This window comes from Nicotiana tomentosiformis, chromosome 5, assembly GCF_000390325.3.
Source record: "Nicotiana tomentosiformis chromosome 5, ASM39032v3, whole genome shotgun sequence".
Classification (NCBI taxonomy): Eukaryota; Viridiplantae; Streptophyta; class Magnoliopsida; order Solanales; family Solanaceae; genus Nicotiana; species Nicotiana tomentosiformis.
This window is the reverse complement of record NC_090816.1, coordinates 32,227,494-32,299,582: the sequence shown is the minus strand read 5'-3', so window position 1 is coordinate 32,299,582 and position 72,089 is coordinate 32,227,494. Positions and strand designations below refer to the sequence as shown.

The window sequence follows — 72,089 nt, the reverse complement described above, 5'->3', positions numbered from 1 at the left end:
TTACAAACCAATTGTCTCAGAATCATCAAAATATATCAAATAAACTCCACCCCACCCACCCCCACCCCCGAATAAAAAATAAACATTGTCCCCAATGCTTAACAAAATAAGAGTAAAGGAAGGGTAAGGGTGAAAAAAACTCCCTATGGCTCCTTGGCCATCTCTATGTCCACAATAACATCACCGACCTCAGTCTCATCCAACTGGATCTCATTATCATCAACTCCGGGCGTGACTGGGTTGGTGAACATCTGACGTACTGCCTCGGTAGTGTCAGTAGCAAGGTCTGGCTCCTCAGACTGGCCAGCTGGTACGGTATGCGCTGTAGGATCTGGGTGGTGCGGGTCAATCAGCATGTCAAATGGAATGTCTCCTGCTGCTGCAAGCTTGGTAACCTGTCTCCGTAGCTTATCTACTGACTTCTTGGAGGCATGGGAATTTCGCATCTTCTTCACTTCCTTGCCCAACTCTTCTATCACTGACCCATGCTGCACCAAAGTGTCCATGATTCTGTTCTGACTCTCCAAGAGCTTCATCAGAGTTTCTTCAACTGTGGGGGGAATCTGGGGTGCTGGAATGAAGGATTGTGCTGCAACATTACTGGATATATTAGACAGTTTTGCAGTAGTTGTCTGCATCCAGTTGTTGAGGCTCGCCAGTGTCTAGGAGACTCGCAGCACAAATAGTAGAGTAGTGGGCACGACACCAGCTTCAAAGCTGAGGTAGAACCTGTAATGGGGGATACTGGAGGCACTAAGGCTGGAGGTGGGGGTATAGCTGCTGCATTGGATGAAGGCTCTGCTAAAGTAGATGGCATGTCGACTGTATCTGCAGCTACCACCGATGGCACGTCAGACTGGCCTATGGTGGTAGTCGTCTGACCCTTTTTCTTAGGGTTATGTGCATCCATCAACGAGTACCATGAGAAGGGCTTCTTTTCCCGCACCTTCGTATCAAATTCTCGCGGCTCCACCCGTGCATCTGTAAGATACTCAGTAATGGTGTTGGGATATGGGTAGGAGGTATCAGCTTGCCTGGCAACCACATATATGTTGGCCGACATCACGACACCCACATTGATCGGGTACTCGGCCATGATAAAGGCGACTAGAACTGCCTGCGGGATAGGAAGGTATGTCTCATTCTGACACGGGTCCAGTAGACTGCATACAAAGGTCTGCCACTCTTTTGCCTCGAAACTCAGGGTGTTTCTATGAATAGACACCCCTGCTATGATCCATGGTGGTGGTGGCCCAGGAGCTTCCAGAATCTCAGATAGCCACAGTCGAGCTACATCCCCCATTGCAAACTTCTCAAAATACTGTGTGGGCTCAACATTATCAAACCCCAAGTAGGTGTTCAATGTGTGTTAGTCAAAACGCACCTTCATGTTCCTCACTTTAGCTACCTTGGTCCCTTTTTTGATATGCACCACATTGGTGTAGAACTCCCGGAGAAGGTATTCCTTCGCGTCCACTACGCTTTAGGTGAACCACATCTACCCCTTCTGCTCTAGGAACTGCCTTAAGACTGTCGGATTGTACTTTTCAAGATCTTTCAGTTGGAACTGATGCTCAAGAGTGAGCGATCTCACTGGCCACCACTCACGGAAACTAGAGAAGGCAGCCAAACTGACGAATATGTCCTCCCACATCTCTTTGTTCTTCGACTGCTCAAGGCCAACAACCATAGCATCTCCCCCTCTGCCATTATCGGGGATGTCATCAACTGTAGTCGTTGGTGCCTCAAAGACAGGTGTAGATGAGGGCTCGAAAGCCTGACTAGCACTTTCCGAACCCCCAGAAGTGCTCTGAGATGTGGAAGGATCGTCCCGGAGTTGATACCTTCCTGGTGGATTTGATTGGACAGTCGGCTGCTCTTGAACCAAGTTGCCCTCCGATGCTTCCCTAGATGGGACAAGAACTGGATTAGGAGGGCTCTGCATTTCTCCCTCGGCCGGCTGTAGCCTTCTTTGTGATTATCTTTTGGATGGCGAGGGGTAAAGCACTCTTGCCTAGACCCCTGGAAGGTTCACCCCTCCCCTTTGAATTATCACCTCTGCCTCGAGATCTAACCATTTTATGTACCAAGCAAAAGTAGGTGTCAGTTGTAATTCAAGTGCAAACATACAAAAACACACTAGAGAGACAGTGAACAACACAATGTAACACATGCTTGCAGAGTAGGGAAGTGCGGTCCGCAGAATTCTCATTGCGGCCGCAGAATGGGCATTGCGGACAACACAATTTATCATTGCGGCCGCAGAATTGGATTGCGGTCCGCACAATTGTCATTGCGGCCGCAACTCAGACACCACCAATATGCCAACTCTCTGATAACAGATAATGGACTGTTTTGCGGCCGCAATCAGTTTTCTGCAGTTCGTATATTTTCTATCGCGGCCTCACATGTGAGTCATCATATTGACAACTCTCTGATAACAGATAAATAGTTGTTTTGCGGCCGCAATAGGATTTCTGCGGTCCGCACATTTTTCATTGCGGCCACAGAATCATGCTTGACTAAAGTACCTTAATTTCAACTTCTACAGACCGCACAAAATCTTGTGCAGCCGTAGATTTCAAAACAATTACGATCAGAGTTCTAGGGTTTGCAATTTTTGCACAAATCTGACATGGGTGCAGTGTATAATCATGAAAACGTATTTACCCTAGGCCCTAGGCCCTCTATTTATACTAAACAGTTCTGACTGAGGGAAAGAGAGTTGAGTGTGGCCGCAGAATTCCCATTGCAGTCCGCACTCTCTTACCTAGGGGCTCAGAAGCCCTTTTGTGTTGCGGTCCGCAGAATTTGTTGTGCGGCCGCAGATTTTGTCTTGCGGCCGCAATTTGGACATTTCTATAACAAACCAACTTTAGAGATTTGTCATTTTCCCCCTTCAATTTGTGCGGTCTGCAATGTATTTGTGCGGACGCAGAGGACCTTTTGCTGCCGCAACCATAAGTGTGCGATCCGCACAATACAATTGCAGTCCGCAATTCTTTCCACACTAAGCCAAATTTCTGGACATATTTCCTATAAATCACACTCAACCCTGCAACACACCACCTAAATACAAAAGAAGAAAAGAACAGAAAAAGAAACATGGGTTGCCTCCCAAGAAGCGCCTTATTTAACGTCGCGGCACGACACAGATTGCTATCATTTGAAATGAATCACTGCCACAACGTGGCCATCACCAACTTTTCCCAGATAGTGCTTCACCCGGTGACCATTGACTCGAAATACCTCATCATTTTTGTTCTTCAAGTCCAATGCACCAAAGGGTGTCACACCAACGACTTCAAACGGGCCACTCCATTTAGACTTTAACTTCTCGGGAAACATACTCAACCGTGAGTTGAGCAACAACACAAGATCACCCTATTTAAACTTCTTTGTTCCAAATGTACTTGTCATGAAGATATTTCATCTTCTCTTTGTATAAGGACGAACTTTTGTATGCATAGTACCGGAACTCATCCAACTCATTCAAATGTGCAACCCGCAAGTTAGCAGTTGCATCTCAATCAAGATTCAATTTCTTCACAGCCCACATGGCTTTGTGCTCAAGTTCCACCAGAAGATGGCAAGCTTTTCCAAACACCAACCGGTATGGAGACATTCCGATAGGAGTTTTGAAAGCAGTCCGGTAAGCCCATAATGCATCATCAAGCTTCTTTGACCAATCCATCCGGTTAGCATTCACTATTTTGGACAAGATATTCGTTATCTCCTAGTTGGAGACTTCTACATGACCGCTAGCTTGTGGATGATAGGGAGTCATGACTTTATGAGTGACACCATACTTGCTAAGCAAAGTGTCAAAAGACTTTTTGCAAAAATGCGACCCCCATCGCTTATGATAGCCCGCGGAGTACCAAATCTTGTGAAAATATTCTTCTTCAAGAACGCCACCACACTTCTCGTTTCATTGTTGGGTAGAGTAATGGCCTCAAACCATTTAGACACATAATCAACCGCGACCAAGATGTAGGTGTTTCCACAAGAACTCACAAAAGGGCCCATGAAGTCAATACCCCACACATCAAAGATATCAATCTACAAAATGGTAGTGAGAGACATTTCATTATTTTTCTAGATTTCACTGGCCCGTTGACATTCATCACATCTTTTCACCACATCACTTGCATCTTTGTAAAGAGTGGGACAATTGAAACTGCAACTTAGCACTTTGGCCGTTGTTCTTGCTCTGCCATGGTGACCACCATAAGGCGAAGAATGGCAAGACTCAAGAATATCACTTTGCTCTTCGTCCGGTACACATATTCTAATTACCCCATCCATGCAAATCCAGAAAAGGTATGGCTCGTCCTAATAATAATCTTGACTATCCCGTTTGAACTTCTTCCTTTGATTTGAAGAGAAATCATCCAGGATGATTCCACACACAAGGAAGTTTGCTGGATCCGCGAACCATGACACCTCCTTCATTGAAATAGCCAAGAGTTGCTCATTGAGGAAGGTGTCATTGATTTAAAGGTCATCATGTGGCCTCACCTCCTCTTCCAAATGAGACAAGTGGTATGCCACTTGATTTTCACTCCCTTTTCGATCTTGGATGTCAATATCAAACTCTTGTAACAATAGCACCCATCTCATCAACCGAGCTTTGGAATCTTTCTTGCTCATAAGATAGCGAAGTGCCGCATGATCCGTATGAACAATAACCTTTTCAACCATCAAGTATAGGCGAAACTTCTCAATTGCAAACACAATGGAAAAGAGCTCTTTCTCCATAACGGTGTAGTTGACTTGGGCATAATTCATGGCCTTACTAGCATAGTAGACCGGATGAAAAATCTTGTTGATGCATTTCCCCAAACCTGTTCCAACCGTTACATCACTAGCATCGCACATGAGCTCAAAAGGGATACTCTAATTAGGAGCGGTGACAATGGGAGTGGTTGTCAACTTGAACTTTAGCAATTCAAAGTATCTCATGCAATCATCATTGAAGTGAAACTTAGCATCTTTCTCGAAGAGCTTGCACAACGGGTTCACCACTTTAAAAAAATCCTTGATAAAACGCGGGTAGAATCTCACGTGACCTAAGAAACTTCGCACGCCTTTCACCGAAGTTGGAGGTGGAAGTTTACAAATCACCTCAATCTTTGCCCTATCAGCCTCTATGCCAGTCTTTGAATTTTTGTGGCCAAGGACAATGCCTTCCTCGACCATGAAATGGCATTTCTCCCAATTTAGAGCCAAGTTCGTTTCTTTACACCTTGCCAATACTTTATCCAAATTAGCCAAGTGATCATCAAAGGAATTCCCGACCACCGAGAAGTCATCTATGAAGACTTCAAGGTAGTCCTCGACAATATCTGTAATGATCACCATCATACACCTTTGAAAAGTCGCCGGTGCATTACATAATCCAAACGGCATCCGCTTGAAAGCGAAAGTACCATAGGGAAATGTGAAAATTGTTTTTTCTTGATCTTCCGGAGCAATAAGGATTTGGTTGTAGCCCGAATATCCATCTAGAAAGTAATAGAAAGCACGGCTGGTCAACCTATCAAGCATTTGGTCAAGGAAGGGAAGTGGAAAATGATCCTTCCTCGTGACTTTGTTTAACTTGCGATAGTCCATACACACTCTCCACCCGGTCACCGTTCTTGTAGGAATCAACTCATTCTTGTCATTGGTGACCACCGTCATGCCCCCTTCTTTGGGACACATTGCACCGGAGAAGTCCACGAACTATCAAAAATGGGGTAGACAACCCCGGTATCCAACCACTTGATAATCTCCTTTTTGACCACGTCTTGCATAGCTTTATTGAGTCTCCTTTGATGTTTAATAGATGGTTTGGCATCCTCCTCCAAGTTAATATTGTGCATGAAAAATGCGGGGCTTATTCCCCGAATATCCGCCAAAGTCCACCCAATAGACTTCTTCCTCTTGTAGAGCACCGCCATTGTAGAGTCAACCTGCACGTTAGTCAAACAAGAGGAAAGAATAAGCGGTAAAGTAGAACAAGGACCAAGAAATTCATACCGAAGATATGGAGGCAATGGCTTCAACTCCAAGGTAGGAGGCTCTTCAATTGAAGGCTTTTAGGAGGAGTTTTCCTATTTTCAAGATCCAAGGAAAGTTTTCGGGGCGCATAGTTGTACGACCCCATTCCTTGCAAATAATTCACATATTCCATGAAGCCATCCATCTCGTCATCATCAAAGTTGAGCAAGACGGCCTCCAACATATCACCCACATTAATCGTGGCATTTGTATCATCAATAATCATGTCGGTCACCAAATCCACGAAAGAACATACTTCATTGCTATTTGGTTACCGTATAAATTTGCACACGTGGAACACCACCTTTTCATCACCCACCCGGAAAGTGAGTTCTCCGGCTTCTACATCAACAAGAGCCTTCCCCGTAGCAAGGAAAGGAATTCCCAGAATAATCTGCACCTCATAGTCCACTTCACAATCAAGAATAACAAAATCCACCGGAAGAATGAACTTATCAACACGAACCATACATCTTCAATCACTCCCAACGTTCTCTTCATGGTACGATCGGCCATTTGTAATCTCATAGATATGGGTCTTGGTTGCCCAATTCCCAAAGTCTTGAAAACCAAATAGGGCATCAAATTGATACTCACCCCAAGATCATAAAGAGCTTTAGCAAACTCGACACTTCCAATGGTACAAGAGATTGTGAAAGAACCAAGATCTTCTAATTTAGGATCCATCGAATGCACAATTTCACTCACTTGATGCGTGACTTTGATAGTTTCAAAATTCATCGACCACTTCTTTGTCACCAAATCCTTTATAAACTTTGCATAACTGGGCATTTGCTCCAAGGCTTCAACTAATGGCACATTTATTGAGAGACTCTTTATCATGTCAATGAAATTTTTGAATTAATTCTCGCCATATTGCTTGGAAAGTCTTTGAGGATATGGAGGAAGAGGCTTAGGCAATGGTGCCTTAGCCTTTTTCACTACCGGTTCCGGTATGTCAATAACAGGATCCCTAGACGGGTTCACTTCCTCTTGAGTCTCTCCCACATTGTCATCAATATCAATCCACACTTCATCATTTGCTTGAACCATATTGTTCGGGATCTCTTCTTCTACTACTTGCTCATCATCCATAAGTTGCCTTTGACTTGAGGTGGGTGCATTACCACCTCTTCTACTTCTTGTAGTAACGACCACTGCATGCCCCGTATTGTTCTCACCTTTTGGGTTCACCACCGTGTCACTTGGTAGTGCCCCCTTAGGATGAGAATTTAAAACTTGAGAGATTTGCCCCATTTGCATTTCTAAGTTGCGGATCGATGTGTTGCGTGAAGTAAGTTGGGCATAAGAATCGGTATTCTTCTCCATAATTTTCTTAAACATAATCTCAATACGGACCATTTCATTGTTGGAAGAACTAGGACCATGGGAAGGATAAGGAGGTGGGTTGCTCGGTTGTTGATACATCGGGGGCCTTTGAAAACCCGACCCCCGATTTCCTTGATTGTTACTCCAACCGCCTTGATTGTTACCTCACCAATTTCCTTGGTTATTGTTGTTATGCCAATTCCCTTGATTATTGCCGCCACTCCAATTTCCTTGATTGTTGTTGTTATTCCAATTGCTTTGATTATTTACACCACTCTAACTACCTTGGTTGTGAGAATTCCAATTTTCTTGATTGTTTTGAGGTCTCCATTGTTGTTGGCTTGGGCCTTGGAAGTTATTTCTTTACCCTTGAAAGTTGTTCACATATTGGGCGCCTTTTTCTTGGTCATTGTATGAATCATCTTGTTCAAACCCACTATCTTCTTGCATAAAAGTTTCCACTCTTTGGTGTACTTGCGGACCCTTTGTTCTCTGTTTGTTCACCATCATTTTTACTCCCTCCATTGCATTGACTTGCCTCGGGTTTTGCACTTGTTGAAGTTGAGCCTTTGCCAATTGGTTCATGGTGGTGGTCAATTCGGCTATGGCTTGCCCATGGTCATGCAATTCTTTGTGAAGGTGAATCAAATTAGGATCACCTTGAGGAATATTAGCCCGGGATTGCCACACCGATGAAGTATCCGCTATCTCATCCAAAATATCACACGCCTACACATAAGGCATAGTCATGAATTTCACACTGGCAAGTTGATTGACTACACATTGGTTGGTTGTATTGATCCCCCGATAGAAAGTTTGCTTAATCATGTTCTCTGTCATATCGTTGTTGGGACACTCTTTCCCCATTGTTCTATATCGTTCCCATATCTCGTGTAGTGGTTCATTGGGCTCTTGCTTGAATGCTAGAATTTCATCCCGAAGTATAGACATGTGCCCGGGAGAGAAGTACTTAGAAATAAATTTCTCCGCCAATTCATCCCAAGTATGGAGCCGCTCGTGGTGGAGGTAGGGACTATAGTACTTACATACCCTTCATTATGCAACATCCGGTGTGGAGATGCTCGTGGTGGAGGTGGGGGTGGAGCGAGCACATTGTCATGAGGCATTCGACCTCGTCTATTGGCTTGAGGTTCAAGAGGGACCTCATCCATTTGATCATCCTCAACATCCACATCCCCCAAAGTTATGTTTTCGAGCTCATTGTTTGCCATGATTGCACCTACAATTTCCCAACATGTTAGTAATAAGGAAGGAAAAGAAGATATTCCAAAAACACACCTAAATATATAATTAACACCGTTTTAACTCCCCAGCAACGGCGCCAAAATTGATCTCGTCCAATTCACACCTCAAATCAAAGTTATGAAATGGTCGATTGCAATAATAGTACCCAACAAGAGTCAGGGTCGATTTCCACAGGGAGCTATATATGGGAGTTAGGAGTATATATTGTAGTACGTGAGTTTGAACTATCATAATTTACACTTCCACAAATTGGGGTTGTTTCTATGCCTAATTTAAAACTACGATTGCAAATTTAAGAAATAAAACTAAGAGGATTGTTTTTGTTGTTTTTCAAGTTTTGTAAAAATCCTAGGGTTATGACCATCACCTAGGTGTTTGCCTAATGGAATATAAACCTAATGCTTGTTTTGTTGATCGGGGTGTATTAAAGCTATCAACTCTCAATTACCCACTCAATACCTCTCGGTCAGAGAGTGCTTTTACCCAAATTGGCTTTCTCAAGTCCAAATGGGTATTGCACAAAACGGTTGATAAAAGCTCAAGTCGGGTTATTACTATCTCTAGGTTGAACCCTTTAATTGGGATTGTTAATGTCTCGATTGACCCAATTTCTTGTTAGCCATGTTTTCCTAGACTAAGTCTCTCTTTCTCAAGTAGAAATTAAGTCAAATAGGCATGAACTAATGTTTGCAACCATTAATTCCACAAATGAAAGTAAGAACAAGGCTAAATAATAAACATCCAACCATAAACAAGCATTAAATTAATACCCATAAGGTTTACACACTAAGGTTGGGTCACAACCCTAGTAAAAATCTAACTACTCATGCTTGAAATTGAAGAAATAGAAGAATAAATGCTAATTAAACTCAAATTGTAAAATCAAAATGATTAAATCTATATTAAAATATCCCAAAATTTGAAAAACTACTAAAAGAAGCAAAGAGAAATGGCTACTGTAGTTGCTGATATCAAAAGTTTACCTAATTTTGTGAAACCCTTCTATTTAGAAAAAGCTAACAATTTCGGACAAAAATGCCCCTCGGGAGGTTCTGCGGCCGCACAATTCCATGAGCGGTCCGCAAGTTTCTTCAACTTGTCAGGAATTGGAGGTTTGCGGCCGCACAATTCTGATCTAGCGGCCATAAGGCAGTCTTTCGGCGGTCCGCGGATTTAACATTGCGGTCTCAATTTGGTCTTCTACGGTCCGCAACTTTACTTCTGCGTCTGTAAGGCACTTCTGTTGTGGCCGCACAATTCCTGTGCGGTCAGCAATCTTGAGGGACTTGGACTTTGAAAAATTGCACACCATCTGAAGTTGATTTCCAATTCTTCAATTGCGGTCGCACAATTCCTTTGCGGACCGCATTTTGCTAGGAAGTCTGTTGGGTTTTTCTTCATTATTTGCGGCCGCAGATGGAATTCTGCGGTCCGCACTTTGCAAGTTTTTGTGCCTTTTGTTGTCTTGTATTTTGATTACTCTTTTTTGAGTCGAATTTTATCCCGGGAGTCCAACTTTTATCATTCCTGCAATTTTGCACATTTTATCAGTTTCGGGAACACAATTAAATGCTGTTAGACTAAAACAAAAGCTAAAAGGCGCTAATAAGTAGTCAAAATCCCCACTTATCACAAGAGCAATGAGGAAACTGTTAAGTCGGTTGATGAAGTACCCCCTAACCACTTGGGATGAAATCCATAATGCTTATTGTGCCGAAGTCCATGCAGATGAGGACGACTTCAACGAGACAACCTACCGGCTGACCTCAGTACAAGCAGAGTCAAGAAAGGATCGAAAAGACAATGCCAGAAGAGATCATCCAATTCCGCGACCTAATAGGGAACGACACCAACCATATATCAGAATGGCAGCTGCAGCCGCCGCCTACTACGAAGAAGGTCCATCCAGACCAAGGATAGGAACCCATCAGAACGACAGAGTTATGCCCCCCTTATTATCTGCTCACAATTTTTGTGTGTCACCTACAGAGATAGTCTACGCCCTGGAGAATATCAGGCCAAAAGCAAAGTGGCCGCCAAAGATGAGATCGGATCCTAACACCAGAAAATCCAACGCCCTATGTGAGTTCCACTAAGAACGAGGGCACAAAATGGAAGACTGCATCGCCCTAAGGTAGGAAGTCATGAATATGCTATGACAACGACACCTTAAAGAACTCCTAAGAGATAAGGGAAGAACCAACTTCTCCAGAGGACACGAACATCAAGGACCTCCAAAATGACCCTCACCAGCTCGTACCATCAACATGATCATCGGCGACGACACCTCTATCAACATAGAGAAGTTCATCACTACCCAGAAACTCAAGCGATCTATCACCCGCGAATGGTACGACGAGCTCGAAGAAAGTATCATCCTCGACAAGTCAGACGTCGACGGTTTGGCTTTTCCTCATAATGATGCCCTCGTTATTACTCTGCGAGTTTTAGATTCTGATGTTAAATGCATTATGATAGATGATGGGAGGGGCGCATGCATTATCCATCCCCGAGTACTTACCCAAATAAAACTCAAGGATAAGATAGTACCGCGCTATATCACACTAACTGGTTTTAACAATGCAATTGAATGGACGTCCAGAGAAATTACACTCCCCGTTTAGGCCGGCAACGTGACTCTAGAAACAACATTCCATATCATGGACCAAGACACCGCGTACAACGCCATAGTGGGACGAGCGTGGATACACCCTATGAAGGTCGTCCCCTCCAGCTTATACCAAGTCGTCAAATTCCCAACTCCATGGGGAATATTCAGCATACAAGGAGAGCAACATACGTCCCGGGAATGCTATCACATTGCTTTAGATAGCACATCGACCCAACAAAGAAAGGACAAAGAAAAAGAGGCATAGCAATCAGTAGGGTTGAGGTCGGGGCACGACGATATCGGGGAAGGCATCAAATATCCCGATGTAGTCAAAGCCACATAATCGACCATAGAAGACCTCAACCCCGTTTAATTAGATCCCAATGACCATAGCAAAAAGGCCTATATCGGCTGCAAACTTCAGGAACCAGGTAAATTCAGTTAATTCTTAAAAGCTAATACGAATTTGTTTCTTTTCAGCCATGTATATATGCCAGGCATCCCAAAGGAAATTTCCACACACAAACTAAACGTCGACCCCTTCCACCCCCTAGTGAGGCAAGTCAGGCAAAAATTCAACTCCGCAATCAATTACACAGTGCATGAGAAAGTGGAAAAACTGTAAGAAAATGGTTCCATAAGGGAGTCAAAGTACCCCAAGTGGGTCGCCAACGTAGTAATAGTTAAAATGAAGAATGGGAAATGGCGGATGTGCGTGGACTTCGCAGACTTGAACAAAGCATGCCCAAAGGACTCGTTCTCACTGCCTCACATCATCCAACTCATTGAAGCAACGGCCGGACATGAGCTGCTATGTTTCTTGGATGCTTACTCAGGCTATAATCAGATCCTTGCGGAAGAGGAAGATCAGGAAAAAACCATGTTCATCACCCACCAAGGAATGTACTGATATAGGGTCTTGCCCTTCGGACTAAAGAATGCAGGGGGGACTTATCAAAGGTTGGTGACGAGGATGTTCAAGGATCAACTTGGTGAGACAATGGAAGTATATATAGACAACATGATGGTCAAGTACAAAAGGGGAGAAGATCACATCGACCATTTGAAAGAAACTTTCAACATAATTAGACGGTATGGAATAAAACAGAACCCGGAGAAGTGTCCGTTCGGCGTAGCCTTAATAAAGTTTCTAGGTTTCCTCATATCACATCGAGGGATTGAGTTCAACCCTGACCAAATCAAAGCCATTGAGGGGATACCTGAACTCTTGACCACCAAAACACATGTCCAAATGTTGACTGGCCGCATCACCGCCCTATCAAGGTTCATCTCGCAGTCGTTGGATAGGTGCCATAAATTATTTTGCGTACTTAAGAAATATAATGACCTCCAATGGACTTCGAAGTACGTCCAGACTCTAAGGGAACTAAAGGCATACTTGTCGTCATCGTCCTTGCTTTTAAAACCAGATTCGGGGGAGCGTCTCCTCGTTTATATAGCTATATCCGAGGTAGCTGTGAGTGTAGTCCTAATTCGAGAAAACAAAGGTACACAATCTCCCATCTATTACATTATCAAAATACTAGTCGATGTCTAGACGAGGTACCCGCACCTTAAGAAATTGGCTTTGGCCTTAGTCGTAGCTTCACGAAAGCTTAGACCATATTTCCAATGTCACCCAATCTCGGTTGTCACAACTTTCCCCATAAGAAGCATTTTGCATAAACCCGAGCTATCGAGAAGGTTGGCCAAATGGGTCATCGAGCTAAGTGAGCACGATATCACGTACCAGCCGCGAACGATGATAAAGTCACAAGTGCTAGCTGACTTCATCGCCGATTTCAACACAAAAATAATGCATGAAGTCGAAACGGAAGCCGTCCAAATTTCCCCCAAAACACAAGACCTCTAGGTCCTATACACTGATGGCGCATCCAATGCATCAGGGTCCGGACTCGGACTCGTACTCGAAGTCCCGACAGGAGAAGTAATTTGCCAGTCTATAAGGTGCCCGAATATGACTAACAACGAGACCGAGTATGAGCCCGTCATTGCAGGGCCGAGACTAGAGCTCAAGTGTGGGGCAAAATGGTTAAAACTATGCTGTGATTCCCAACTTGTAGTCAACCAAGTCACAGGGACTTTCCAAATCAAGGAACAAAGATTAAAAAAATACCAGACCGAAATCTGCAAGCTGCTACCCGAGTTCCACGAATGCCAGCTCAACCAAATTCCACGGGCACAAAACACCGAGGCGGATGGCCTCGCAAAACTAGCTGCAACCACCAAAAGCATCACAACAGGAGATAAAAGCATGGTCCATCTCTTCAACTCATCACTAGACCAGGTCGAGGTAAGAACCATTAACTTAACTTGGGACTGGAGCAATCGTATTATCGCATACTTGTAGGACAAAACACTCCCGAACGATAAAAAAGAGGCCAACAAACTGAGAATGCAAGCAGCCAGATACAATATCCTCCATAACAGCCTGTACAAAAGAACTTACGACGGCCCTTTAGCTAAGTGCCTGGGCCCAAACCAAACTCGGCGCGTCATTGAAGAAATCCACGAAGGCCATTGGGGGGCGCATTCCGGTAACTGAGCACTGGTCCGATGCCTCATACGGGCGGGATATTACTGGCCCACTATGAAAAATGAAGCTGCATATTTTGGGAAAAAATGCGAGAAATGCCAGAAGTATGCCCCAATGATTCACCAGGCAGGTGAACACCTCCACTTGGTCACCTCACCTTGGTCGTTCATAAAATGAGGAATGGACATTGTAGTCCCCCTCCCGGGAGGATGAGGTAATGTACGATTCCTTTTGGTTTTAACTCTCTATTTCTCTAAGTGGGTGGAAGTAGGAGCCTTCGCCCAAATACAGGAACAGGAAGTAATCACCTTTATATGGAGAAATATCATATGCCGGTTCATCCTTCCCAAAGAAATCAACTACGACAACGGACCCCAATTCACAGGAAAGAGAACCGTTGAGTTTTTAGAAAAATGGTATATCAAAAGAATACTCTCAAAACTGTACCATCCCGCGGGCAATGGACAAGAGGAATCCTCCAACAAATCGATACTAAACATCATGAAGAAGAAGCTTAAAGATACCAAGGGACTGTAGCCGGAAGTACTACCAGAAGTGTTGTGGGCCTACCGAGCAACTCTGAAAACAAGCACAGGAGAAACTCCCTTTTCTTTGGTCTACGGGACCGAGGCGGTAATACTAGTCGAGGTAGGAGATCCGAGTCTAAGGTACTCCCATGAGAGTGGCACTAATAATGATGAGGGAAGAAGGAAAGAACTAGACGAAGTCGACGAACGAAAACATATGGTCTATATAAGAAAGATCGCCCAAAAACAGCAAGCATAACACTATTATAACAAGAAAGCAAAGGTCAGGCCACTCAAAGTCAGGGACTACGTACTGAAAGCTAAAATTCAAGCGAGCAAAGATCCTAGGGAAGGCAAGCTGGGAACAAATTGGGATGGCCCATTCAAAATCATAGCAAAAGCAGATAAAAGATCATTTCAACTAGAAACAATGGAAGGAAAGCTACTACCAAACAACTGGAATATCAGCCACCTCAAATACTTCAACTTTTAAAAGAAAAAGTGTCCCCCAAGTTTTACTCTTTTTTCCCTCACTTGAGTTTTGTCCCAGTTGGGTTTTCTCAAGGAGGTTTTTAATGAGGTGACGAAGGGAACACTCCAAGTCGAAGTACGTGAAGGCAAGGCCCTAGTTACTATTTCATTGCTCGACCTCTCATTATTCTCCAGATCGAACAATGAAGGGACTGGATAGACTGGGGTTGGGACTGGAACACCAGCCAATGCCCAAAAATCTGTAACTTTCTCCAAGTATGTAACAAATGCAACAATGTCAAGGCAATAAACTTTACACATACCAACACATTTCCCTTAAATTCAAGTTTTTTCGACCTCGCTCGAACTAACACCTACCGGCCTTCATCCATAATTAAATTCAGGTTATGTTCAACCTTGATCTAACTAACACTTACCGGCCCTCGGCCATAATTAAATTCAGGTTATGTTCGACCTCGCTCGAACTAACACCTACCGGCCGTCGGCCATAATTAAATTTAGGTTATGTTCGACCTCATTCGAACTAACACCTACCAGCCCTCGGCCATTATTAAATTCAAGTTATGTTCGACCTCGCTCGAACTAACACTTATCGGCCCTCGACGACAACTAAATTAAGATTATGTTCGACCTGGGTCGAACTAACACCTACCGGCCTAACTAAATTCAGGTTATGTTCGACCTCACTCGAACTAACACCTACCAGCCCTCGGCCATAACTAAACTCATATTATGTTCAACCTCGCTCAAACCAACACTTACCGGCCCTTGGCCACAACTAAGTTCAGACATGTTCAACCTCGCTCGAATAAGAAACAGAAGCAAAAACATGCAAGTACAGAAAATAAACCACATGAAAGGAAACAAATGCAGAAAACAACCTTGGCATTCCATTTCATACTTAAACATTTTTTACAAAGGCTCGTGAAGACGCCAACAAAAATACACAAGCTTACAAAAGAAGAAGAAGAAGAAGAAGAAGAAGAAGAAGAGAAAAACTAATGGTCGCCGCCATCAGGATCTTCTGCACCTCCACCACCCTGACCACCGATGCCTGGGCTATCTCGATCCCTTTCTTCATTGTCACCTTTGCCCTCAGGTTATGCAGCATCATACCAAGTGTTCTCTTCAAGATGATCCATGCCCCAATCCCCCTCAACATCACCAGCCTCAGGCATGGTGGGATCATATCCACAAGCGACCCGAGCCTCGTTGGCCTTAATGCAAACATCATCAAGGGCGACCACAGAAACATACCTCGCCTTATACAAATCTTGAAACACGTCCAACTGAGCCTCAACATAAATCCATTCCTCGTACAGGTCCCGAGGAATGTTTGGGAAATCAGAAGTATGAGAGGAAGATGGCTGCGCAATCACTTGAGCCCTTTCAGCCTCTAAATCGGCCACCCGATCATGAAGGAGGGAGTTGTCTTTCACTATCTCTATGATCCTCTCCTCCAGTCGATCCTCTTTTACCGTCACCGTAGATTGATCAATCTCCCGCTCGGCCCAGAGAGTCATATTCGCTAACTCTAATATCTCCAATTTTCTCCGAGCCTCCAAACGAGAAGACTCCACCTTCTCAAGCTCGCTCTACTTCTCAGCGACTTTGCCATGAAGGACCTCCATCTATAGCTGGCACTCTTCTAATCGCCTGCGCAGCTCAACCACTAGTACCCAAAGGTCACCACACTGGGCCTCTACGACCCTAGTGACCTCAAGCTCCTCCTCCCTACTCCTCAATACCCCCTCGAGGACGTTGCACTTCTCGATGACTCTCACCAGCTTGTCGTCCTTCTCCTTCAGCTCATCACGAAGGGCCTGCAGATTTTTGCCCTCACCAAACCATCTGCGGAACTCCCGGTACTTGTTTTGATACTCGAAATATTTGTTTTTCAGCCTTGAAAATATTTCCCAATGCTTCCCCTCTCTTTGGGCACTTTCAATCTCCAAAACCACAGTCTGCAAACAAAAAAAAGAGTAAGGCAAACATGAAAACACCCCTGCCAACAAAGGCAAAAAGAAAAGGACAAAACACTAAGGACTCATCCGGAGAGTGAGACCAGCTATGCTCCTCGATAAGGTGACATCGTCCAATTCTTTGAGGGTCTTACCCTCAATTTTGGAGCAAAGAGGGCCAAGGGCAGGAACCACGTTCTTCGTGTTCTTCAGCAAGTCACGATCCATAGGGATCGCAATGATCCTACTAGACCCCTCTAACCTCATCTTAAGCAGGGTAAAATCCTCTTCCATCATTTTCAGATCGGCCACATCAATGTCAAACCCTGACTTGTCGCCTTCATCGGCAGCATCTTTACCCCTCTCATCGATCATCAAAGAAGCATCAATAGTCGGCTGGGATGTCGATGCCTCCTCTCACCTTAAAGTATCGAAGGCAACATCGCCCGATGTCTCCACCTCGACAATCATTGAAGGCATACCCACTCTGGCTGCCTCCAACCTCGAGGACCCGGACTCCGGCTCGATGTCATGCCCGATAACTATGGTCGCCATCTTGCGCAAGGAAAATTCATTCTCCATTGAATAAACGGCCCGAGTGACCCTGCCGCCAACATCTACAGACCTCCTCTTGCAGGGCATTAAGTCCCCCTGGCTTGGAACATGCTCACCGTCTTCATCTTTAAGACGACATATGGGAGAGGCTGAGGTCTCCACGGTCTCCACGATCGCAAAAGAAACGGGACCAGACGTCGCAACATGAGGGATCAAGGTGGGAATAGAACTAGCCGCCGTCGTAGGTGGGGCAGAAGCTGAAGACACATCCGCTTTTCTTTTCTGGAACGAAGGGGCAGGAGTTCTCGTCCTCCTCGAAGTCCCCTGGTCGATCCTAGGAAAAACACAGGAAAAGGGGAAAGTCATCAAAGTAAACGGAAACGAAGGCATCCAAGACTCCAATAAAACGAGTAAGTTACCAGTCGAGGGGGGATCCGGCCTAAACCGCTTGAAGAAGCCCGTCCACTCATGAATCCTTGCGATATGAGGGAGGAGTCGACCGACCCAACCAAAAATCTCCTCGACCAAAGGAGGAGGCGAGGTCTTGGCTGCATAAGAAATAAACAAGAGGTCAAAATCCACTACTAAGAAAAATAAACCAAGTATCTACATGAAGGGAGTTAGGCGCTAACGAGTGCAATTCCAAGCTTCAGGGAAGCCGTCGACATTGGCCACCACATCGTCAGTTCTAACAAAGAAAATGTTGAGCTGGAACTGGAGGTTAGCCTTGCCGTCTATCTTCACCACCAGGCATTTGCCTCCTCGCTAGCGAAGGTTCAGTATTGTCCCCCCAAAAAAGCTGGGGACGAACAGGTGCATCATGTGTCGAAGTGTGATCTCGGCCCCGGCTAACTCCGCGAACTTGGTAAGTATCCTTATGAGTTTGTATACATACGACATGAGCTGAGCCGGGCAAATACCATAGAAGCAAAAAAATTCCTCTGCCAGTGGAAGGAGAGGAAGAGTGTAGCCGACATGAAAGGGGTAGGCATAGAATACGCAATACCCAGGACGGTGGTCCTGCATCGCATCCCACCCGGCAGTGATCAACTTGACGTGATAGGGAAGGCCGTATTTAGCCTTAAGCTCTAACAAATCAGCCTCCTTCATTGCCGACATAAAGGATCCGAGTTCGGCTTCAGGCAATATCGAGAAATCAGACCTGGCATCGGGGTTAGAGGAACTATCTCTTCCACCGTCGGGGAGCTTCCTTCCTCAATAGCAGTGGGAACGTTCTCCTCATGAGGAGGAAGAAGAATCGCTAGAGGGACCGGGTCACACCCTCGCTGGACTCAGAAGGTACAATAGACATGTTTTCGACGAAAGAGAGGAAGGTATCAAACAATGGAGGATTAAAAACTATAAGAATCGCTAGAACAAAGGGAAAAGATGCAAAACAATGAAAAGGGAAGAAAAAGATATAGGGTTTCGATGCAGGAAGTCTGTAAATTTGGGATTACAGCCTCACATCCCTATTTATAGGAATTCAGGCATCAGAACCGAGAAATTGGCTCATCATTACCTAGCATCAAAATTGAAGTGGTAGGACAATCAGGAGTCCCACACAAAACGAAGCGACGCATTTAGGAATACACATCATGATTATGCACGAGTTTGTGACGCCACCTTGATTCATGGACAACACAACTCTAAACTTTGCGGCACACGAAGGGTCGCGTTGCCAGCTCGCCTCAATCATCACAACCCGATCAGCTCGTCCAATCATTTCGACCACAACAAATAGAATTCGCTCATCAAGCCCGCCTGAGGCCGGTCTTAATAAGCGGAGGGACTAACTGCATGGGTCAAAATCTGCCCTAGAATATTTAAGATAAGATAACACTAAAGAAAGAATTCTCAAGTTGTCGTTAGTCGAGGTAGACCAGGAAGCATCAAGACTCATAGCTGAGGATTCGACGAAAGTCGTGGGCAAGATGTCATCAATACTCGAGGTCGAGCATCGTTGATGAAGCTGTAACGACTAGTTTTCGAAATAAGACATTAAAGAGAATATTCTAGTGAATATTCTCTGCACTTGTATTATTAGGGTTTACTAGGAATATGTCTCATATAAATTAAAAAAAAAGAGACAATGATATGAGGCATGTGATATTCATTTGTAAGAACACACTTTGATAAAAAGATTCTCTCTCTCTCTCTCTCTCTCTCTCTCTCTTACTAAGATACAAACATCATATTTTCACTAAGATTCTTGTCGATATTATTTCATACTTTTCCATCAGATCCGAGAATAATTCAAACATTCAAGAATTTGAATGTCACTCATCATTGTTAGGAGAAACAATCATCTAGTTCATCCTTTATTGGGTGAATCATTCCTCCTATTTACTTAAGTGTCATTTATTGGTATTCATTGCTATTAAATGCTACATTATTACTCATGCTTTTTGGAATAGTTATTACATATTGTTATTACTATTCGACCAGATCTATCTGACATTTATCACACTCTCGGAAGCTACATCAAGAAATATCATTGTCAACTAAGTTTAACCCATAATCACATAAATTTAATTATTTGAACCAAGAGTCATATGTTTTTGTTAAACATTATTATTTAAGGCACTTAAGACTCTATATAGCAGCTTATGCCCTTGGTTTATAATTTCTATTGACATTAGAACATTCATAATGGATTCATCATATTTATTGTTTTTGAAATGTTAAAATCATGAAAAAAATAAATATTTTGATTAATAATTTCTAGGGGTAAGTGATAATAAATACTTGTATTAGAGAAGATGAGTAGAGTCCCCAAGAAAGGACCTTAAAAATCATACTTCGAAGATTTATGAATGGGACATAACCTAGATATTTTTATAGTTGTGTGGAGTGACTCTGCTTTTCAAGATTACAGAAAACAAAGAGTATATCATGAAAACTGAGCTACACGGATGTAACGATCCGACCGGTCGTTTTGAGAATTAAAGTCCCGTTCGGTGACATAAGGTCTTGAGTAGTTTTGAAATGTGTATTATGACTTGCGTGTGAGGTCGAGATTGTTTTTGAGATGATTCGGGGTTAAATTGAAAGTACAATTCCTATTTTGAAGTTTAAAAAAAAGAGTTGACCGGAGTTTGACCTTTGAGCAAACGACTCCGGAATGGAAATTTTATGGTTTCAATAGTTTCGTATGGTGATTTTGAACTTAGGCGTGCATCCGGATTTGGATTTGGAAGTCCGTAGGGTAATTTGAAGCATTTCGACGAAATTGGAAAGTTAAAGTTTTTGGAAGGTTTAGGGGTTTGACCGAGAGTTGACTTTGGTGATATCGGGTTCGGAATGCGATTCCAAGAGTTGGATTAGCGTCGTTATGTCATTTGAAACTTGCATGCAAAATTTGAAGTCGATCCGGGTTGATTTGTTATGTTTTGGCATGAGTTTGGAAGTTGAAAGATTTGAAAGTTCATAATTCCGATTCGAGGCACGATTTATAATTTTGACGTTGTTTGATATGATTTGAGGCCTCGACAAAGTTCGTATCATGTTTTAGGATGTGTTGGTGTATTTGGTTGAGGTCCCGGGGGCCTCGGGTGGATTTCAGATGGTTAATGGTTTGGATATTAGACTTAGGCATTTCTGGGCTCCTGGTTCTGGTGCATCGCACCTGCGAGTTTTGGTGTGCGGGTGTGTGACCGCGTTTGCGAGGGATTGCTCGCTTCTACGACATTGGTGCCACCCTGTTGAATCGCTTCTGTGACTGGAGGACCGCAGATGCTAGGACGCATCTGCGAAAGGTGGATCGCAGATGCGCATTGGAGGCTCCAGGTGATGTCTACTTCTACGGAGTTTGAGACGCTGCTGCGCAATCGCAGATGCGCAACTATGGTGGTAGGTGCGATCCCTGTGTGGGCAAGTGAAGACCGCAGATGCGGAGAATTGTCTCGCACTAGCGAAAGCGCAGGTGCATATGTATGTCCACAAATGCGGATGTTCTGGGCAGAATTGCATATATGTCGAGGGTTTAATATTTTTAACATATTTTGAGTTCTAGACCTCGATTTTGGGAGAGTTTTCTTGGGTTTTTCAAGCAACTCATTGGGGTAAGTGTTCTATACCCGAATCTTGTTATATTTTATGAATCCATTGCTATTTTCATCATTTAATTAGTGAATTAAGTTGAAAATTTGGGAAAAGTTTGTAAAATCTTTCAAAATGTAAAATGATGATTTGAAGGACGAATTGAAGTCGGAAATTGATAATTTTGGTATGGTTAAACTCGTTATCGAATGGGTATTCGGTTTTCGTAATTTTGGTCAAGTTCCGAGACACGGGCCTAGGTCGATTGTTTGGAGCGAGTTTTCAATTCTTAGCTAAGATCATTATTTTATTATTTAAATTAGGTTTCTATAGTTATAATTATAGTATGAAATTGTTTTGGCTAGATTCAAGTTGTTAGGGGTTGGAAATCGAGGGAAAAGGTCTACTAATTGATTGATTGAGTGTGGTTTGAGGTTAGTATCTTACCTAACTTTGTATGGGGGAAACTACCCCTTAGAAGTTGAGTCTTTGGTGCTAATTGTGTCATGTGAAGTCCGTGTACGCAAGGTGACGAGTACGTGCTCGGACTTACTTGTGGAAATTTGACCTTTTAAGGACCTTAGATTCTTATGTTCATTAGATATGAAGTTTTTTTTGTTATGTTAAGTTCCCCATTTACTAGTTTTGCCTCTACGTGTTTTAATTGGAATTAATTGCTTCATGTTCAACCCTTATTGCCTATTTGACTCTTGTGTGCCTTAATTGAAGTTGTTGTCTCTTTGTTGCGACCAAACACACTCACGCAAGTATACGCGGTCGTCAAGTAATAAAGTGACTAAAAGTCGGATGTCGAACCCACGAGGACTTGTGATTAACTATTAACTAAATTAGACTATCCTAATTATCTAAACAAGAATTAAACCTAAAAATATTTGATTCTAAACTAATTAAATGAAAATAATATAAATAATGAACTTTGAACAGAGAAAGAGCAGATTTTTATGACATCAATGTAATAAAAACGATCTAGGGTTATGGGCTATCTAACAATCATATTGTATTCTTAAATTGAATTGACCGACTAATTTATCTAGCTTATTGGTTGACAGGGTTAATATTGCTCATAAGAATCTGTCGAGTTCTTACTCGCCTATTCAAGCTAACCTAACGCCTATATGTCTATGGAGTTAGAATCAACAAGAACGCATTTATAATTCCTGTAAATCAACCAAGCAAGGCAATTAGGTATATGTCTATCCTAACCACGAATCCGTTCCCCGATGCCCGAGTTCAAGAACTTGCCCTACTCAATCCTATATGCAATATAGAATTCCCAATTTCGAGTTCAATTCTAGATTCGTAGATAATATTCAATTGGTGATCAAGCAATTAAATAATTAAGCGCAAGATTGAATAAATAAACTAATATGATAAATCAAGAAGTCAATATCAATATCCGAATAACAATAGTCATGCAAGAACCACAACCCTAGAATGTGAATTTTAGCTCCATATAGACATGGTAGTCAAACAACAAATCATACAAAGAAACATAAAAATTACTAAGTTTGGTGGGAGAAAGATGGAACTTGATGAATTCCGGCCTCCACAGCTTTGTCGTGGTCTTTTTCCCCCTTCCCAATATGTTAGATGACCTAAAAGAGGCATTTTTGGCTTATATATTGCGTACAAAAGTCGTGGGCCAAAGTTCTCCTATTTCTAATCCAAATCAGCTTCAGGGATTGATGCTAGGGTGGATGCGTCGCATCCACCTCATCCTCCACTTCTCAGCTTCGCATGCTAGGGTGGATGCGAGCATCCACCCTTTGTTCCTCCATCTCAGCTTTGCCCAGGTGCGGATGCTAAGGCGGATGCTATGGGCCGACTTCACTGCTAAGGGTGCACGAAATATGATTTTTTTCTAGATTGGATGCGACGCATCCAACCCCTCTTCCTCTAGCTAGAGCACCTTTTCTTTATATTTTTGCACTCCAAACACCCTAAATCATCACACACAACTCAATTACTCATAAAATCAATAATTAAACCATGTTGGGCATTTTAAAGATCAAATAGCATCAAAAAGCAGTTAAAACATAGGTAAAGTAACATCAACACATATCGAAATATGCCCAACATCATCACCCCACACTTAAACCTTTGTTCGTCCTCGAAAAAACCATCACTATAGTAGACGAAACAAAATTAAGCTCTTATCATTCAAAGCACACTACACATATGACGATGGTTATTTGCTACAATTAGGCTCTAGAATATGCATCACATATACTTCCCTTTACTTATGCCATTCTTTAAAAATATTCAAACAAAGACAACATGCTCACAACAATCCTAACCTCAAAAATCGACTCAATGTCACAATGCACTCATGGCTTGAACACCCAACATCATAGAGAAGTCTAATAACGTTACCTATCCCTAGTGAAACCATGTGCCCTCACAACAAGAACAAGAGAACGAGTTCAATCCACACATTCGAATCTCATGATCAAATATATTTTAATGACTCACATATATCAATGAAAATCGCTCACTCTCACAGAGAAGTCACATGCATGAAATTGGTACAATAGGCTTGCCCTTAATGTAAATCTCTACTAATGTAAGCTCGCTCGATCTAAAATTCATTAGGACTTTTTCATGGTTGTAATGTGGGCTAAGGGACGGGTAGGATATATTTAAGGAATAGTGACTCACCCTCCTAAGCACTTTAATACATCACAAAACTATTTTAAGCGTATTTTCTTCAACACCACTTCAATTTCACAAACAATATCACCCCCAAAACAGTCCCTTTTTCTTTAAGCACTACTTTAGTTCATACCCACTAGCAAGAACAAGACAACAATTTATTCATCTATATTTTTTTTTATTTTTTTCCAGATTTTTCTCTTCTTTTTTTTTTCTTTTTCAATTTTCGCTAGTGGTGTATTATTTTACAAAATAAGTGCACCCTTCTTTCTTTCATTGGTTCCACTCAAAAGTCACCCCACACTTAGTCCCTTCTTACTTCTTTTAGCGCTCATCTAACAATTAAAGTGCTTTAAGAGCTAAAAGGATCAAAACAATGTCAATTAAGAATAAAAAGGGTATAGGCTTGTAATGTGGGTACCTAATAACAGATCTACAGGCTCAAAAGGGTTAACTAGGGATAGATTTTATTTGTGATAAGCAATTAAGCTCAAAAAGATCAAAGAAAGCCTAAAATCAATTCTCAAACCGAGCATCACCTAAAATTTCGCTTCAACTCACATACCGGGCAAGTTCTAGACACAAGTACAACGACATAGACTACACAAAAAAACTCACCACACATGGCACATGACTCACTAAGGGACGGTCCCATTGCGCCACAAAACATGCTATCCAATTTAACAAGGCATCATCAATAAATTCAAATCATACAGAAGATACTACACATGCGAAAGTATAAATATGTTACTATCAAACAAGTCAAGGGCGCCTAGGTTCATCATTCTTGCTCCTTTTATTCCCTAAATTCCTAATCTACTCGGAAAGAAAAAAACTACCCGGTTCAAACTACATCCCATGGAAAAGAACCGAGGCACAAAGAAAAACCACAGGGGATTATTACTACCTAAAGAAAGCTAAAAGACATATTTTGGATTTTTGTTTAGACTTTAATCCCTCAAGAAAACTGTCTAGGAGATCAATCGTCGGGAAAAGTCCAATTTTTCTACTTTTTTCGTTTTTTTTCCCACAAAAGCTACTACACTTAAGAATGAGTACTACAACTAAGCTAAAATAGCACAGAAACTCATCCAAACGATCTCCTCAGCCCACACTTAAAATTTTGCAATGTCCTCAATGCACACTATAAATAATAAGAGGGTAAACGAGACTCCCGGATAGGCCAAAGGCCAAAGCAATAGCGGCTCACGAGGTACTCAGACTTCCCCCAGGCATCGTCCTTTGTGTGGGCATCCCACACTTAGTCCTTACCATCTAGCTCGCTTTTGCACTCTTCTAATGGCTTTGCTTCCTATGCTCATAATCCTACAAAATCAAAACAAACACTCCCAACAAGCGCCTGGTTTAACGTCACGGCACGACATGAACCGCTTTTTGCCTCCACCTCGAACTTATGAATTGAGCCCCTAACATGGCATCCAGTCTGCGGCTATGCTCCAGTGGTGGGGCTACAACGATAACCAGACCAAGTAATAAATTTTTCACTCTACACTTCTCGGCCTTTAGATGAGGAATGTATTTTTTGCTTTTTGGCATGATAAATTCAGGAATATAGGCACTCTCATCCTCACCCTTTGACCCCCTCATTGGCTCAGATGGCTCGATTACTATTTTACTATCTAAACACAATGTGGAAAAAATATTGGAATGAGGTCTAATGCGCCTTAACTCATGAATTGTACTACTATTTACATCCCCATATATACACACACTCAAGTCTCCCAAAGTAATGTTATCTATTCCCTCATATGACTCTATAGCATTCTTCTCAACATTGGCATCCTCAAGAAAAACATGGTCTAATGATTGGTATTCTCGTTTTAGCTCCTCAATTTGGTCTAGAAGATTTTTTTCAGCTTCACACAACTCATCATTAAATTGTTGGCCATTACACGCATCAACCTTTTCATTCAAATTTGCATCTAAGTTATGCACAACCAAGCCAAAATTGTCAATTTTATGTGCAAGATCATCTCTCTCCTTAGACCAATCATTCACCAACGTTGTCAGAAGACAACGTCTTTCCGCATATTTCCTTAATCGAGAATATTCGTCCCAATACCAACCCTTACTCCCATATTCAAATTCAGATTTCCAAGAGTTCAGGTCATGACAAGCCCAAAATGACAGGCCATATAAGTCTTCCGTCAGCCAAGAGTCTTCATCAATAACCTTACCTCCATATATTTAATCCCCAAATGTCATGGTGAAAGAACTAGAAATACACTAAGAGAAAAATCAAATAGTTATAAAAATAAAATATTTACAAAAAGAGAAGGAAAAAAAAACTTTTAAAGATAAAAGTAAAAGCCTAATGTAGAAAAATAGTTAATTTTTAAGTCCCCGGCAACGGCGCCAAAAACTTGTTGCAGCCAAACGCACACGCAAGTATACGCGGTCGTCAAGTAATAAAGTGACTAAAAGTCGGATGTCGAACCCACGAGGACTTGTGATTAACTATTAACTAAATTAGACTATCCTAATTATCTAAACAAGAATTAAACCTAAAAATATTTGATTCTAAACTAATTAAATAAAAAAATATAAATAATGAACTTTGAACAGAGAAAGAGCAGATTTTTATGACATCAATGTAATGAAAACGATCTAGGGTTATGGGCTATCTAACAATCCTATTGTATTCTTCAATTGAATTGACCGACTAATTTATCTAGCTTATTGGTTGACAGGGTTAATATTGCTCATAAGAATCTGTCGAGTTCTTACTCGCCTATTCAAGCTAACCTAACGCCTATATGTCTATGGAGTTAGAATCAACAAGAACGCATTTATAATTCCTGTAAATCAACCAAGCAAGGCAATTAGGTATATGTCTATCCTAACCACGAATCCGTTCCCCGATGCCCGAGTTCAAGAACTTGCCCTACTCAATCCTATATGCAATATAGAATTCCCAATTTCGAGTTCAATTCTAGATTCGTAGATAATATTCAATTGGTGATCAAGCAATTAAATAATTAAGCGCAAGATTGAATAAATAAACTAATATGATAAATCAAGAAGTCAATATCAATATCCGAATAACAATAGTCATGCAAGAACTACAACCCTAGAATGTGAATTTTAGCTCCATATAGACATGGTAGCCAAACAACAAATCATACAAAGAAACATAAAAATTACTAAGTTTGGTGGGAGAAAGATGGAACTTGATGAATTCCGGCCTCCACAGCTTTGTCGTGGCTTTTCCCCCTTCCCAATATGTTAGATGACCTAAAAGAGGCATTTTTGGCTTATATATTGCGTACAAAAGTCGTGGGCCAAAGTTCTCCTATTTCTAATCCAAATCAGCTTCAGGGATTGATGCTAGGGTGGATGCGTCGCATCCACCTCATCCTCCACTTCTCAGCTTCGCATGCTAGGGTGGATGCTTCGCATCCACCCTTTGTTCCTCCATCTCAGCTTTGCCCAGGTGCGGATGCTAAGGCGGATGCTATGGGCCGACTTCACTGCTAAGGGTGCACGAAATATGATTTTTTTCTAGATTGGATGCGACGCATCCAACCTCTTTTCCTCTAGCTAGAGAACCTTTTCTTCATATTTTTGCACTCCAAACACCCTAAATCATCACACACAACTCAATTACTCATAAAACCAATAATTAAACCATGTTGGGCATTTTAAAGATCAAATAGCATCAAAAAGCGGTTAAAACATGGGTAAAGTAACATCAACACATATCAAAATATGCCCAACATCACTCTTCGATTGCCATTCCATCCTTTCCTAATTGCTTATCCTTAATTGAAATTATTATTATTATCTCTTCAATAATTGTTTATCCTTATTTGAGGTTATGATTATCTTTTTCGTTGCTTATCCTTAATTGAATTTATTGTATCTCTTCGTAATTGCTCAACCCTAAATGAAGTTTAGTTATCCTTTATCGTAGTCCTCATCCTTATTTGGAATCATTTGTTACATATAATTTCTCCCTTGTTGAGCCATTCTTATTGAGACTAGTATTCCCTTTTGTGTTTATTCTTTGTGAGCTCGTTCTACTGCTTTTTTGTGATCCAAAACTTTTGAGTTGATTTACTTGTCGTATTCTCGCGCTATTGTTGTTGTTGTTACTATTGTACTCAGTTTGTTGAGCTGAGGGCTATGCGCAATTGTGGTACACTATTTAGATGAAATGTTGTGGAATATGGGCACATGTTGTGAAAGTCATTCTATTGTGATGTTGTGTTTTTGGAACGTGATATTATTAGGAGGTTTCGTTCGGGTGTTTGCACGAGGTTTCTGTCGTTCTATTATTACTATTTCTATTGGCGCATACGGCATGACAAGGCGGGCTATATATGTGGGTTTGCGCATGTGGAGAGACAAGGTGGGAATATTATTATGCGCGTGCGGCGAGGCAAGGCGGGCATTAACTTTATTATTGCGCACGTGGCGAGATAAAGTAGGCTATGTCGGGGATTGATTTGTGATGACTTGTGATGGCCTGGGGGCATTATTGTTGTTGATATTTGTGTAGTGTCGTGCCTAAACTGTGTGAGTTTTACTTGGTGCAAATTATGGGGATCGTTACTTATGTTCCGTTCATTTTCTCTACTCTTATTTGTTGGCCCGAACTATGATAGAACACTTGCATAAGCATACACGTACTTTATCACCCTATCAGTTTAAGAAGATGAACACTGATGATACCAATCATTTGTACGTACTTCGTCTACTTATCTTATATGTGAGATTTGTTCTATTGGCATGTGAGTCGATCGTGCAGTTATCAGTTGTAATGAGGGCACAAGATGCCAAGTGATTAGGGTTCATGAATTGGGACTCGTGAATTGTGTGAGTTTTGAGGTTTGGTACCTCATGGGAATTATTGAATAAACCTGGTGCGAAAGCGGCTATTCTTATCAAGTTGCTACTTGTCTTTCCTTCATTTGTTTTTTACCATATTTAAACTGTGTCCAGCTTACTCTACTGTGTTATTACTTGTGGTGTCCCACTGCAAATTGTTGCTTTTATTTCCTATTGCAAGCATTGTATTATTGTTGTCATTACGCGTAATTCTGTAGAGATATCATACTATGTTAGTTCTATACCTCTACTTGTTCAGGTTAGCTAGTCCAGTAGATGTCTTGACTGTCCCTCGTCATTACTCCACTGAGGTTAGTCTTGATACTTACTGGGTACCGTTATGGTGTACTCATACTACAGCAGTTCCAGGTAATTCGGAGTCAGTCAGTCGCTAGCTAGCAGTATGGATCTTACTGTGGATACTCAAGGTAAACTTGTTGCTGCGTTCACAGGCCTGAAGTCACCTTCTGTTATTGTACTTGCACTGTTTATCTATATTTTGAAACAGTTGTATTTAGAGGTTTTTGTAGCAAACTCAGCAAAGCTTATGACTTATACTACCGATTTTGGGAATTGAAATTGTGTATAAGATTTTTGTCTCATACTCTTCGTTTGATGGTTGATTTCTTCTATTAATTCAGTAAGTGTTAGGCTTACCTAGTCTTGGAGACTAGGTGCCGTCACGACACCCTACATAGAGAAACTGGGGTCATGACAATGGACCACCTTTTCAATAGTCTTATGAAGATCCACATACCTAGCATTTCCTGATAAACAAGACTTAGAGACTTATTTTGTGTTTTTGCTCAAAAGCATTTTTTACAAAAGTAATTTTTAAAAATTACAGTTTGTATTTGGCAGTTCATTTGAGAAGTACTTTAATAAGAAAATTATGTTTGGAAAATATTTTCAAAAAGTATTTCTGAGTGTCAAATTACGAAAAAAGACAGATATATTCAGTGTATAAGTAGTATATTATTTAAAAGAGAGAGATGACTTTAAATATTTATTACAAAAAATTCAATTAATTTTTCTTTTTAAATAATTAGAATATATAATATAAAGTAAAAATATATATTAAATATTTTAATAAATATAATAGTTATCCAAAGAAATAAAATTAGGTATCTGATATTACTTATTATTTACATGATTATTTAAATATATCAAAATATAATCATTCGGTACAAATTAAAAATTTGCTTCATTAATCCTATATAAAAGAAGAGATATATCTATAGTGGAGAGGCTATTTGAAAGAAAGGGATGGTAGAAACATAAAAAGAAAAGGGGAAAAATAAAATTATTGAAGAATAATTTGAAAAATATAAATTTATAATAAGGACACTTTTGTCTTAAAATAATTAATTTTCTGCTTCTACTTTTTGGAAGAAGCTAGAATTTGTAACTTTTTTCCAAAAGCAGAAAAATTGTTTATGTTGCTGCTCAAAAGAACTTCTCCATCTTGGCCAAACACATTAAATTTTTAAAAAAATAATTTTTCTAATCTAAAAAATACTTTAGGCCTCCTAGAAACTTGGCCAAATAGGCTTTTAACAGATTTTACAAAATCTTGTAATAGTTACCTTCACCAAAAGCAAAAATGAGCTATTCCCTGATAATCTTTGAGAAATTTGCCGCATGTACTTATTGCTTCAGGCAGCTAGAGTGTTCTCTAAGTTTGATTTGAGGTCTGGGTATTACCAGTTGAAGATTCGGGACTCGGATATTCTGAAGACAGTATTCAGTACCCGCTATAGTCACTATGAATTCCTTGTGATATTTTTTGGGTTGACCAATACCCCACCGCCATGCCCAACATCGTGCCCGGGCCCCTGAACCGCCTAACATTTATCCACACCATCAAAAATGACCTAAGGAATATTGGGCCACCGCCCGACCATAACTGTTTCTTATTTTTTGGTATTTTAGGGCCATAAAATGAGAATTCGGCCCAATTATACCCTCCTGAAATACCCCTGCTTAGCTTATTGATGGATTCTTGAACAATTCCAGCTCAATCTCGAACCTCGCCGTCCCTATTTGTGCTTGCCAGGGTTGTATATTCAGACATGTAAAATGAGCCCATATTCTTCCAATCTTTCGCTAACGCTAGAGGCTTTAGGTAATTGGCAAGCTCCACCGACTTTGAGAGAATATGGCACTCCTTCGAAACCAAAAGAGTGGCACTTCGCCTTTCGCAGGACCTTCTTCTTTGAAATACCTTCGTACTATAAGGCTTTATTGGTGGAAAGTTAAAGGTTTGAAAGATTGATAGGTTTGATCGAAGTTGACCTTGTTGGTATCGGGTTCGGATTTTGGTTTCGGAAGTTAGAATAAGTCCATTGTTTCTTTTGTGACTTGCATGCAAAATTGGTAAGTTGTGGCATATGGGCGCTTGTGGTGCAAGTTGTGATTATGTTGTGATATTGATGCGCATGCGGCGGTATAAGGTTAGGGGTTAATGTGCATGTTGCAGTATAAGGTGGGATTTATGTGTGTGTTGCCTCTAGAAAACCATATGCATCCTCTGAAGCCAAACCACTGAAAGTAGGAGGGTGATACTTCTTGAAACTTTCAAGTCTAAGTTGCTCCTCCTCAGATGTTGCTGCCCTAACCGCGGGCTGAACACCTCCCTGACAATAACATTTGCCACCCTTATCTCTTTGATAGCCACCCGTTTCACTCTGTATATTCAACAACAACCCGGAAAGACCTAATTGATCCTAGACTTGGCTAGCTGAGATTAGTAGAGATGTACACTACGGGCAAGCTTATGGTATGACCATGGGATGCACATGAAGTTCATTGCGAGAGTACAACCGACCCCCTGTACTCAATAAGCAATAGAACTAACTTTGGGCTAAATGTAGTGACGAGCTTAGAAGAGGGCAGCCAGAATCTAATATAATGACAACACAGGTATGATGGTGACAAAAACAATAAGCATCTCAAAGACACACGAAAATTCTAACAAACTTATGCTACACATTATTCCCAAACTAAATAATTCTTCATTTTCTGTCTAACATTATTCTTATTGCTGCCTTCGGAAGCTTTGCTCCCCGACAGGTTGACAGGGCCAGTTCCAGGGTCAGCAGTCACAGCAGTCGAGGGCTTGTTATACTTGTGGAGATCCGAGACACCTTTCTATATTTTGCCCCAGGTCACAGGGCGGCATGCCACAACAGAGTTCTTGTGTCGAATACCATGTTTATAGGGCTTTAACTTATTAACTAATTGACTGTTTCTGTTGTTCTTATTATGATGCCCACCTAGATAAAATGTCTATAGGAGTATGCATGATGAATCTGTGTTTAAACACCAACTATTATGGACCTTTTTGAATGCTTGAGCCTCGACCCATTTGGAAAAATAATCAATCATGAATAGTATGAATTGAACATTACCGGGTGCCCATGGAAGAGGGTTGATCCACTCCCAATCCACACTGAACAATGAGTGGAAGAGGTCATTGGATGATAGAAAATTGATAGTATAAATGTAAGGAAATGACTCCAAAGGGCTGTGACGATCAAAGAAACTCTACCTCGAATCCTCACAATCAAAGAAGCTCTTACTTCCTGGGTCCAACACCTGGATCTGCACAGAGCTCATCATAAATGACTTCAAAATCGACCATGACCTTGCGAGCAAAAGCCAACACCAAGGAGTTCAAGCATACCAATTTTATCTATTTTCGACCTCAATTCGACCTTCAAATCCTCAATTTTCACTTTAGGAAGTTTTTACTAAAATCCCCCATTTTCCCACTTTAATTCATTAATTAAATGCTAATTAAACCTCTATGTAGCCTCTAACATGTCTCAAATAGTTCACAACAATGTTACAAATGCGAGAAACATCATATCTTAAAGCTTAATAGTCAAATCTAGGCATATCAATTGAAGGCTTGAATCCACATATGGAAAAAGATATGATGTAACGACCCGATAGGTCAATTTGAGTATTTTAGCCCCGATATCCTAATTTATGCTCCCTCTATGTTATATTGTGGTTACCTGACTTGTCGGGGTGCTTGGTGTCGGATTTCGGAGAGTTTCGTAGTGATATAGGACACATAATCCCTAAGTTGGAAGGTTAAGTCGTAGGAGTTGACCGTAGTTTGACTTGTGTGAAGATGACTCTGGAATGGATTTTGACGGTTTCAATAGCTTTGTAGGGTGATTTTGGTCTTAGAAACGTGTCTGAATGTTGATTTGGAGGTCCGTAGGTCGTTTTGGCGTAGATTGGCAAAAGTTGGAAAGTTGAAAGATTTTAGAACGTATGACCGGGAGTGGACTTTATTGATATCGGGGTCAGATTCCAATTACTAAAGTTGGAATAGGCCTGTAATATCGTTTATGACTTGTGTGCAAAATTTGGTATCAATCGGAGTTGTTTTGTTATGAATCAGCGTTGGTTTCAGAATTCGAAAGTTCATAATTGCTTAGGCTTGAATTTGGGTTGCGATTCATAGAATTGTGTATTTTTTGATGTAATTTTTGGCCTCAAGTAGGTCCTTTATGTATTTTGGTACTAGTTGGTATATTTGGACAGGGTTCCGAGGCCCCCGGGTGTGAATCGGATTGAAATCAGATCATCTGTGGACTTGTTGGATTGCTAAAGGTGCCCAACTTCTGGTGTTTTCGCACATGCAGAGGGAATGACCGCAGGTGCGGGCTCGTAATAGCGAGACACTTGTCGCAAAAGTGGAAATGTCCTAGCCCAGTTGGGATCACAGGTGCGGGGTGTTGATCGCATTTGCATATCTGCATGTGCGGAGAATGGTCATAGATGCGGAGGAAGGTTGTTTGGTCGATCACCGTAGAAGCGGAGAAGACTCCGCAAGAGCACACTAGCAGGTGCGAAGCTTGTCCGTAGAAGCGAAACTTGCCTGAGTAAGTGGAATCCGCACCTGCGATGGAAATTCCGCAGGTGCAGAGCCGCAGGTGCAGAGCCGCAGGTGCACCAGCAAGGTCGCATGTGCGGTTTAACTGGCAGAAACGGGAATTTTTGAGGGTTTTGATTCATATTTCATTTTTGGGATTTTGGGAGCTCGGTGGGAGACGAAAGTTAGAGGGATTTTCAGAGGAACTAACTGGGTAAGAATTCTTAACTCGATTTTGGTTAAATTACACTAATCTATCATTGTTATTATCATGTAATTAAGGATTGGAGTTTTAAAAAATAGGGGAAAGTGGTAAAACTTCTTAGGCTAAGTTTTTGGGTTTTGAAAGGCAAAATGAGGTCGGATTTGGATAATCCGTGTATGGTTGGACTCGATATCGAATGGTTGTTCGAATTTTATAGTTTTGGATGGGTTTCGAGACGCGGGTCGGGGTTGACTTTTTGGGTCAATTTTTCAATTCTTTTGCAAAGATCATAGTTTTATTGTTTCAATTAGTTTCCTATAGTTATATTTATAGTATGAAATTGTTTTGGCTAGATTCGAGCCGTTCGGAGTTAGAAAATTGAGGGAAAGGCCTTCTAGTTGATTGATTTAGCATGGTTTGAAGTAAGTGACTTGTTTAACCTTGTGTGGGGGAAATTCCACTTAGGAATTGGTATTGTTATGATAATTGTGATATGTGAAAGTCGTGTACGCAAGGTGACGAGTGCGCACACGGGCTAAATGTGAAATTTCCGATTTTTAGCTATGTAGTTTCCTTTCATGCTTTAATTGGGCTACTTAAACATGTTGTAGTCATCATATTTAGTTTAATTTCACATGTCTACTTGTTTTATGTCTTATTTGCAAATTGTCCTACATGTTTAGTTGATTTACTTGTTCCCTTTTATTCTATACTCATTATTTAACTGTGAATTCTTTACTTGAATTTGCTATTCTTGGAATATCTTGTTGTTGAGTTTGGTATTTAGTTGCAAAGGTCGTGGTTTCTATTGAGGCAAAGTGCAAGTTGAGAAATATCATTTTATTGAGTTACTCTCTAGTTGTTATTTTTTAGACCTTGTGTACATTGTGGTTGAGCCTTGTGTTCCTTATTATGACATTCTGTTATTGTTGGCTTTTCTGGCAAGTTGTGATATTGGGCACTTGAGGTGCGAATTGTGATACGTTGTGATATTGATATACATACAGTTGTTAAAGGTCTGGGTGTTGAAATACATGTGATGAGATAAGGTGGGATTGATGCGCGTGGCTAGTAGGGGAACTACTAGAAGCCATGTGGTGTGATAAGGTGGGTTAAAACGTGGTGTGCTATTACAGGAAAAATAATTTTCAAAACTAAATATAAAGGCTCCCGCGTTGATATAAGGAAAGATTGTAAGTTACTTCTATGATTTGGGACTACAACGCGGTGCCTCGATAGTAGCCTTTGTTGAACTTTCTCTATTTGCTGCAGTTGCCTTGGTTGTTTGTTTCCTTAACATGTAAATCCTCGTTTCCTTCTGTGTTGTATTAACTGTCTTGATTCTATGTTGTTAACTTTGTGTAAATTTCTTATTATTTCATTCTATTGTCATGATTATTATATTGTTATATCCTTTGTCTTGTTTCATATTATCTCCAGTAGGGCCTTGACCTGACCTCTTCACCACTCTACCGAGGTTAAGCTTGACACTTACTGGGTACCGCTGTGGTGTACTCATACTATGCTTCTACACATCTTTTTGTGCAGATAAAGGTACTTCTTATCAATCCCGGCATTAGTGAGCTGAGGTTGCTTTGGAGACTTCAAGGTACAACTTCCCGTGTCTGCATGCCTCGGAGTCCCCTTCTACCCTGTTTTTCCTTATTGCATTACACTATCTTAGACGGTGATGTATAAGATTGTTCAGAATTGTTACTAGCGCTTGTGACTTATACTTCACTAGGTTTTAGGAGTTGTACATTTTGAGTTATAGATTTTATTTATACACTCGTTGAAGTTTTGAGCTTTTTAAGTTGTTATTTCAATTTTTTCGTATGTTGATAGGCTTACCTAGTTTTAGAGACTAGGTGCCGTCACGACTTCCTACGGAGGAAATTTGGGGTCGTGACAAGTTGGTGTCAGTTCTCTAGGTTCATGAGTGTTATGAGTCATATGAAGTTTAGTAGAGTCTCGTGGATTGATACAAAGACTTCTGTACTTATCTTTGGGAGGTTATGGAACTGTTAGGAAAAGTTTCACTTCTTTGATTCCTTATCGTGCGAAATTATTGACTTCGAGATTCTAAACATTTGTCTTTCTATTCTCTCACAGATGGTGAAGACACGCACAAGCGGATCAGATGACCAGACTCGTGCGCCCCTTCCTAGAGCCACGAGAGGCCGGGACAGAGGCCAAGGATGTCCATGTGGTGCAGCCAGAACACCTACACGAGTCGCTACAAAGGAGCCACCAGTAGCTCCAGCTAGACAGCAGGCACTTGAGACGCCTATTGCTGCCCCAGCACTTCAGGAGACTCTCGCCCAGTTTCTGAGCATGTTCGGCACCTTAACTCATGCAGGGTTGATCCCACTTGCTCCTACCACATCTCAGGACGAGGGAGGAGCACAGACTCCAGCCGCACGCATCATAGAGCAGCGATTCAGGTTGACCAGGTCCCAGAGGTCATACTAGTGCAGCCGGTCACCCCAGTTCAGCCCGAGGTTAGGGCAACAACTTCTGAGGGGGAGAAGCTCAAGCTCAAGAGGTACAAGAAGTACCACCCTCCTACTTTCAGCGGCTTGGTTTCAAAGAAAGCCCAGGGTTTTCTTGAGGAGTGGCACTCTATCCTCCGTACTATGGGTATTGTGGAGTTTAGTGGAGTTATTTTCACTATTTTCCATCTTAAGGGAGTGGCTTATCAGTGGTGGCGAGCATATGAGTTGGGTAGTCCGGCCGAGGCAGCTTCACTCACTTGGGCTCAGTTCTCAGACATGTTCTTGAGGGAGTTTGTTCCCCAAATTCTTAGAGATTCATGGCGCATAGAGTTTGAGCATGCGCCAAGCTTGTAAGACTGTATCAAAGTATGCGGTCTCGTTCAATGATTTGTCCGAAGGCTACTATTAGAGAGAAAGAGTCTGTCGATTTATCGAGCGGCTCAACCTTGGTATCAGATTTAGCATGGCCTAAGAGTTGGAGATGGACATCGCATACCATCGGGTAGTAGAGATCGCTAGGAGATTGGAGGGTATATGGGCCCGGGAGAGAGAGGAGGAGGAGGCCAAGAGGCCTCGAGATTCTAGCACATATAGTGGTGCATGTGCCCCGGTTGCAGCTCGTAATGGTAGGGGCTATATGAGACGCCCTGTTCATTCAACACTTCCAACATCCAGCGGTATTCCGGCCATTCCTAGGCCCCAAGATACCTACTATGCACCGCCATTATCTAGTGCATCTCCTGCACGGGGTGCTTTCAGTGGTCAGTCCAACCGATCATGCCCGAGAAAGCCACAATAGTCACGTCCTCTGAGAGCTTATTTTGAGTGTGGTGACACTCATCATATGGTGAGGGATTTCCCCAAACTCAGTAGGGGTGCACCTCCACAAACTACTCAGGCTCCGTATATTCCACTGGGTCCTCAGGCTTTCCAGTCCATAATAACCGCACTAGCTGCCACTCTACCTACACAACCAGCTAGATATGGAGGTCGGGCGGATAGAGGTCACCCTAGAGTGGGAGGCCATGCCATATATTATGCTCTTCCTGCTAGGATGGAGGCAGTTGCATTTGACTCAGTTATCACAGGTATTGTTTAGGTCTGTCATAGAGATGCATCAGTCTTATTTGATCCAGGCTCCACTTAATCCTATGTGTCATCTTACTTTGCTCCTTATTTGGGTGTATCTCGTGATTCCTTGAGTTCTCCTGTCTATGTGTCCATACCTGTGGGAGATTCCCCTGTTGTTGACTGTGCGTATCAGTCGTGTTTGTTGTTCTTAGTGGTTTTGAGACCAGAGCCAATTTATTATTGCTTAGTATGGTAGATTTTGATGTTATTTTGGGCATGGACTTGTTGTCGCCTTTTCATGCAATTCTCTACTGTCACTCCAAGACCGTGACGTTGGCTATCCCAGGATTACCACGTTTAGAGTGGAGAGGTACTTTAGATTATGTTCCTAGCAGGATTATCTCATTTCTAAAGGCTCAGCGGATGGTTGAGAATAGGTATGATGCATATCTAGCATATGTGAGAGATGTCAGCGTTGATAAGCCTACTATCGAGTCATTTCTGGTAGTGAGGGATTATCTAGATGTATTCCTGACGGATCTTCCGGGCATACCGCCCGACAGGGATATCGACTTTGGTATTGATTTGCTACTGGGCACTCAGCCCATTTCTATTCCTCCCTATTATATGGCCCCACTAGAGTTGAAGAATTTATAGGAGCAGTTGTAGGAGTTGCCGAATAAGGATTTCATTTGGCCCAGTGTATCACCTTGGGGTGCTCCGGTCTTGTTTGTAAAGAAAAAGGATGATTTTATGCACATGTGCATTAATTATCGCCAGTTGAACAAGGTTACAATGAAGATCATGTATTCATTGTCGCGCATTGATGACCTATTTAATCAGCGACAGGGTGCCAAGGTGTTCTCCAAGATTGACTTGTGTTCAGGCTATCATCAGTTGAAGATTTGGGAGCCAGATATCCCGAAGACTGCCATCAGGACTCGGTATGGTCATTACGAGTTCCTTGTGATGTGTTTTGGGCTGACCAATGCCCCAGCAGCATTCATGCACTTTATGAACAGTGTCTTCCGCCCCTATCTTGACTCATTCATCATTGTGTTTATTGACGACATTCTGGTGTGCTTCCGGAGCCAGGAGGATAATGAGCAGCACTTGAGGACCGTGCTCTAGACCTTGAGAGAAAAGAAGTTATATGCAAAATTTTCAAAGTGTGAATTCTGGCTAGATTCGGTGGCATTTTTGGGTCATGTAGTGTCGAGTGAGAGGATCAAGGTGGATCCGAAGAAGATTGAAGTATTGCGGAGTTGGCCCAGACCGTCTTCAGCTACAGAGATCTGGAATTTTCTTAGTTTGGCGGGGTATTACCGTCGATTTGAAGAGGGTTTCTCGTCTATTGCAGCACTTATGACCAGATTAACCCAGAAGGGTGCTCCTTTCAGGTGGACATAGGAGTGCGAGGAGAGCTTTCAAAAGCCCAAGACAACTTTGACTATAGGCCCCGTATTGGTGTTCCCTTCGGGTTCGGGGTATTATATTGTGTACTGTGATACATCGCATATCGATATCGGTGCGGTGTTGATGTAGGACGGTAGGGTGATTGCCTACGCATCTAGACAGATAAAGGTGCATGAGAATAACTATCATGTCTAGGGGTGCTTATCGGGCGAATAATTACGCTTAACGGTTCAGCTTAACTGTTATCGGATTATAAATGTAGTAATCTGCTAGGCATCCAATAATACAATGGGCGGATTGGTATCAGATTAACAATTATCGAGCAGTTATCGAACGGTTATCGGATGACTTATCAGCTAAACAAATAGAAATTTTTTGAATAATCATTCAATCAATACCAAACAATTTCAAATCAATGCCAAATTTTTAACACTATATAAGATCTAATCAAACGGTATTTTTTAATTAATGAGTCTTCAAGACTACTCATACTATCATACGCGTATTAACCAAATTTTTAATACCATCAAGACTACTCATACAGACATACACGTATTAATCATTGAGATTTTGATTTTTCGACTTTTCAGTTTTTAGTTCCAGAGAGAGACGAGACTGACGACTTCTCTGCCTCTGGTGGATACAGACAATTGAGAATTGGAAAATAGAAAGTAAGGATTTATCCATTTAGGGTTTCAATAGTAATTTATATACATATGGGTAAAAATATGAATATAAAAATTCTTAACGGGTCAACGGTTTACCTGATAAGAAAATTGAATAATCTGCCTACAACCCGTTAAGCCGTTAATTATAAAATCTCAATTCGTTCACCATCCATTACTCCGATAATCCGATACCAATAAGCCAATAAGTTATCGGTTCAGTTCGGTTAATGATTTCGGTTCGGTTTTGAACAATCTAAATCCTATCCACGCCTTAAGTTAGCAGTTATTGTTCATGCCTTGAAGATTTGGCGGTACTATTTTTATGGTGTCCCTTGTGAGGTCTACACCGACCACCAAAGTCTACAGCATCTGTTCAAACAGAAGGATCTTAACTTGCGACAGCGTAGATGGTTAGAGTTGCTTAAGGACTATGATATCACCATTTTATATCATCCCAGGAAGGCCAATGTGGTGGCCGATGCCTTAAGTCGCAAGGCAGAGAGCTTGGGCAGTTTAGCATATCTACCAGTAGAAGAGAAGTCACAAGCCTTAGATGTTCAGGCCTTGGCCAACCAGTTTGTTAGATTGGATATTTTTGAGCCGAGTCGAGTTTTGGCTTGTGTGATTTTTTGGTCTTCTCTTTATGATCGTATCAGAGGGCATCAGTATGACGACCCCCATCTGCTTGTCCTCAAGGACACGGTTCAGCACGGCAATGCCAAGAAGGTCACTATTGGGGATGACAGTGTGTTATGGATGGAGGGCAGGCTACGTGTGCCCAATGTAGATGGCTTGCGTAAGTTGATTGTCCAGGAGGCTCACAGTTCGCGGCACTCCATTCATCCGAGTGCTTCCAAGATGTATCAGGACTTGAGGCAGCACTATTGGTGGAGACGGATGAAGAAGGACATAGTGGAATATGTAACTCGGTGCCTAAACTGTCGGCAGGTGAAGTATGAGCATCAGCGGCCTGGTAGATTACTTCAGAGGTTAGAGATTCCAGAATGGAAATGGGAGCAGATCACTATGGATTTTGTTGTTGGACTCCCACAGACTCGGAGAAAGTTCGATGCAGTATGGGTAATTATGGATAGATTGACCAAGTCAACTCATTTCATTCCAATGGTGACTACTTATTCTTTAGAGCAGCTGGCTCAGGTTTATATTCAAAAGATTGTCAGGCTTCATGATGTACCGGTATCTATCATCTCTGATCGGGATATGCAATTTACATCGCGGTTATGGAGAGCCGTTCAACATGAGTTTGGTACGTGGGTGGAGTTGAGTACAACCTTTCACCCTTAGATGGAGGGACAATCCGAGCACATTATTCAGATATTGGAGGATATGCTTCGTCTGTGTGTGATGGAGTTTAGGGGTTCTTGGGATCAGTTCTTGCCGCTTGCGTAGTTTGCCTACAACAACAGTTACCAGTTGAGCATTCAGATGGCCCTGTATGAGGATTTGTATGGTAGACGGTGTCGGTCTCTAGTGGGTTGGTTCGATCCGGGTGAGTCTAGGCTATTAGGTACAGACTTGGTTCAGGATGCTTTGGAAAAGGTTAAATTGATTCAAGATCGAATTCGTACAGCCCAATCCAGACATTAGAGTTATGCGGATCAGAAGGTTCGTGACATTGAATTCATGTTTGGGGAGCGGGTCTTGCTCCGGGTTTCTCCCATGAAGGGTGTTATAAGGTTCGGGAAGAAGGGCAAGTTGAGCCCTAGGTATATCAGGCCTTTTGAGATTCTTGAGAGGATTGGAGAGGTGGCTTACAGGCTTGCACTACCACCTAGTCTACCTGCAGTTCATCCAGTATTCTATGTTTCTATGCTCCAGAAGTATCACGGTGATCCATCTTATGTGTTAGACTTCAGCTCAGTCCAGTTGAACAAGGATTTGTCTTATGTTGAGGAGTCGGTGGCCATTTTGGACAGGCAGGTTCGAAAGTTGAGGTAGAAGAACATTGCTTCAGTGAAGGTTGAGTGGAGGGGTCATCCAGTCGAGAAGGTGACTTAGGAGACCGAGCATGATAAGAATAGCCATTATCCTCATCTTTTCACAACTTTAGGTATGTATCTGTACTCGTTCGAGGACGAACGTTTGTTTTAAGAGGGGGAGGATGTAACGACCCGGCCAGTCGTTTTGAGTATTTTAGCCCCGATCTCTTAATTTATGCTCCCTTTATGTTATATTGTGGTTACGTGATTTGCCGGGGTGCTTGGTGTTGGGTTCGGGAGAGTTTCAGAGTGATATGGGACACATAGTCCCTAAGTTGAAAGGTTAAGTTGTTAGAGTTGACTGTAGTTTGACTTGTATGAAGATGACTCTAGAATGTATTTTGATGGTTCCAATAGCTCCGTAGGGTGATTTTGGTCTTAGGAGCGTGTCCGAATATTGATTTGGAGGCCCGTAGGTCATTTCGGCGTAAATTGGCGAAAGTTGAAAAGTTGGAAGATTTTGGAAAGTTTGACCAGGAGTGGACTTTATTGATATAGGAGTCAGATTCAGATTCTGGAAGTTAGAATAGGTCTGTAATATCGTTTATGACTTGTGTGCAAAATTTAGTATCAAATGGAGTTATTTTGCTTTGGATTTACATTGGTTTTGGAATTCAAGAGTTCATAATTGATTAGGCTTGAATTTTGATTCCGATTCGTAGAATTTGTGTTAGGACGCTATATGTTTTGGGACTAGTTGGTATATTCAGATTGGGTCCCAGGGGACCCGGGTGTGAATTGGATTGAAATCAGATCATCTGTGGACTTGTTGGATTGCTGAAGATGCCCAGCTTATGGTGTTTTCGCACCTACGGAGGGAATGGCCGCAGGTGTGGGCTCGCAAAAGCGAGCCACTGGTCGCAGAAGCAGAAATGTCCTAGCCCAGCTGGGATCATAGGTGCGAGGTGTTGACCGCATATGCATATCCACAGGTGCAGAGAATGGTCACATATGCGGAGGAAGGTTGTTTGGTCGATCATCGCATAAGCGGAGAAGACTCCGCAAGAGCGCACTAGCAGGTGCGAAGCTTGTCCGTAGAAGCGGAACTTGCGTGAGTAAGTGGAATCCGCACCTGCAATGGAAATTCCGCAGGTGCGGAGCGGCAGATGTGGCAGCAAGGTCGTAGGTGCGGTTTAACTGGCAGAAAAGGGAATTTTCAAGGGTTTTGATTCATATATTATTTTGGGATTTTGGTAGCTCGGTGGGAGACTAAATCTCGAGGGATTTTCAGAGGAATTATTGGGGTAAAAATTCTTAACTCGATTTTGGTTAAATTACACTAATCTATCATTGTTATTATTATGTAATTAAGGATTGGAGTTGGAAAAATTGGGAAAAAGTGGTAGAACTTCTTAGACTAAGTTTTTGGGGTTTGAAAGGCAAAATGAGGTCAGATTTGGATAGTCCTTGTATGATTGGACTCGATATCGAATGGTTGTTCGGATTTTATAATTTTTGACGGGTTTCGAGATGCGGGGTCCGGGTTGACTTTTTTGGTCGATTTTTCAATTCTTTGCAAAGATCATAATTTCATTGTTTAAATTACTTTCATATAGTTATATTTATAATATGAAATTATTTTTGCTATATTCGAGCCGTTCGGAGTTGGAAAATCGAGGAAAAGGTCTTCTAGTTGATTGATTTAGTGTGATTTGAAGTAAGTGACTTGTCTAACTTTGTGGGGGAGGGGAAAAAATTCCCCTTAGGATTTGGTATTGTTGTGATAATTATGATATGTGAAAACTGTGTACGCAAGGTGATGAGTGCGTACACGGGATAAAGGTAAAATTTCCGATTTTTAGCTATGTAGTTTCCTTTCATGTTCTAATTGGGTTACTTAAACATGTTGTAGTCATCATATTTAGTATAATTTCACCGGTCTACTTGCTTTATCTCTTATTTGCAAATTGTCCTACATGTTTAGTTGAATTACTTGTTCCCTTTTATTCCGTACTCATTATTTAACTGTGAATTCTTTACTTGAAATTGCTATTCTTGGAATATCTTGTTGTTGAGTTTGGTATTGAGTTGCAAAGGTCGTGGTTTCTATTGAGGCAAAGTGTAAGTTGTGAAATATTATTTTATTGAGTTACTCTCAGGTTGTATTGTGAGACATTGTGTACATTGTGGTTGAGCCGTTGGCTCCTTATTGTGATATTATGTTATTGTTGTCTTTTCTAGCAAGTTGTGATATTGGGCACTTGAGGTACGAATTGTGATATGTTGTGATATTGATACGCATGCGGTGGTATAAAGTTTGATTGTTAAAATGCATGCGGTGAGATAAGGTGGGCTTGATACGCGTGGATAGTAGGAAAACTACAAGAAGTCATGCAGTGTGATAAGGTGGGTTAAAATGCGGGATGGTATTTCTGGAAAAATAATTTTCAAAACTAAATGTAAAGTCTCCCGCAGTGATATAAGGAAAGATTGTGCGTTATTTCTATGATTTGGAACTACGAGGCGGTACCTCGGTAGTGGCCCTTGTTGATCTTTCTCTATTTGCTGTAGATGTCTTGGTTGTTTGTTTCCTTAACATGTAAATATTTGTTTCCTTCCGCGTTGTATTAACTGTCTTGATTCTGTGTCATTAACTTTCTGTAATTTCTTATTATTTCATTCTAATGTCATGATCATTATATTGTTATATCCTTCGTCTTGTTTCGTATTATCTCCAGTAGGTCCTTGACCTAACCTCGTCACTAATCTACCAAAGTTAGACTTGGCACTTACTAGGTAACGATGTGGTGTACTCATACTATGCTTCTGTATATCCTTTTGTGGAGATCCAGGTACTTTCTATCAGTCCCGGTATTAGTGAGATGAGGTTGCTTTGGAGACTTCAAGGTACATCTTCCCGCATCCGCAGGCCTCGGCGTCCCCTTCTACCCTGTTTTTTCTTATTGCATTACACTATCTTAGACAGTGATGTATAGGATTGTTCAGAATTGTTACTAGCGCTTGTGACTTATACTTCACTAGGTTTTGGGAGTTGTACATTTTGAGTTATAGATTTTATTTATGCAGTTGTTGAAGTTTTGAGCTTTTTAAATTGTTATTTTAATTTTTTCGCATGTTGATAGCCTTACCTATTTTTAGAGATTAGGTTCCATCACGACTTCCTACGGAGGAAATTTGGGGTTGTGATATATGATTTCATATCAGGATGACAAGACTTACCTTCAGATAGTTAATATTGCTACGCGCAAGGAGGCTTTTGATAAAATTGCCAGGGAAGCTAGAGAGAATAGCAAGAAGGCTAGAAGGAAGTGTGCTGACTTTTTCAATTGATCCACAATTACCCAAATAGAATCATACTTGCAAAATAATCGGGGCAATCCAACAATAAAGTCCATATTTATTACTCCTAAGTTTTATCTTCCATTTGATTTCCATTTTTTGAGGTATGGATAATTATGCTTATTTATCCCATGAATTTATGTGAACCACTCTTGGCTATTGAATGAATCTTTTGCTTTTAGCCTGTTTTGGACGAGCTTTTCAAATCCTAGAATTACTTCTTTTTTTCAGAAAAGTATTTTTTTTTTTTTTTTTAAAGTTGAAGTATTTGGCCAAGCTTTTGGAAGAAAAAAAGTGTTTTTGAGAAGAAGTAGAAGTAATTTTGGAGAAGCAGAAAAAAATAGCTTCTCTCCAAAAGCATTTTTTTTAAAAACACTTTTGAGAAAAAATACATTTAAAAGCAGTTTTTAAAAGTTTGGCCAAACATCAATTGTTGCTCAGAAGTTATTTTTTAAATTGGCAAAATACATAAGTTACCCTCTAAACAATGGATCAAATCCCTATTACATACTTTTTGTGAATGAAGATAACCTTACACACTCAACTGTTCTAAAATATGCTTAATACACACCACTTTTTTTTTGACCAATTTTTCATATCACGCAACAATAAAGTCTTAAAACGTGTCATTATTTTTTAATTAAAAAAGAAAATAATTAAAACTACAACTATACCCCTCATCTTTCCCATCTAAATCACCACGGATGCCATCTTCTTCCTCATCATCAACCTCTTTTCCCACCTTTCGCTTAAACATTAAGCCATCACTAACTAATAAAAATTATCAGCAAAAAAACCCAAAAGTCCATCTTTTCCACAGAAATGGAATTAGAAATTTTGATCCAGATCCGCCTTGTTTTTCATTTATCTTCGGTAAAAGTCCAATCACTTTTAACTGTCATCACCTTATTTCAATTTTTTATTTATGTCATTCCGACTTTCACAACTGAAGCAATGAGGTTGTAATAATAAGGAGGAAAGTATATTTTCTAAAGAAGAAGATTAAGACATTCATCCATTAATAAAATTAAAGAATGTGCAAAAGCTTGAGCTAAGCTTTAATGGTTGGGAATTTTTTTGAGAATTCACCCTTCCGAAAAATTTGATTTCACCACACCAAAAACTCAAGCTAAGCTTCTCTATAAAAAAATATAATCTTCTATACAAAATCTGGAGCCAAGCTTTAATAGTTTGAGGAAGCTAACCAAAGCTTTAATATCTGAATCTAATCACAATTTTTCGAACAAAAGATATGCAAAAAGCTAAAAACTAATCAACGAGAAGAGATATGAAAAATTATGGTGGGTTTATTTGAGATGAAGGAAATCAGATAGTGGAGAGAAGTGGGTCTAAGTGTTAAGGAGCAGTCATGGCAGATTTGTGAATCTTTTAAACAATGAAGAAGATGACTCAATTTAAAAAATTTATAAAAACTAAAAAAAATGACATATACACAAAAATTCTCATGTTCACGCGCTTCACTTGTTGGAAAAAACTCGCACTAGCCACGTGGGCAAAATGGTATGTATTAGACACTCTGAAAAGGTTGAGTGTGTAAGGTGATTTTCGTCTGCAAAAAGTGTGTAACGGTGATTTGATCCATAATTTAGGGGGCAACTTATGTATTTTGCCTTTTAAATTAATTAGTCAAACACAAACTATTTCTTACCAAAAATACTTTTCAAAAAAATACTTTTGATTTTGCAACTTGGACAAATATGCTATTTGCTAGTCCGTTTTTTAAGTTTTCTTGCTTATCGTCCTCTTTCGTGGCCTCGGAAATATTCCAACATTAAGCTCGCTCTATGTCTTCCTTATTATGAGATGAGAAATTCTCCACACGTCCTTTCCGGAACCTTTTTGCATATGTGATAGATGACTTTCGCGCTCTGGATTAGGGGTGGCAAATGGGCGGGTCAGATTAGATATGGGCGGATCGAAAATGAGCAATACAAAAATAAATAAATTATCATACCCGATTCATATTTAATACGGATAAAAAACGAGTTAACCGACGGATAATATGGATATCCATATTATCTGTGGCTTCTTGAATATAATCACTTTTGGAAGAATTCCTAGTCTCCCAACTTGAGGAACCCCCAATTCGAGATTTTACAAATGTAAAAGTTAAACCCATTAACTATCCGTATTCTAAGTGGATAATATGGTTCTTATCCATATTTGATCCGTTTTTAAAAAGTTCATTATCCAACTAAATTTTTAATGGATAATATGGATGAATAATTTTTTCTTTTAACCATTTTGCCACCACTACTCCGTATGCTATAGTTATCTTTACTCCGAAGTACCAAAAGTCAAGGACCTTGTGCTAAAGTATATTACTCGGTACGTTTTTTATGCTTCAGAACGATACAATACTACAAAAAGATTTCAAAATGTGTTTATATAGCTTAAGGTTTCACTAGTTCTCTTCGAAATACTATGGACCTTTTTGCCGGTATGGCAACTTTAGGTACGCAACAATTGTTTCTATGACTTTCATTTAGGTCCGACAGATATAACTCGCGGAATTGGAGTCTATTTGACCCTTTATTTGAATTTTAACACTTTACAACGGATACCTTAGAAAATAATTTAATTCAAATTGATCATCGCTTCTTTCAGTAGGAAAAAAAGTAGAGAACACAACAAAGACTGTAATGCCATAAGTGCTAAAATGGAATTGCTTACGAGAGGAGGTTAAAAGTATGAAACACAAGATAACTTATGAAACTACTGATTTATGCAACTCTAGTAAGCTTCCTACCCAGAAAGGATTTCCAATCAGATAACCTAATTGGAGCTCATCATCAGATACGTGCACGGTTGATGTATTCTGCCTTTGAAAAGATTGGCGTACCGTGCACAACTAATGGGCCTTCTTTTTCCCCTTTGCTATATGAAAGCCATATGTACAAACTTCACAAACAAATTCGTCTCCTAGTATGACTGGATTAGTTTATTAGAGTAAATTATTTTAATCTGCTCAATGCGATAAACTCATAAAAAAGATGGTTACTTGTTTGCGTTTATATTTAGTAGTAGTTGTTTTGAAGGGCTCAGAGCATTCAGACCTCACATAGCTACGGCTACACTTGAACTACAAAAGCTGCTTCATTATTGGGCTAAGCTGCATTTGTGGTTAGACATGTAACATGTTCCATTAGAATCTGACTATTTACCCCAACCCCAACCAAGTTCAATCCAAACCTCTGGACCGCAGGACAGTTCATTTTCTTATTTCATAAACTCATCGATTTTCATACTTAGAAACTTTACTCTTTGGCCGTTGGTGTTGAAACTGAAAGAGAACGATAAGATCAGGTAAGCTGACTAATCCAACATCTTTGCAACTACGGTAATACCAATCGAAGATTTTGCATTTCCATCTTGATTTGAGACTTGAGACTATAAGCAGCTTTTTGTTTGAGGTATTAGAGTCCATCAAAGCTGACTTCCAAGCTACCTTCGGCCTTCCTACCTTGACAAAAATTTCAAGCAGCATACCACTACATTTTTCTACTATTTACTTCTCCCTCTTTTTACCTAGCCAATGCCTCCTTGCAAGAGGAGAGATATATGAAGTGTTTGAGAGTATTCCATGGTTACAACAACATCCTAATCCTTTTATCAATTACCGGTACCAAACAATAGGTGTTGATGTGTTCTGAGGCAGCTGAGTAGTCATACAATGCTGTTGTTGCCATGGATGCAAACCTTCATTTAAACTAACTGCACCAGCCTCGACTGTAGTTCTTAGCTCAGCATTTACACTGCTATCTTCAACATCCATCATTACTCCCTCCATCTCTTCAGCATCCATCATATCTGAAATGTCAGCTTGACCATGGACTTCAGCTCCTCGTGCAGAAGGAAGCTGAGACGGAACCCAGGGAACAACTGCTAGACACTCTTTTGTAAAACCAGAGTCCTCCTCTGGCGTTGCTTCATTGTCTGCTGGTCTAAATGCATTTGTTTGGTTTCCCCATAAGGCTTGACCTGCACAACAAACAGAACTGGTAACTGAGTTTTGAAACTTCAAATGCCAAATCAAAGAGTTCAACAGAATTTATTTTTCCAGCCAAATAACCCTAACTTGGAAAGAATAAAGAACTTAGAAGATCATAAGAATAATACAAACTAGAGCAAAGCTACTCATTTGGCTTTTAAAAAAAGTTTCCCACATAGGTACTAAACTGAAAACCCTAACGCCTAATGAAAACCAAGGAATAGACAACGAGAACCAACTCATCTGGCTCCGCCTGTGGATCCAGTTAGACTTCTACTCAAAAAGTTCCCACTCAGATTCTAACTTTAAGCAATATCGCCATCACATTCAATTTCACTAAAAAGAGAAACCAACAATTGAATTCATAGAAGCCAAGACAATTAGTTCTTTCAAATGTGTTATCAGCACTTCTCATCAGGCCCGTTACCGTCAATCCTTTCCTTCAAAACAATTCGATAAATATAGGATTTTGAATGTTTGTTAGCTCAGCTTCACAATTAGTCATTAAGTAAACAAGCTACAAAAAGAATAGTGATTCCTAACTTCTTTTGACAATAAATTAGTCAAATACGAAGAAACTGAGCTACTTGACCTCCACTTGCATTGACAAAAGTGATGTTTGGATTTAGGAAGTGCCTAAAGTTTGCCTTGAACATACCAAGCTGGCTTAAATATTAACAGTAACTCCAACCAGCTCATCTTGAATTGATGTATAACCATACGAGTATTTACACCAAACAACCTTAATAAGATTGATCCATCAGCAGAACTGATAGATAGAAAGCTGAGTTTTCTCTCATAACCTTTCTTCCAATATTGGACAGAGCTTCACTATTACTTTCTGAACTGTGGGACGTAACAAATTTTCATAACAAGAAACACACCAAAGAAAACTTCCGCCACCATCAATTTGATACTACATCCTGTTGACCTCAAGCTGATTTAAACAATATTATCAAAATCTAATTAAACCTAATAACTACAGCTCCGTCTTCATTTTTAGCATTTGATGTTTCGACATAACTGCCAAATATCCTCATGGATGAACTAAATCAACAACTAAGAGAACAGAGATCGGATACTTACTTTTGAGCCCGTTCATAAACTGGGGATCCACTTTAACAGAGAAATTAGAAGGGGAATGCACAAGATGTGTGTTCATGGGCTTGAAAAGAACAAGAGCCCTCTCTTCATTCTCCGGCACACTTGGAAGTTCTTCAATTACTACACCCCTATTTCCCCCATTGTTTCCAAAGCTTGGATCAGTAGTTGGTTGGGCAAAAGCTATAGGAATCTCTGGTTCTTCAACCTCTTCTATTATGGGAGGCAACTCTGCATCCTAAACATAGAGTAAATAACGAAAATTGTTACCAAGAACTCTTCACAAACAAACTAAAGGTGATGAAAGCAATTTTAATACATTTTTTGAGTTGTGCATAGTTCAATCAACAAACGGGAATATAAATTAAGTTAAAACAACTCGACTATGCCTCAATCCCAAACTAGTTGATGTCAGCTATTTGAATCGTCTGTATCCATTCTGGTCCAAAGTTGAAACAACAATAACAACAACCACGATTGTTTCAGCAACAACTAACTTCAATCCCACATGGCCAAAGGCAGATTCAGGATTTGAGTTTTATGGGTTCGGGATACTAGAACAACAAGCTCAAGTGACAATATGTGTACGTATTTAGTGGATTTCTTAACATATACACGGGGTCTGATCTGAGCCAAAGCTACGAATCCATATTTTACACTCTGCATCCGCCCCTGCAAACGACTATTAGAATCCTCTATGTGCATTCTACTCTATTTTTGAGTTCATTTCATTCTAATACTCAATAAACTAAGTTGAACATTGCATAAGTAAAACAAAAATTACAAAAACCAGCATATCGATCACTACTTCAACAGAATTTCATATACTTACAGAAAAAAAAAAAGCAGGAGAAATTTAATAAATAAAACAAATAAAAGAGTATCCAAGTCGTAGAGGTTTACCAGTCGACGAATTTTTCTAGCGGGAGAGGAAAGGGAGAAATCGGAAAATTCGTCATAGACGTCATCCAAATCCTTCCTCTTCATCTTCAATGAATAATACGTCTCCATGTTTCTCTTTTAACAACAGCGTCCAAAACAAACCCTAAAATCTCCAAAATCAATTTCTACAAAATTTGTGTTCCCTCTCAATCGATCAAAGCGCCAACGAGAATGTTATGCTTCACTCGGAGTAGAGAATTGGATATACGAATTGAAGTGAAAGAAGTGTGAATATGGGGATTCAATTATAGAGAGAGTGATGGAAGCTTGTGGTTTTTTCTCTAGATTTCTCCAGAACATTGGTATACAGAGCGGAAAAAGAGAGAAAAAGAAATGTGGGGCCCGGTTTTATTCGGGTCTGGGCCCCAGAGCAGAACTGAGATAATCCTTCAAATTATGCATTACTTTCGAAATATCTTCGTAAGCATAGTTTTTCAAATTGTTTATTTGCCCAATTCCATTATATAAAAGAAGAAAAAAAAGGAACTTGACTAACACATTTTCTTTTAGGGGAAAGATACTGTTAGTTGAATCCAAGCCATCAACCAATGAAAATTTATTATATTTTAAATGGTAAATTAGGATACGAATACGCATTAAGTAACTATAATAATTATGTGATGATCTTATGTTAAAAACATAACTTATGCATTTATTTGTTTGGTGCACGAACAATACGCATGGTACCTTGAAAGTATATATTTCTTTTTCATCTTTTTGGACTCAACTTAGTTGGTAATAAAATTGGGGTGAATGACACAGTTACCCATAAAAATAAAAATATTTATCTTTATCTACCCATTTATTTTTATACCCATCAAACTAATTACATTTCCTACCCATAGTAGTTTTTGTGGGAAATTTTCTCTTTTTTCTCCATTTCTTTTTTATTTCTATGCTTTCATTCTTTTTTTTCTTTTTTCTTTCTTTTCTCCTTTTCTTTTTTCTCGTTTTTCTTCTTATTTTTTTCTTTTTTCTCTTTTCCTATTAATTTATTTTTGCCCAAATCGTATTATTGTTATTTTTACCATAACTTATTTCACACTCAATTTTGATTCCTCCTTTATTTTTTTCCTTTTTATTTTTTTCTTTATTTTTTATTCCTTTTCTAATTCCATTTAACTCCTTTTTTTATTTTCTTTATTTCTTGTTCCTTTTCTAATTTCATGTAACTTCTTTTTATTTATATTCTATTTCTCTTCATAATCTAATTTCATTTAGTATTTTTACTATTTTTTTTATTATTCTTGTTTTTATACAATAAGAAAAAATAACTGATATTGTAAATATTTGTTCACCCTTTTTTAAAAATATAACTAGTATAATATACCTTTTGTCTTTTTTCTCATTTTCTAATTCAATTATTAAACTAAAATAATATTATTTGTCACTTGATCTAATTCACTGAATATCAAACTGACTGTTGCTGAGCACCATAAATTACATAATCAGATTCTATGAATCAACACGTGATTGTCATGCAAACCTTGATCTCCTTCCCTACAAATATCAGTACACTCTCTATCATTAGCAGTAACACATCCAGTTATGGAGCAAGAAAACATAATCTACGACCACCAAATCTCTATATATACTAGTTAGAATAGAAATAATAATAAAATATTAGAAAATACAATAAAAGTATAAGTAGCAAAAAAGACTTGTAGTACCATACGATACCAATTTGGTATACATGTATACCAACAGAGTATATGATTGCTCTAGAATATTGCTATAACTGTCTGCGACTATACTATTATACCAAGACATTAAAGGATGCAATAAAAGTATGAGAAAATTACATGCTCGCATTGCAAGCTAAATATTTGCAAAGCAACTTGCTCATTCTGTATACTAATAAGATATATAGTTGCATGGGGTCGTTCCAACAATTGCCTCTAACTATAAAACAAATATTACATAATATACATAATCTATGTCCATCGGCACAAAAAAAATCCAGCACTGCAAATCATGTTCGTATAAATAATTTCAGAATAGAATTTACTTAAAATGCAGCTAAAACAACCAAAAAAATGTTTAAACTACCATATGATACCAATATGGCATATAACTATACCAACATGGTATACAGATTTACTTGTTAATTCCCGGCAACTATATGACTATAATACTATTACATAACACACATGCATAAAGAGAAAAATAAAAAATAGTGTACCACATATTAATATAATAAAGTATTTCAAGATATTGTACTATATTACTATTATTAATAGATAACCAAATAGTGTACCAATTAAATGCAGCTAATGCAACCAAAAAATGATTCAACTAGCATATGATACCAACATAATATATAGCTATACTAATAGGGTATATAGTTGTACGGGGTCGTTCCAACAACTGCATATAACTATAAAAACTATTACATAATATACAAAATCTATGTCCATAGGTACAAGAAAATCCAACACAGCAAAACATGATCATATAAATCATTTCAGAATAGAATTCACTTAAAAATGCAGCTAAAACAACCAAAAAAATGTTCAAACTATCATATGATACCAATATGGCATATAACTATACCAACATGGTATATAGTTTTACTTGTTAATTTCCGGCAACTATATGACTATACTACTATTACATAACACACATGCATAAAGAGAAAAATAAAACAATAGTGTACCACATATTAATATAATTAATATAATAAAGTATTTTAAGATATTGTACTATATTACTATTATTAAAAGAAAATCAAATAGTATACTAATTAAATGCAGCTAATACAACCAAAAAATGATTCAACTAGCATATGATACCAATATAGTATATAGCTATACTAATAGGGTATATAGTTGTACGGGGTCGTTCCAACAACTGCATATAACTATAAAAACTATTACTACACAAAATCTATGTCCATAGGTACAAAAAAATCCAACAAAGCAAAACATGATTATATAAATTATTTCAGAATATAATTCACTTAAAACGCAGTTAAAACAACCAAAAAAATGTTCAAACTACCATATGATACCAATATGGCATATAACTATACCAACATGGTATACAGTTTTACTTGTTAATTCCCGGCAACTATATAACTATACTACTATTACATAACACACATGCATAAAGAGAAAAATAAAAAATAGTATACCACATATTAATATAATAAAGTATTTCAAGATACTGTACTATATTACTATTATTAATAGAAAATCAAATAGTGTACCAATTAAATGCAGCTAATGAAACCAAAAAATAATTCAACTAGCATATGATACCAAAATAGTATATAGCTATACTAATAGGGTGTATAGTTGTACGGGGTTGTTCCAACAAATGCATATAACTATAAAAACTATTACATAATACACAAAATCTATGTCCATAGTGTCACGTCCTTAGTAGTTAACTAAGTACATGTGCGGCACTTGACAACTCGCTTACGATCTTGCACAACTTGCTCACGTTCTTGCTATACCAAGTCAGCCTTACTACGCTCAAGATCGCTAAGAGAATGGTAGAAAGAATAGAAGAGAATTGTTAAAAGGAGCTTTGTATTAGAGAGAACTTGAATTGTTTTCTTGGTGAATTACAAATGAATGGTCCCCTTTATATACTAGTATCCTAGGGGTTAGTGTGTAGATATTAATTGTTACACAAGTCCTTAATATTTAAAAGATAAGAGCTTTCTCTAGAATTCTCTACAAGCCTAGAAAATTCCAAGGACTTTCCTAGCAAATCCATAGGGATCTAGGGCCTTCCAAAGGAAATGTCCATACTTTTCTAGAATCTTCTCACAAATGCTAGTCTTCCTCCTATGTTAGCTTCCACATGGCTTTAATATATTCCAAATAGTGCCTATGTGGCATGGTAATGTGGCGGGTCATCACACTCTCCCCCACCTAGTGTTGAGACGATCGTGACGCAATATTACTGCATAAACTCTCGGATCTTATCTTTGAATTGCCATAAGTCTTCATATCGTTCCCATGTGGCCTCCTCTGGAGATTGCCCCTTCGAATGGGCGAGGAACATTGCGGTGGCTTTCTGCCCTTGTTTTTGCATGGCATGGTAATCAATAATAGCCTCAATCTCCCGGTCATGTGAGGCGGTGATATTAATAGGCGCTCGACTTGATTGGCTCCTACTTGGATCATCCTTGTCTTCATGATATGGCTTAAGCATGCTGGCATGGAAGACATGGTAGATCTTAAAATATGATGGCATGTCAAGCTTGTATGAGATCATGCCTACTTTGGCGACGATCTTAAATGTCCCCTCATACTTGCGAATCAAATTCTGATGCATGCCCCGTAGTGCCTTGAACTGTCTTGGGTTAAACTTCACCATGACCATGTCCCCAACTCTGTAGTCCGTGGGACATCGCTTACGGTCCGCAAACTTCTTCATCTTCTTAGCTGCCTTATACAAGTAGGACTTAGCAGTGTCAAGCTCCTTCTCCCATCCTTTGGCCATATGATAAGCCCCCAAACTCTTTCCCTCGAACGCGGCTGGTAATGAATATGGAGTTTGTGGCTAGTTCAAATGGTGTCCGCCCCGTGGACTCACTCCGCTGCAAGTTATAAGAGAATTGGGCGATGTCTAGGAGCCTTGCCCAATCTTTCTGATGTGCGCTTACATAATGCCTCAAGTAGCATTCTAGTAAGGCATTGACCCGTTCTGTTTGTCCATCCATCTGTGGGTGGAAACTAGTGGAAAAGTGCAGTTCTGTGCCAAGTATGTCGAATAACTCTCTCCAAAATTTTCCAGTAAAATGGGGGTCTCGATCACTGATAATATCCCTTGGTAAGCCCCAATACTTCACCACGTTCTTAAAGAATAGTTTGGCGGCTTCCTTGGCAGTGCAACCTAGTGAGGCGGGCATGAAAGTGGCATATTTGGAAAATCTATCCACGACCACCATAATAGTACCATAACCGTCGGACTTCGGTAGGCAAGTTATAAAGTCCATAGTCACGCTCTCCCATGGATATTCTACAACTCGTAGTGGCTCCAAAAGTCCTCCTGGTTTTTGTTGCTCAACCTTGTCCTGTTGACAGACAAGACAAGTCTGCATATAACACTCTATGTCATCTCCCATGCGTGGCCAATAGTAGACTGACTCAACCAAGGCCCTAGTGCGACGTTGGCCTGGATGACCAACCTACATTGTGTCATAACTCTCTCTTATGATCCGCCGTCTAATGTCTCCAAACTTAGGCACGTAGACTCGCTGACCTATGATAAGTAGTAGGCCGTCTTCGACCTAAAAGCGTCTCGTATTGCCCTGGTTGGCTAACTCGATATGTTGTTTGGGTGCTGGATCATGTTGCATGCCTTCTTTTATAGCCTCACTAATGTCCCATCTTATTGAAGTGATTGCAGCAAGCTCGGTTTTTTGGCTCAAGGCATCGGCTACAATATTACCTTTGCACGGCTTATACTCCAGCACACAATCAAATTCGGCCAAGAAATCCTGCCACCTGGCATGTTTTGGTGTAAGCTTTTTCTGCGTCTGAAAGTAGCTAGTAGCCACGTTGTCGGTCTTGACCACGAACCTTGACCTGAGCAAATAATGTCGCCATGTACGAAGGCAATGCACAATGGCAGTTATCTCCTTCTCTTGCACCGTGTAACGTCACTCTGTCTCATTTAACTTGCGGCTCTTAAACGTTATGGGATGCTTATCCTGCATCAGGACACCCCCAATGGCAAATTTTGAGGCATCTGTATGCACCTCAAATGTCTTGGCAAAGTCAGGTAATGCCAAGACTGGCTCCTTTATTACAGTTGCCTTGAGGTCTTCAAACGCCCTTTGACAATCCTCCGTCCAAACCCAGGGCTTGTTCTTCATTAGCAACTCAGTCAATGGTGTGGCCTTTGCTGAGTAGCCACTGATGAACCGACGATAGTAGTTAACAAGGCCAAGGAAGGATCTCCATTCAGTTACCTTTATAAGTGCCTCCCACTCCTGGATAGCACGTACCTTAGCCTCGTCCATGCGTAGCTCGCCATTGCTAATAATATGGCCTAAGAAGTGCACCTTTGATTGTGCAAACTCACATTTCTCCCTCTTGATGTATAGCTCGTTATCCCGCAATACTTGGAAAACCTTCCTTAAGTGCTCCATGTGCTTCTCCAAGGTGTTGATGTAGATGCCTATGTCGTCTAGGTAGACTACCATGAACTGATCAAGGTAGGGATGAAAAATCTTGTTCATAAGGGTGCAAAATGTGGCTGGTGCATTGGTTAAGCCGAAGGGCATCACCAACCACTCAAAGGCTCCATATCTCGTCACACATGTTGTCTTTGGCTCATCCCTTTCTGCAATGCGAATCTAGTAGTAGCCCTTGCGAAGATCCACCTTGGTAAAATACTTGGCTTTCCCAAGTCTATCGAACAAGTCAGCAATGAGCGGGATCGGGTACTTATTCTTCACTGTGACCTTATTAAGTGATCGGTAGTCTATGCACAAGCACAGTGATCCATCCTTCTTCTTCTAGAACAATATTGGAGCGTCGAAAGGTGCCTTTGATGGGGGAATATGACCAGCATCTAGCAGCTCTTTCAATTGTTTCCTGAGCTCCTCTAGCTCGGGCGGTGCCATATGATATGGGGCAAATGCGGGTGGCTTAACCCCTGGCTCCAACTCAATCTTGTGATCCATCTCTCGCCTAGGCGGCAAGTGCTTAGGCAACTCCTCGAGCATGACGTCTTTGTTTTCCTCAAGCAACTTCTCTATGCAAGGCGACAGTGTCTCTTGAAAACTCTTGTCTTCCTCCAGACTTGTGATGGTTGCTACGAACGCCAGCTCCCTCTTCTTGATCCCATTTACAACCTGCATAGCTGAGAGTTATGCTTGGATCTGTTCATGTGGCATAGTCACTGTAAGTACCATGCAAGCTCATTCTCGCTCCATAACCAATAGATGTTGGAGGTAGGGGTCGATCAAAGTATGACAATGTCTAAAGAACTCTTGCCCCAATATGATGTCAAAGATATCCATAGATGTTACGGTAAAGTTTGTCATACCTTTCCAAGTTCCCAATTTGACACCAACTCCATTATCTACCCCACGAGCATTCTATACCTCGGCATTCACAGTCTTGATGCGAGAGTTGGTTGGAGCAAGCTTCAATTCTTATCTCTTTGCGGCAACCTCAGTCACGAAATTATGAGTTGCTCCAGTATCCACCATTGCACGAGCAGGCTTGTTGTTAATGATAAGATCCATGTACTGATTTCCATTCTCGATAGGTTGGATATCTTGCTTCGTGATGGCACCACATAATCCGATCATACCCAACCGTGCGATTCCCGAACTCTCTACTTGCGGCTGCTCCTTCCATTCATGGACCATGGCGTTGAGGCTCTTTAGGTCGGGACAATTCCCGAAGCTGTGCGGCCCTCCGCATATGTAACATCCCTTCTTCTCAGCCTGTGCCTTCTTCAGTGTAGCCCTGACGGCCACTCGACATTTTGGAATCTTGAGTCTTGTAGTATTGTTGTTGTATCTCCTTGCCTTTGCCACGGTCTCCCCCACCTTTGACATTGTTAAACTTTGTTTCTTTTCCTTTGCCTTTATTGTGCTTGTCATGCCTAAAATCTATCAATGATTCGACCTCCACTATGGCTTGGTCTATATCTGCGACTTGTCGGCGCTGTAACTCCTGCTTATCCCAATTTTGTAAGCCGTCCATGAAGTGGAACAACAAGTGATCATTGGTTAGGTTGGGGATTTGAAGCATAAGGGTAGTGAAATCCTTAACATAGACACGTATGCTCCCTATTTGTTTCAACTCCCTAAGCTCGCGCCTTGCATCGTACAATACATTATTTTGAAAAAACTGTCTCTTGAACTGATCCCACGTGCTAATAGTACATAGACCTTTATTCACGTCGGCCATCTTCCTTCTCTACCATAGCATGGAAGTCTCTGAGAGGTACAACACTACAGTGTTGATCATGGCCTCGTCGTCCCTCACTTTGCCGTGCTTGAAGTAGTTCTCCAAGTGCCAAAGGAAGTTTTCCACTTCTTGTGCATCACGAACACCTTTGAACACCGGGGGTTTGGGAGCCTCGATCTTGGCCTCCCTCGCCACCACAACATTGTTGGCTGCATCGGTCACACCATCACTAACATGCTCCTCGAGTGACTCTATCTTTGCCTTCATAGCATCGATAGTACTCAAAGCCTCCACGGGTCTGCACTCTAAGGCAGTGATGGTTTGCCTTAGTTCCATCTTGGTCTGTGTACGTCCCTCTAAGTCATTTCGGATACTCTCAATCTCTTCAAGAGTGTGCCCCTCAAGAACGCTAAGGGTGTCTTCTACCTTCCCCAAGCTTTGGCCAAAAATCTCCACGGCGTCCATCCCCGCGTTCATCTTCATCACCCACTCTTTACCGAGCGAGACGTCCTCGGGTAGGACCTCCACTTCATCCTTGCTCGCCTCAGTGGCAGATGGTTCTTGGGATGTAAGACTTTCATTTGACACAACCTCGGGTGACACCTCCTGGATCTTGTTGGTGGCATTCCTCTTTTTGTTACGGTTGCTCTTACCATGACGTTGGCTTGGGTGTTGGAAGTGTTAATTTCTCCGTCGTTCGCCATTCCCTTAGTTGAAACCTTTGCTCTGATACCGCGTTGTCATGTCCTTAGTAGTTAACTAAGTACACATATGACACTTGACAACTCTCTCATGATCTTGCACAACTTGCTCATTGTTACGATCCGGAATTCCCACCGTCGGGACCGTGATAGTGCCTAACACTCCACTTGCTAGGTAAGCCAACGTTAGAGAGTTATTAAGACAATCCTTATTCAATTCAGTAAATAACAGTAAATAAGCTAAAATGAAATACAGCGAGTGCGGAATGATATGGAAACTTCACTAATTTCTACCACTGAATCTGGAGTCACAACTCACGAGCTACTATGATTTACTACAAACAGAGTCTGAAAAGGGAAAATACATTGTTTTGAAGTAAGGAAACAGTAAATGATAAACTAGGAAGAGACTCCAAGGTCTGTAGACGTCAGCAGATCTACTTTGGGTCTCCTGACAGCAAATCCAAGTTACTAAGCCTCACGATCAACTAGGGCCGGTACCGATATCTGCACAAGAAGTGCAGAGTGCAGTATTAGTACAACCGACCCCATATACTGGTAAGTATCGAGCCTAACCTCGATGAAATAGTGACGAGGCAATGACAAGACACCCACATGATAAACCTGTGCAGATAATAATATATGTACCAGAAAACAACAATAACAACTAAACATGTACTATTGGGATGTGGCATGCTAAAAGGGCACAAGATGTAAGAGATACAACAGGAATAATAACCAGAACAGTCAACATGATTTTAACCAGTGAAAACAACTAAACACAATGAAGAAAATTACACGGCATCACCCTTCATGCTTTTACTCTCAACCTCACAATATAAATCATTAAATACGGCACGACATCACCCTTCGTGCATTAGCTCTCATAACATGGCACGACATCACCCTTCGTGCATTAGCTCTCATAACATGGCACGACATCACCCTTCGTGCATTAACACTCACAATATGGCACGGCATCACCCTTCGTGCATTAACACTCATAATATGGCACGACATCACCCTTCGTGCATTAATACTCACAATATGGCACGACATCACCCTTCGTGCATTAACACTCATAATATGGCACGACATCACCCTTCGTGCATTACCTCTCATAACATGGCACGGCATCACCCTTCGTGTATTAACACTCTCCCTTATCACATAACAATGGACAAGTAATAGCAGGGAGATAGAATCAACAAGAACAAGCCTTACTTCAACAATGGTTCCACACTACCAATCTCAACTTTAGAATCAAAACTCAATTATCACAAAAATCCGTAAACACAATAAGAACAATCAAATAGTGAGTAAGTAGTCTAAGCATGGATAACAAGATCAAGTAAGCAATAAAACTACAAGGAACAAGTCCCACCCGCATGCTTTAACCTGACAATAATGCATAAGTACTCGTCACCTCACATATATATTGTACCCAACATCTAAACATATAGCAAATAGGCAAACAAGTCCTAATCCCTCAAGTCAAGGTTAACCACGACACTTACCTCGCTTTGCAAACAAATTTCAAGATTCCAATACTCCTTTGCCTCGCGAATTCAATCTGAAAGCTTCAAATCTAATCACAAACAATTCAACATACTCAACACGAATCGTAGGAACTAATTCTACATGAAATTATAAATTTTCCGAATTAAAATCCAAAATTTATTTTAAAAATTAACAGTGGGACCCACGTCTCGAATCCTGGAAGAACTCATAAAATTCGAACACCCATTCCGATACAAGTTCAACCATACAAAAATTATCAAATTCCGACATCGGATTGCCTTTCAAATCCTCAATTAAAGTTTTGTTTGAAGATTTCTACTATTTTCAATCCAATCTTTACCCATTTGTACTCAACAAGCTCCCCATAAATCTTATTGGTACATGCATGTATAAATAATACTCTCATACCCAAGAATCATACTCCTAATCAACCATCTTCTACCTAAATTCAAAATTGAGAACTAGGGTATGGAACTTTACCTCTTAGATGAAGAACTTATGAGATTTCCTTGTTAATCTTTCAAGATTTGAGTTAGTCTTGAAGAATAATTAGCCTGGGGTTTTCTCTCTCTCTCTCTCTCTCTCTCTCTCTCTCTCTCTCTCTCTCTCTCTCTCTCTCTCTATATATATATATATATATATATATATATATATATATATATATATATATATAAATACTCTCCCTTCTCTCTAAAACATCAGAATTTTTGCTCAAAAATGACCCTTTGCATGTATTTAACGAAGTTGGGTCGAGTTGTAAAAACTCAAAAATGAAGCTCCGGCACAGGGTTTGCGATCGCATAATTGGTGTCCAAAACTTGGCAAACATCTGCCTAGGTATGCGGTCACTATGCAACCCGTAGACCTGTTCTATGGTCTGATAATGAACCGCAGAACAGTTCTGCGGTCGCATAGTCGACCGCAGAATGGCGTCCAAAACTGCCCCTCTCCAGTCTCACTCTGCGGCCATTATGCGGTTCACATAGTGATTCTGCGATCGCATAATGGACCGCAGAAATGCATTTCTTTGCCAAATTTTTTTTTTACTCTCCAGTGCATTGCTCAACCCAAAAAATCCGAGACGCGGCTCGCAAGCTTGCCGTGAAGATTTTTATACAACCCCCAAATACGTAGGCCTACTCCAACACCACAAAACCTTAAACTCATTTGCGAAATATTTCAGGGCTTTACACTCAAGTACTTCAAAAAATTTTAGGGTGTTATATTCTCCCCCGTTTAAGATCATTCGTCCTCGAATGAGGGTCAAAACCCGTCATTAGCATTCAATGTGACCCAACTGTTGGTTTACACACACCAGTAGTTTCAAAGTTTTGCTAACTCCCTAAATTTCCAAAACTTTCGCCAGAGTCTCCCCTATAACTTGGCATATCCACCTGTCACAGTAACACCAAAACAACCCCTAACAACACATACATAATCCAATCAACATAACACAACATGAAAATAATACTGATAGTGGCATCATAAGCAATATATTACTAGGAAAGGAACACCATTAACATCAACTATTCAGGTGATACGGAACTCATAGCAGATAAACTCTTAACATCTTCATAGAACATAGAAATGAACGTTTAAATTAAAGATAAAATTTTTGCGTCATCACACTCACGTTCTTGCTATGCCAAGTCAGCCTTACTACACTCAAGATCGCTAAGAGAATGGTAGAAAGAACATAAGAGAATTGTTAAAAGGAACTTTGTATTAGAGATAACTTGAATTGTTTTCTTGGTGAATTACAAATGAATGGTCCCCTTTATATACTAGTCTCATAGGGGTTAGTGTGTAAATATTAATTGTTACACAAGTCCTTAATATTTACAAGATAAGAGCTTTCTCTAGAATTCTCTACAAGCCTAGAAGATTTTAAGGACTTTCCTAGCAAATTCATAGGGATCTAGGGTCTTCCAAAGGAAATATCCATACTTTTCTAGAATCTTCTCACAAATGCTAGTCTTCCTCTTATGTAAGCTTCCACATGGCTTTAATATATGCCAAATGGTGCCTATGTGGTATGGTAACGTGGCGGGTCATCACAATATGTACAAGAAAATTCAACACAGTAAAACATGATCATATAAATCATTTCAGAATAGAATTCACTTAAAAATGCAGCTAAAACAACTAAAACAATATTCAAACTACCATATGATACCAATATGGCATATAACTATACCAACATGGCATACAATTTTACTTGTTAATTCCCGACAACTATATGACTATACTACTATTACATAACACACATGCATAAAGAGAAAAATAAAAAAAATAGTGTACCACATATTAATATAATAAAGTATATCAAGATATTTTACTATATTACTATTATTAAAAAAATCAAATAGTATACCAATTAAATGCAGCTAATACAACCAAAAAATGATTCAACTAGCATATGATACTAATATAGTATATAGCTATACTAATAGGGTATATAGTTGTACGAGGTCGTTCCAACAACTGCATATAACTATAAAAACTATTACATAATACACAAAATCTATGGCCATTGGTATAAGAAAATCCAATACAGCAAAACATGTTCATATAAATAATTTCAGAATAGAATTAACTTAAAAATACAACTAAAACAACCCAAAAATATTTCAACTACCATATGATACCAATATGACATATAATTATACCAATAGGGTATACAATTCTATAATATATCAAAATAATATCTTGTGTTCTTCATTTAACATTATACTATTATATTATACTATATACTATAATATTATTATAGTTTAATGTTATAAATAAACCCAGGCAAAATTGGATCAAAACAACTACAAACTCAACAAACCCAATTTATGAGTTTCAACCTTCAAGGTCCTTCAATTGTGGATTTGACCCTTTCAATAACAAATATGTGAAAATCAACATTAACGTTATAGTCCAAATGTCAAAGAACAACACCAAATGAATTTCAATAATAAAATATTTCAAACACACACCAAAAATTCAGATCTAAAAATTTGAACTCATACACATAAAGTTCCAATTTTTTTCTTCAGATCTGAAATTGGATCCACTACTTTGTAGTATTTCTCTATTGAATAATGGATAAAGACTCACCGAAAACTTTTTCCTACTTAACTTTCGTGCCAATGATATATGGAAGAGAGAATTTAAGAATAAAAGGAATTGCTATTGTTGGAAGAATATGAAGAGAAAATGAATTGATGTCGTAAAAGGAAGAAAGAGAAAATGGGGAGAAAAACACGGGAACATATAAGCCAGCTTTAACTATAAAATTACAGAGGAAGAATGATAGGTAGGTCGGGTAATTAATATGGGCGGGGTAGGTGGATATTTTAACTATTTTCAAAATGGATAAAAGCAGGTAAATATTTTGGTTTTTGTGGGTATATAATGTAGTTCCCTCACAATATTGCCCCAAAAGGAGGATCTTGATAAATATATTCTTACTTGATTAATCTAAGAGCTTTAGAAAAAGAAATTAATCTAAGAGTCACTCCTATGTACTCAATGAGGAAACTGACATTGTATAGCCGCTCTCAAAATAATAATCAAAAAATTATATATTTTTGTATATATATATTTTTTTATATTATATACAAAAAATATATTAATTTTATACACTCTTGCGGCTATCGAAGGTGAAAATAATTTCATTCGCGAGCTAAAAGTGATATTCACCCTACTCAATGACCGGTCATAGGCCCATGTTTCTATCCCACCCTCTTTACTCAGATCATTTGCACCGTATGACTATTTTTTAGGCTACTCTTTTTAAAAAAAAGAATTTTCAGAAACCACTATTGTTTAGTGACTATTAACTTCCTATAGCTACCATATAGGAAGTTCCTATAGCTACTATTTAGTTGTTACGCGACTGTATTCGTTATATTTGCAATACTGTATTCATGAATACAGTAGTAGAATTCACCTTAAAATTAGGGGAGTTCAGTTGTGCTACTGTATTCATGAATACAATAGCAAAATTCGCCTAAAGAATAAGGGAGTCCAGTTATTTAATAATGGAAAGAGGATCAATTAACGTGTATCACTCCTAATTTAACTCAACAAAATCAATTCTACATAAATTTCGCTGCTACAGTGTGTATCCCATGTATTCGCACGATTGTATTTATAAATACAATGAGGTAATATGCCTAAAAATAGGGATTATAGCTATTTAATTTTGTATTCCATGTATTCGTGCGATTGTATTTACGAGTGTTTACAGGTGTTTAATAATGGAAAGCGCAATATTGAATTGTATTCAATTTCATTATATTGAATTAATTTGTATTCAAACAACAAAAAATAAGAAATACGGTGTATTCAATTCACCGTATTCAATTCAATAGAGGCAAAATAATATTGTATTTATATAAAAATATAATGTATTTGCATCATTGTATGTGACTAAATAGCAAAGAAGAGAAGAAATTCCACCGGAGATGGCATTTTTCGGCCAAGCAAAATATTATATACATTGTATTAAAACTAAAAATGGAGACGAACAAAAATCCAACCCTCAAATCTTCTCCGACGTAGCCATGGCCAGACCTGAAAATTTTGGCGACGATACACAACAACAATATTTGGTTCCAGAGGTTGATTCGGAGGCACAATCAAATTGGCGTTTTTCAACAGCTATGAGTTCTGCCCATAAATCAGTTGCGTTTCAAATTCCACCATGTTAGTACTACCCTAAGCATCTTAAATCGAGATGAAAAATTAATCGGAGGATGGAAGAGTTTTTACCCGCTCGAGAAGTCGTGATTTTGCTCGAAGAGAGAGAAAGAAGAGAGAGAGAAAGAACATAATATTTCATGCCTCAATGATAGGTATAAATAAATTCCTCTTTTGCTATAAAATAGAAAAGGTAGCTATAAATAATAATATTTTAAAATTATTTTGATTTATAATAAATAGAGTGTAATAGTTTGCTATAGGAGGTAAATTTCCTTTAAAAAAATCGCAGTTAGTCTAGTGGACTAAATTCTGCTTTAAAATTAGTTGGACAGGCCGTTTGTGCATATGCTCCCTTTAAGTCAGGCTATAATCTGGGCTATATGAATTTCTCAGGCCCAAAGGTATTGAGCACCTATATTCATGTTTAAGTCTTCACTCATGCAAGCCTTTGGCCCAACACCTTTTTTTAAGGGATAAATTTACATATACTCATAGAAGTCAAAATAATTATACTACCTATTAAGAAATATATATCTATATTATTGTAAAAGTATGAATAAAATATTGGATTACAAAAATAACCTTTTAATATTAAGCATAATAACTCACAATAAAAGGACATAATCGAAATTCTAGACATTAGCCTTGTAATCCTATTAGTTTTAGGACATAATACTACACATTAGGAGTCCTATTAGTATAATTATTTCCGGACATAGATATTAGCCTTGTAATCCTATTACTTTTAGGATATACTTCTGAAGAAATTTCTATTACTAATTTAATTTGAAAAGGTATTATATTATTGTCCAAATCCATTTAGAAACAGGAGAGCCTATATATTATTATAAAAGCACGAATATAATATTAATAGACCAAAATAGCCCTAAAATATTAAACAGAAGAACTCATAGAAAAAGGACATAGCTGTAATAACTTATTTTTTTGGACTATAATAACATATATGTTAATTTTTTAATATTTAAAATTTTAAAATTAATACAATCTTGTCTATTGAATTCTTATTAAAAATATGTAGGAATGTTTAATAAAATTAATTTCATAAGAATCTTCCATATTGGTAATACATTACCACTCTATAATATTCAATACCAAAAAAATATAAGTAATGCTAAACGGATTGCATAAAGCTTTTAAATTGAGAAAAAATCTCAAAGATAATATATTATTATATTATATTTGAATTATTTTCCTACTCAAATAATATTTTATTATTATTAATTTTTCGTGTAATATATAAAAATATACCCAATTATCAAAGAACAACTAAGAAAAGTTTTAAGAATATAAATGTGTGAGAAAAGAAATAAAAAGATTGGTAAGAGCCAATACCACTAATGATTTTGCAAACATAAAGATCTAAAAGTGGAATGTCATCGATCTTTTTACTCTTTAAAAATAAAACTTAAGGTGGATAAAATTATAATCACGGTTAAATATTCAAACATGAGATGAACTAATATTAAGAATCTAAATCAACAGAAAATAAATTATATTTTATGTTAAAATAAAATAATCAAATCTTTTAATTAATTATTTAGTAAGAGAATCCAATTAAATTATTTTTAAAATTCATCATATGAGTAAAATTATTTTTCAAGTTAAAAAAAAAATCATCGGGTGCAAAAATTTACTCCATAAAAAGAATGTTAGAGGTTTTAAAAAATAGATCACAAAGTAAAAAAGATTAGCATGATATTAAGAAGGTCATACAAGTGTTTGAGGAAATACAATCAAAGCTAAATACTGAATAAGAATAAGTTTTCATGACTATATTATAAAAAATCAATTTTGGTATAGCGGGATTATCCTTTGTAAATGCCTTCGACGGAATCGAAATAATATTCATATGTCATGCATTACTTGTAAATGTCATATCAAGATGCATGATATTGTTAACAACAAGAACAAGTGGTGTACCAACAACGATTTTATTATGAGGTCGTCTCAACTCACTTTATATTTGATATACCTCTTCAAGTAACTGAAATAACCATCACAAATATATCAAATCAGAGCAGTAGTGCTAAATTTATAAGGAAAGCAAAAGTGATAATATGGGATGAAGCGCTTTTGGCTAAGCTTCAAACGATCGAAACAATCGCCCAGAGTTTTAGAGATATATTGGATATCGATGAACTGTTTGATGGAAAAGTAAGAGTTTGGGAGGTGATTTCTGTCAAGTACGCTCAGCAGTTCCAAAATTGACCAAAGTAGAAACTGTAAAAGCTAGCTTGTCAAAATTATACTTATGACCTCAAATGAAAAATATTCAAATGATAAGAAATACAAAAGTAAGAACAGATCCAACATTCAGTGCTTTCTTGCTTTGTGTCAGAAACGAAGAAGAGCATCCAATAAAAGATGATTTGGTTCTTCTAGAACACTTGGTTATCAACCTCAATGGTAATAGTAGTGCATTTAATAAGGAAAATATTTTTATTATTAGATTAAAACGCAATTTGTGCAAATAACATGATAGAAATCAAAGAGCTATCTTAGCTAGCAGAAATGAATATATTGATCAACTAAAAGGTTGATTGCTAAGTTTTATGGTAAAAATAAAATATTTTTCAGTTTTGACTCAACAGAAGATGATACCAACAATAACTACCAGGAAGAATACTTAAATACTTTAATACCAAATGACCTTCTACTATATATGTTTGTTGTCAAGTTCATTATTTCTTATGTATGTTAGTGTCACCATATATATAATAGACTAAGTTAAAATTGATCTTCTATTGCATATAGGTTGATTTTGAAGAAAAATATGCTTGTCATGCTACTGAAAACTTAGATCCTCTGAATAGCTTATGTAATAGTACATATATGGTATATAGAAGTTTTGACAATAACGTCATACATGCAGAACTTATGATACTGATTAATGTGCTTCCAAGTATGTGTTTATCCCCGAATTCAAATTTTGTCTTCCGAAACTAAAGAATATCCTTTCAAATTTATGTGAAAATAATTTTCAGTATGTTTATGTTTTTATAGTTATAATAAATAAAGCACAAGGACAAACATCCTAAATATTGAACTATATTTACCACAATATATTTTCTTATATGAATAACTATATGTTGCACTTTCAAAAGAGATATCAATATCGACAACAAGAGTTCTGGTTATCGCAGAGTAACCAAAGCATTAGAAGAAAACATATACAAAAAAATACCGTATATAAAGAAGTACTCTATAAGATACCATCATATTAGATACCTTTAAACTATAATACATAATTATCTACTTAACATGACTAAAATTGATCATTTATGTAAGTTATGATGATATTCTTTCATTTTGAATTCACGTATTATGCTAATCTAACAATATTTTTCGGTATTTAGATAAATGTTGTAGTATTATATATAAAATTTCTCTCATTAATTAAATTTATTGTTCCTTCATATAAATAAATATTTAAATCATCATGTGTCATTATTAACGTGCAACACACGTTTATAGATACTAGTATATATATATAATTACCCAACATACTTACCCATTAGGCTTAATGTAGCTTGATTTGGCTTGGCTTGACTTGATTTGATTTGGTTTGGCTTAGCTTGACTTGGTTTAGTAGCTTAGTTTGACTTCATTTGGTTGGCTTTGGCTGGGCATTAAAAAAAATGGGCAAGGAAAAACTTTATGGGTAGGGACGGATAAATAGTTTGTGGTGGATGAGTATTTGCCAAAGATCCCCTATAGAAATTCTACCCATTAAATAATTACCATTATACCTATTTTAATTTTAACTCTTAGATTTTCATATCATCTAGTTGATCCCTACTTTCTTTCCTTTTTTTCTTCATTTTTTTTCTTTTCGGCTTTCTCCTTTTCTTTTTATTTCCTTCTTTTTCATTATTTTTTTCTCTTTTATTTTTTATTTCTTATTTTTCTAATTCCATTGTTATTTTTTAAATTATATTTTTATTTTCTTTTTTCTCCTTATTTGATTTCGTTCATTTTTACCAAAATTATATAATATAAAGTATGATCTGAATAATGTTAATATAACCTCCAGGATTTATGTAAATATTGTTATTTATTTTCATATACTATTACAGAATTATATTTCACTAGTAATGAATACAACTGAAATTTGAAGAAATAATCATCAAAAAATTGGTAATACCACTATTGATGAATATAGCCTCACCGAAAATACAATATGAAGTTGAATTATATTGGTTCAGTATATTGTATATTATTATAGTATATTATTGAGGTATACTATTGCAGAGTTCTATGCTTTTCTAGTATACTATTGTGGAGTCGCATATTATTGAAGTATATTACGGTAAAGTACATAATATAGAAGTATACTTTTACAATATATCGTATACTATTGCGGTATATTATTCAGTTGTTTCTTCTTCAATTATCAGCTAGAGACTTTCGATCACAAGCACTTCAAATCAACTTCAAACGCGACTAAATTTAGGTATGAACTTTCTAAAGGTACTATAGACAATATTTGATAAAACACACTTTGAATCAAACTATTAATCTCCAAGTAAATCTCATATTCAAGAGTTTCAAATTCAACAATGGTGGATCTTCATAAATAAGATCTCAAACCCTCTAAAAAGTTTCTTTCACATCTTTTCAAAATTTTTAAACGAGTTAATAATTTGAAAAAAGGATCTAGTTATATTAGTGTATTGTAATATAGTACAATATACTATAATGGTATACTACTGCAAAACTATATACTGTTGAATTATATATAGCATACAATATATTAAAGTGGTATCTTGCATTCTTCGTTCAACATCTACAATCTCTTTGAATTTGCCTCAAAATTTTCAGCACAATTTTCACAAATCAACTCAATCTCCGCCAAATCGAGTCAAAGTATAACCATGGCCTCCAACCAATATTTTGACCTCACCTCAATCAAAATTGGACCAAAATAGTTACAAATTCAACAAACTCAATTTATAACTTTAAGTTTCAGGTTCTTTAATGGTGAATTTAATTTTCTTACAATAAAATTTCTATGGATCAACTTCAATCCTTTTCAGATATATAAACAACAACAACAACAATAATAACAATAACAACAATAATAATAGTAGTAGTAGTAAAATTCATAAGCTTCTGTCACGACCCGAAATTTTTCACCGACGGGACCGTGATGGCGTCTAACATTTTATTTACTAGGCAAGCCAACGTAAGAGAATCATTTACCAATTTCTTATTTTCTTTCAGTAATTAGCAATAATTAACTACGATGAAATATAACAAGTGCGGAATATCATAAATCTGTATTAACTATTACCACCCGAATCTAGAGTCACAGTTCACAAGCATTCTAGAACTTACTACAAGTAATGGTCTGAAAGAAATACAACTATCTGAAGGAAAGAAAACAGTAGGACATAAAAAGATAGACAGGGACTTCAAGGTCTGTGAATACCGACAGCTCTATCTTGAGTCTCCGGATAGCGGGCCAATAGCAAATCTCGATCAACCTGAGCCGGTATCAAAATCTGCACAGAAAGTACAGAGTGCAGCATCAGTACAACCGACCCCATGTACTGGTAAGTGTCGAGCCTAACCCTGACGAAGTAGTGGCGAGGCTAAGGCAAGGCACCTATAATCAACCTATATAATTTAACAGTGTATACGCAAATAACAGGAATGAAGAACTAAACAGGAAAAGTCGGGAGGGGAGACATACTGAGGGAAATACAAGATAAAGAACTACAACAGAATGATCACCGGAGCAGTCAATATACCATGAATCAACAGGAATAGTGAATACAGTAAAGAAGAATGCATGGCATCACCCTTCGTGCTTTTACTCTCAATCTCACCATAAAATTAATAGAAACGGCACGGCATCACCCTTCGTGCTTTTACTCTCATATCATGGCACGGCATCACCCTTCGTGCATTAACACTCACAATATGGCACGGCATCACCCTTCGTGCATTAACACTCACAATATGGCACGGCATCACCCTTCGTGCATTAATACTCACAATACGGCACAACATCACCCTTCGTGCATTAACACTCTCCCTTACCATAATGCAATGCATAAATAACAACAGGGAGATAGAATAACAAGTACAAACCTTACTTCAACATTTGGTTCAATAATATCAATCTTAAATTTGAAATAAAAACTCAATTATCACCAGAAAATTCCGTAAACATGATAAGAACGATAATTTGAACAACACTAGTATACCACGTAGCAATTTGGCATAGGAATAAGACAATATCAGAAAAACA

The 72,089-nt window shown here is 39.0% G+C and overlaps 2 protein-coding genes across 2 annotated transcripts; both read right to left on the bottom strand.

Annotated features, from left to right (window-relative positions):
- Positions 1–48,316: 48,316 nt before the first annotated feature.
- LOC104120572 (uncharacterized) lies at positions 48,317–51,307 on the bottom strand. The gene is made up of 3 exons (XM_009632366.3): positions 50,971–51,307; positions 50,053–50,305; positions 48,317–48,956 (listed from the first exon to the last, which is right to left on the bottom strand). The coding sequence occupies exons 1-3, from the start codon at positions 51,076–51,078 to the stop codon at positions 48,592–48,594; spliced, it is 726 nt and encodes a 241-aa protein (XP_009630661.1). The 5' UTR covers positions 51,079–51,307; the 3' UTR covers positions 48,317–48,591.
- A 3,614-nt stretch (positions 51,308–54,921) lies between these two features.
- LOC138892125 (uncharacterized) lies at positions 54,922–55,467 on the bottom strand. The gene has a single exon (XM_070175820.1). The coding sequence runs from the start codon at positions 55,465–55,467 to the stop codon at positions 54,922–54,924; it is 546 nt and encodes a 181-aa protein (XP_070031921.1).
- Positions 55,468–72,089: the final 16,622 nt, after the last annotated feature.

Coding starts and splice junctions, on each gene's coding strand:
- LOC138892125 (XM_070175820.1), bottom strand. CDS start 55,467: ATGGCCAAAGGATGGGAGAAGGAGCTTGACACTGCTAAGTCCTACTTG.
- LOC104120572 (XM_009632366.3), bottom strand. CDS start 51,078: ATGGAGACGTATTATTCATTGAAGATGAAGAGGAAGGATTTGGATGAC. Junction 50,306..50,970: donor CTAGAAAAATTCGTCGACTG/GTAAACCTCTAC, acceptor CTCTATGTTTAG/GATGCAGAGTTGCCTCCCAT. Junction 48,957..50,052: donor GTTTATGAACGGGCTCAAAA/GTAAGTATCCGA, acceptor TTTGTTGTGCAG/GTCAAGCCTTATGGGGAAAC.